This window comes from Quercus robur, chromosome 7 (assembly GCF_932294415.1).
Source record: "Quercus robur chromosome 7, dhQueRobu3.1, whole genome shotgun sequence".
Taxonomy (NCBI): domain Eukaryota; kingdom Viridiplantae; phylum Streptophyta; class Magnoliopsida; order Fagales; family Fagaceae; genus Quercus; species Quercus robur.
Window position 1 is genome coordinate 21,061,288 of NC_065540.1, and position 72,089 is coordinate 21,133,376.

Below are 72,089 nucleotides of genomic sequence, written 5' to 3' on the forward strand. Positions count from 1 at the left end.
GTTTTAATCTCTTATCATTTTCCTTAACTGATAAGGAGGCTACTCCTAATCTAAATAGGTTTTAATCTCTTATCATTTTTCTTAACTGATAAGGAGACTAAGAGTTTAATATGAATAATCCACAAAATAACTCTCATGTTACATCTTCTTTTATTTATTTTCTTTGTAGTGATCATAATATAAAATAATATCACCTTCAAAATAAATTAAATAATTCATCAATTTCACTCTAGAAGCAATTAAATTAAATGTAAGTAAGGAGGGTGTTACAGTCGGGTTGGGTTTAGTCATAATATTCATAAATCTACCTAACCTAACCAAACCTACCTATATTTAATATATATATATATATATATATATTTAAATTAAAAAAATATTATACAATTTTGTTATTTATTTTTTTGCCCATCTTCCTATATAAAACCTAAATGCTAAGTTCTCCTTGTATAGTTTGTATTGGTTTGGTGTTGTGCTCAAGATTATTTGATTATAAATTTGCTCTTATTTGTGGCAGGGTTGTTCTAATGCTCAATTTAATAATAATAATAATAATAATAATAATTGTCCAACCTCCAACTCGATCCACGTGGGTTGGCTTGGCTTGGATCCCTATAATGGGCTAGGTTAGGTTAGATTTTTTTAACCTACCGTGGTGGGTTGGGCTGAAAAAACCCTTCAACTTGACCCGTGTACACCCCTACTCACTTTGATATTCTGAAGCATGTGTTGTGTACCTCACTGAACAAGTAATTGACATGTAGTTGAAAAGCTAACAAACTATTACTTCATAATAAATGTGATGTTACTAAAATACCTAGACTGGCCACAATTCAAAATAAGGGTGTTGTAATCACTCCATAAATATAAATGCTTGTGAGGAGTTGAGGGCAAGAGTTGGGGTTCAAGTTTTTAGGAGGGAGATTCACACACATATGCATTTAGATTAGACTAGAGTAAAAATTCTATTTTGTATATATAAAAAAAGGGTGTTGTGAAAATGTTTTGAGATTTTGATGTACTCAATTTTATTGAGAAATTTTAGGGGCACAATAAAATTCACCACATTTTTATAACACCCTTATTTTAAGATATGCTGGGTGCTAATATAATATATTTTTTATTATATTTTATTTTGACTTATTGTGAGCTGGCAACTCAACTTATTATACGAAATATTTCATAACTTTTTATCATAATTTTGAGATGATAGACTATAAATGATTGCCTATCACTTGTACATAGATTCACCATTTTTTCCTTACCACTCACACTTTACCACATCATATATTCATAATTATGACAAAGAAGTGTGAAAGTTTGTTTTTCAAGATTTTTTCATTTTACCTACGCAGAAGAATTAAAAAAATAAACTAAGAAAGAAAATCAATTGAAGATCAAGTCAATGGGAGGCCAAGTTGGCCAACTAGGAATTAAAATAAAAGAATATCAATAAAAGAATATACTCTTTTGGATACGTTGACTTTTCATTTTCCTCTTTGATTTCTGTCGTGCACCACTGTCCCGCATATACTATTTACCTATTTGACAGAGTATTAAGGCATATTATTATTTATTATTGCGCACTTTTGGCACAATGATTACTCTGTAAATATAAGTATTTGTCAGGTATGTCATGTATGAGGTAAAGGTCGAGATTCAAGTTTTTAAGAGAGGATTTTACACACATATATACTTAGATTTAAGTTAGAATAGAATTTCTATCTTATATTAAAAAAAAAAAAAAGATTATTCAATGCATGGCTGTCATGGCTGTGATGCTCCCATATGGTTTAGCAATGGCCTATGAGTTTTGTATTAGGGGTGTCAAATCGAGTTAACGTGTTGGGTTCGTATCGTGTTGAGGTAAGGGTATTCGACCAAATGGCTCAACCCTAACCCGACCAATTTAATAATCGCGTCATGATCCTTCAATCCTAACCCGACCTGTTAATAAGATGGGTTAACCTGACCCAACCCATTTGACACACTTAATAAACAAGTCGTGTTGGGTTGACACAAATGTAACACAACCCATTTCAATCTACATAATATTAAATATAATATCCATCTAGAAATTTTTTTTTTTTATTAACATCCCAAAAGTATTGTATACACTTCAAGTCTTCAACTTATATTCAAAATAATATATTTCAACAAAAATATAACATTCATCTAGAAATAAGTTTTTTACACTCCAAAAGAAGTGCATACACTTCAATCCAAATTCAAAATAACATAGTTTAACAAAAATAAAATAACATAGTTCAATAAAAATATAATATCCTTGGAACTTGCCAAATACTAAGTATCAATATTGAAAGAATTGGAGCAAACAGTAGACTAAAGTTTATAGAATAAAAAATTATGTAGAAAAAATTACTGCAGAATTTTAAAACACCAAAAAAATGGTTTTATTTAATTCTAAAACTCACTAAACATGAGAGAGAGAGAGAGAGAGAGAGAGAGAGAGAGAGAGAGAGAGAAATAATTGGTTTGAGACATTGAGTTTGAGAATTGGACGTGAGACTATAAGATAGTAGAATGAGTAGTACGACTGAAATAAAAAAAGAAGAAGTAAAATTAGATATTTATAAGAATGTTTAGAGATTTAGGGTTTGTTGGATTTAGAGATCTAGGGTTTGTAAAGTTTCAATTTCCAATTATATCCATTGTTAGTTTTTGTAATTATTCACTTTTCTTTTTAAATTTAAAATATATGATGGATATAAAAGGTATTTGACAAATCTAAAATAAAATGAATATTTATTTTTTATACGAGTTAAACAGGTTGTGTTAAGTGGGTCATTTCGGGTTGATACAAATAAATTGATGTGTCAAACGTGTCTATTGCGAGTTACGCGGGTTGACCCGCTTATGACATGTTTCTTATTATGTCGCTTTTGAGTTGACTCGTTTATGACTCAAACCAATTAAGGCCCAACCCTAACTTGCAAAAACTCGTATCAGGTTCATGTTGTGTTCGCGGGTTGGATCAAACATTGACATCCCTATTTTGTATTATCCCAAAATACAAGAACTTGGGGGGGAAAAGTACAATTAAAACCCTCCACCTGTTTTGGGATAAAATAAATTTATACTTTTTATAGTAAAAATATAATTTATATCTGAAGGAATAATCCAGTATTCAAAGAATATGAATACTCTCATTTAAATAGTAATAAGAAAAAAAGGAAAGCCGGCAAAAATGAAACGTATATTATAAATTTTTGGTGAATTTTCATTTTAGTTTACCAAGTTTAAATTTTGTAAACGCTTTCATTTGAGTCATTTTGTTCATTACCGTTTGAAAATGTCGTTAACTCCATTAAAACAACTTCATTTCAACATTTATAAAATTAAAAATGATTTGAAAATTTTTTTTTGGAATAATTAAAATGACGATATTGTCAAAGCTAATAGTATTTCTATAATAAAAAAAAAAATGCCAGTTTAAATTTAGTGGATTAAATTGACAATTTACTATAAACTTTTAGGATGTAACATATATTTCTATCAAAAAAGATTTTGGAATCTTCCAACCCTCTATGACAGCAATTCTTTTATTAATTAAATTATCATAACAGTTTTTATTTTTAATTAGTACCAGGGAGTAAACGAATGATCAGAAATATATTTTAAGACAACCTTGGCAATCATCAAATGATTGAGACTGATTCTAAAATAAATCTCCGATGACTTCCAATTTTCTTGCTTCCAGTTGGCAACAACTTGACCATCGATAAATAAAGAAATTTATGTCTCATATCTTGTAAATTACAGGTTTACAACATTTAATATTTTCTCGAAAACTAATGCATGTTTAGACTTTAGACGTATATATGACGACTTGATTACGCTACTAGCTATCCAATGATCCATTATTTCCTTTTTTATTTTAATTTTATTTTAAAGAGAGGTGTTTTCCCGACCTAATGGATAAAATAATTCATCAATCTCTAGTTGCAAAAAAATCAGATTTAAGAAGCTAATTAATGCATATCATGACTGGAAAGTAATATATATTCCGTAATCACTGAAATTAACTATAGTTCATTGCTTCAAAAAAATGTGTTGTATTACTTGTATATAGTATAACTTGTTTCATAATCATTCCTTAAAAGTAATCCTCTCCTATTTGTGTTTATTTGTTTATTAAACCATATAAATGCATTACATATTTTTAATAAGTCCTCCTCCCTCCCCGGCGACTAAAAGGTTCCTGTAAGCCTCTTTTTTTTTTTTCCTCACAAAAAAAAAAAAAAAAAAAAAAAAAAAAAAAACCTTATGAGACCCAAAAAAAAAAAAAAAAAAGACTTACAGGAACCTTTTAGTCGGCAGGGGAGAGAGGAGGGCTTATTAAAACTATGTAATGCACTCAAAATAAATAAAGACTTACAAGAAATTTTTAGTTGCCGGGGGAGAGGAGGGCTTATTAAAAATATGTGATGCATTTATATAGTTTAACAAACAAATACACAAATGTGAGAGGATAACTTTTAAGGAATGATGATAAAACAAGTTATACCATACATAACATATTATTTAAAGCAATGTAGGACAATAATCTTTTTTTTTTTTAGAAACAAATAAATACATGTATGGTAGAGGGAAAAAAAAAAGTTTTTTAACACAAAGTCACATCACAAACTTTACTCTTAAATATGTTATTATTTGAATTTAATTATATATATATATATATATAAAAAGTTTGGGTCCGAAATTTTTTTTTTTTCTTTTTTTTGGGTGGCTCCGCCAGTATTCATGAAATCCAAAAAAATTGACGGCACTTATCTATATGAAGTATAACGTGACATTAGTTACTCATAACTATCCCAATGAAGATTCTCAGAAAAAAAAAAAAAATCCCAATGAAAAGGACAGTTTGCTTAACAAAAAAGATTTTATGTGTGCTTTCTTTAAAGTATGTTCTAAAATGGCTAGATAAAGCTGCTAGCTAGATAACTTAAGTTTCTGCAAACACAACACAGTACCAACTCAAATGCCCAATCAGAACTCAGAAATCCATTGGATGATCAGTTTTTGAAATGGTTGTGTGTATTTTAATAATAGACATACAGAAAGCATGGAGATTCCTTACAATTGCGCACGTTCCAAGAAATCCATGTTGTCTAATATAAATAGGAGCTTCCTATTCTTTCCCTCTTCATCTCTCTGCAGTCTTTTCTCAAATGATGATGGGTCGCTTTCAATTTTTGCTAGCATGCGCTTTAGCTCTTCTATCTTCTTCAATAACCTCTGCAGAAACAGTGGAACATTTTTTCCATGTAACTAGCTTATCCATTTGAATGTTTTTCTATTTCTTGCTGTGTTTTTCCTAGTAGTAAATGAGTGCAATGGGGTGGGGGAAAAATGGTCTTTAGCACTATTAGCATTACATAGGAACAAATTATTTTCCACAACTATTGATATGAATTGTTATAATTACTGCATGCTTAAAATGATATCAATATTGTATTCGAGTTGAAGTGATGTTGTAATCACAACAAATATTTTAGCAGTTGTGTAAAAACGTTCAGTCTAGCATTACTTTTTGTTCTGTTGACTTACTTAATAGTTAACTTGGAATAATCGTTAGTGTAAGCCTAGACTTTAGAAATGCTATTCCTTTTGCTCTTCAATTCCTTCCTCACCAATCAACTTAGCTATGTGAGGAGTCGACTATTACCTCATGTACCTATATTTGAGATGTACGTAATTAACAGTACAGAATTTGAAGTACATCAAAATTTTGTTATTATAACAATTCTTAATTATTATTATTGTTACAGGTGCGAAACCTGACAGTCCAACGGCTGTGCCACGAGCAAGTGATAACTACAGTAAATGGAACTCTGCCTGGTCCAGTAATAAGCGTTCGAGAGGGTGACGACCTTGTGATCCACGTAGTCAATCAGTCTCCCTATAATATTACTATCCACTGGTAAATCCTTATTATGCTATACAACTAAAAGTCTGCTTAGCCATTGTCATTCTTTTTTTTTGGGTATTTAATTATAAGGTAAAAAGAGGCTTCCATGCTTTCATTGGAAAACAATAAGAAATTAAAGTTATTTATGCATGTGTACAACTTGTTAATAAAAAGAATGATATTAATCCGTTGAGAATGCCCCAAAATTTAAGGCTAGGACATGTAGTTGTTGTTGTTGTTGATGCGGTATACTACTTTTTAAAAGAAAGAACCAACCGTTGACATATTAGTATATAATTAAATAAAGGATTATTTTGGAAAGAGAATAAGTTTACGAATACATGAAGATATATTTTGCGATACAATATAGGTAAATTATTATTGTGTCGCCATGGAAATTTTGATACAGGCATGAAGTGTTTCAACTATTGAGTGCATGGGCAGACGGACCTTCATATGTAACTCAATGTCCCATACATCCTAGCCAAACTTATACTTACAGATTTAAAATCACTGGACAAGAGGGGACTCTTTGGTGGCATGCTCATGTCTCGTGGCTCCGTGCAACTGTCTATGGAGCACTTATTATCAAACCAAGATTTGGAAACTTTTATCCATTTCCATCTCCTTACAAAGAATTTCCGATCTTATTGGGTATCAACTTCTAACACTCTTACTTGTTTGATCATATGGATAATGGAAGAATAGAAATTTCTAAGTAACAATGAAGTTTATCAGCAAAACTATTCTGTTGTTGGGCAATGCATAGAAACACATACAACATTGGCCTAATTCCTAATGTAAATAAATAGCTAATGGTCCTTTAAATGTGATTGCAGGGGAGTATTGGGATGCTAATGTTGTTGATGTCGAGAACCAAGGTCTCGCAACAGGTGCCGCACCTAACATTTCCGACGCTTTTACAATCAATGGACAACCTGGTGATCTCTACTCATGTTCTGAAACTGGTATGTAATAATCAGTCACTGTGAATCTTTCTCTCATGAATCTCTTTTCACTAACTTGGTATCTCTGACTTTAGTTGATTGTATCTCTTTTTATTATATATTTATATATTATTTGTATGAGTGTGTGTTTGATATGGATTGTATGTGTTATTTATTTATTTTTGTTATAATGTTATTGGGGTGAAAGTGTGCATGTATAGTATAAATATAATATAATTTAATAATTAGGAAATATAGATGGTTTGTTACATGTATGTATATTGTTATCATGTTATAATAACATTTTTCTTATAGACTTAGTGATTAAAAAAATAGTAAATTTAGTAATTCTTCAAACATTTGATTGGTTAAGTAGACACATACTGTATTATTTATATATGTATGGATGGGTGTGGCTCTTTGGATCAATAATTAATACAATGCATGTGGGTTGAGTTTTGTCATCTAGTTTAAAAAAAAAAAAAAAAAAAAAAACAATAACAAATAGATAATGACAATTGCATAAAAATACAAAATGTTATACAACTTTACAAAATAAAATGGTTACACCTATCTACATTGACAATAAATAATAAAATTTATAATGATGTCAAAATATGAAAACTAGTAAAAGGAAATAGTAAAATATCATACATTCGTGTCTTTTTTTTTTGGTCTATAACTCGATATATTTAAGTTATTTTTTTATTAAATTTTTTAAAATTTAAGTTTTTTAATGACACCTCGAAAAGAAATCCTGAGATCGCCACTACTCACACACACATTGAAGTTTAGCAAAAAAAAATAAAAATAAATAAATAAATAAAAAATAATCAATCACTCACAAATCCCCTCAATTTGAGTTTTATCTTTCCCTCACGACTTGTTGACTAAAATTTTTTAAAGAAAGAGCAGCTACACTTTTTGTCACAACTTGTTAAAGCAGTCGAGTATATAAGAGTGGTGAACAGACGAAATCATTTTCACGTAAACTGATCAGATTTTTTTCCTCCATTCCTAATCCACCATTTCGGTGTTGATAAAAGCCATGAAACAAAAATTGTGTTCACTTTCTCTTATTATTAAGGGGGTTCTTTTCCAATTTTTTCAGGCACATATAAGCTTGAGGTGATCCAAGGAAAGACCTATATGTTACGCATCATTAACGCTGCACTCAATAACCAACTGTTTTTCAAAATAGCCAATCATAAAATGAAAGTCGTAGCAATTGATGCTGCTTACACCGCACCTTATGTCACTGATGTTATTGTCCTTTCTCCCGGCCAAACCACTGATGTTCTTTTCACCGCTGATCAACCTTTGGGTTCTTACTACATGGCCGCAAGACCCTACATTACTGCCCAAGGCATACCGTTCGATAACACAACCACAAGTGGCATCATTGTCTATCAGGGTGCCAAGTCATCAGCAACTCCCATAATGCCAGCCCTACCAGCTTTCAATGACACACCCACAGCTTACAAGTTTTACTCCAATCTCACTGGCTCTCCACTTGGGCCCCATTGGGTTCCAGTGCCACGTCAGGTGGACGAGCACATGCTTATCACATTTGGGATAAATCTCGCACCGTGTGGAGAAGGGAGTGCCACTTGTGCAGGTCCATTTGGGCAGCGATTGTCTGCGAGCATGAACAATGAATCATTTCAGCTCCCTAGTAAATTGTCAATGTTACAAGCATTCTTTTACAATAATAAGAATGGGGTTTATACAACTGATTTTCCAGATAACCCTCCATCGGTGTTTGATTACACCAACTCGAGCAACGCTTTCAATCAGTCCATGTTATTTGCACCAAAGAGTACAAAAGTAAGGACACTGAAGTTCGGTTCAACAGTGGAGATTGTTCTTCAGAACACAGCCTTAATAGCAACAGAGTCTCATCCTATCCACTTTCATGGTTTCAACTTCCATGTGTTAGCACAGGGTTTTGGAAATTATGACTCCGAAAATGATCCCCGAAAGTTCAATTTCGTCAATCCACAAATACGTAATACTATAGCCGTGCCAACTGGGGGTTGGGCTGTTATCAGATTCACAGCAAAAAATCCAGGTTATATTTCTATCTTGCCTTTTTTTTTTTTTTTTGTTTTCTCTTATATTATTATTATTATGTTACACAAATTCAATGGATCTTAAATCTATAATTTCATCTATAATAATATTATTAGATATGGAGAAGAAACTGTAATTCAAATTAGATGTAACTGATATTTTTCTATTAACACTTCTTGCCGTGTAAGTTTGTAACTATCTGACTTTTCTATTTAGTACAAAAGTTCACATGAACTTAAGGAACATAAAGAATCTTAGATGAGAAGGAGTTTCATGATGCATATAAATATAGTATGCAATTTAACAAACTCATTAATTATTTTAATTAAGGTGAAATACAATTAACACTCATGATGTTTGGGTTACGTTATTGCCAACTAGTTTCAAAACTTTTTGAAATTGACAAACTTAGTCCATAATCACCATTAGAAAAAGAGGTTAAAATGAGTAATGGTTTAGAGTTAAAGTTGGGCTTACTGGTAAGTGATCAAGTTAGTTAATTTTGAAAAGTTTTAGTCTTAAACCTACCTGGTATTAGCTCAAACCTCAATTTAGCTGTATTTTACTTTATTATGACAGAAAAAGAAAATTAAAGAACCCTGAATATTGGCAAAACTACAACTATTGTTAACCGGGAAAAAAAAAAAAAAATCATTGTAAAAACAACATACACTTATATTAGAAAAGTCCATTCTTTGAAAACAGAAAAATAGTTATTCTATTTTTTTTTTCAAGCTCGGCAATATAATATCTAGTCATTTTGGTTGACAGTTTTGTTTCATTTTTTCACACGTTAATGATCGAGTTCTATAAGCGATTCTTTCAAATAAATACTCAAGAAAGTTGCAAATCTCATTTTCTGATAATAGATCTTTTATACAGTTTAGCATTATTACAATGTCATTTACTTATGATAATTTAGACTGGTGGATTATATTAACTAAATTGGTATGTCACTCATATTATTAAAAAAAAATCCAAGTTTAAGATTGAAGAAACATGTGGATCAAACTTAAAAAATTAGCTGCAACAAGAAAACCTTAAAAATTTATAAAAATAAGATTTTTTTTTTTTTTTTTTTTTTTTTTTGTAATTGCATAATTAAATTAAAACTTTTGGTGTATCCGTAAGTTAGTTTTCTTTGACCGAGATTTAAACCAATCTTCTTAATTAGTTTGTCACTTATGTTTGATGAAAAAATGAACCACGCAGGTGTTTGGATGGTACATTGCCATCTGGACGTGCACTTGCCATGGGGTTTGGGCATGGCTTTTGAAGTTGAGAATGGACCCTATTCTACGCTGCCTCCACCGCCAAATGATCTACCCAAATGTTAATATTTCTTTCACGGTGTCACCGTTGTTAATGTTTTCTTATATTCTTTCATTCTTTATTTGTAATTTGGTTTTTCAAATTTCTCATGATTGGTTTGCAACAAATTTGTCACAAATTTTCTTTTTGGTTGATACCTTAAATTAGGGGAAGGGGATCAAACCCGACCTCGCCGTTAAGGAGAATAAAAGGTGCCAACAATGTCATTGGCATTTGTGATGAAGTTAATCATTAATCATTTCTTGTTCTATCCATTATTTATTAATTGTATTAAATAATTATAGTCATTTTCGATTTCCTTGTCTTATTATTGTTATTATTTTTTTTAAATTCGCCTTTTTATTTGTCTTCTCTCACTCAAATCTTGTGTTATAAAAGTCAAAGATCAAAATTCCCTTAAATCATATATATGGTAGTGCTTTTTCTCAAAAATATATATATATATGGTGGTGCTATATATGTGCACTACAATTTCACAACAAAATTTAGGTGGCAAACCGCTATTAATTCTCATTTAGACATTACTTTTTTACTTACCATTAATAACTTGCCCCATAAGTTTTGTTATAAAAATATTATTCTCGTAGTTTTATTCAATATATATTATATTAAAGCAGAAGCCCAAGCAAAATTCAAATTGAATTCAAATTAATTCTTAATTGTTCTCTAATTTTGCGCCATGTATTTTATTTATTTTTCTTAATTTTGGTGCCAAGTAACACCATAATACACAATACGAAAGCTGAAATGAACACCTCACCCACCTTGGTAAAATCACCTTATCATCATTAATGTTGAATGTTTTCATGCTTAAAACGCAGCTTCCAATTTAGTATTACAAATCTTAATTGGGGTGGATCATGCAATTGTTAATTTATGGGGTGAGACTAGTTGTTAGTATTTTATAAATTGGCCACTTAAAAACTTCGTTTATTTGTTATGGGATCAATTCTAAATCTGTTGGAATTTGTTTCAATTCTTTTTAAGCTATTGGTTGGTATAGCTTTGTTTTTGCTAAAAAAAAGAAAAAAGAAAAGAAAGAAAACTGCCTACTTGAAATTCTTGAGGATCATATTGTGAATGGGGTAATACTGAGCAAATGGCTCTTAAATTTGATGTCTATAGTTTTGGTTTTGTCATTGCAGAACTATTGAATAATAGAATGGAGTTTTATTTGGGATGTGGCATTGCGGATGGTGTTTTGGCTTGTATGTTTTAAAAGTAGTTTTGTTTTTCCTATATGGCAAAACAATTTTCTCCCAACGTATTATTATATATAGTATTAGGTTAGATTAGTTTATTATTTGTTTTTGTTAGGTTCTAAATGTTTAGAACGATTGGCAAATCGTGAACACAAACTTGTTTAGATATAGATTTTAGAGTCTATAGGTATTATTAGACAATGCTCAAGGTGATTCAAGTCAAGATTCAAGAACATACAAGTTGCAGGAAGAAGATTTCATAATTTGCCTGGTTCGATCGATCGAAAGATAGGCTCGACCGATCAAAATTCGTATCTGCAGAATTTTAATTAAGCCCAAACAGCAGTTTAAGCCCATTAAGGATTAGGGTTTCTAATCTACTTCTTCCATTATATAAAGGAAACCCTAAGCACGTTTTATAAGGCTTTTTAGAGAGAGAAGAATGTGCCTCTTTTGTATTTAGGGTTTTGTACCTAAAAAGCTTTCTTATATTTTCTACCGGTGTTATTTCTTGAAGAATCTCAAGATCCGGTGTTGTAGAAGTTGTTGCCTTCTCTAACTATCAAAGGTGCTGATGATCTAAACCTTCAAGGGCGGTCTTGGAGTCACAAACAGGAGAGTTTGTGTTGCTAAACCTTTGAGTGTGATCTCAAAGTCACAAACATGGGTGTTTGTGTTTTGCAAAAGCCAATGAAAGAAGTAGTTCGTCGACTCGGAGCTATCATGGGGTCGTGGTAGTAAGTTTCCTACTCGAGGTAGTAATAGGATGTTAGTGGTCTAAGTCGCTATTATATAAATTTCAATTCTTTCTAGTGGATTTGTTTTTTACCTTGAGGATAGCTAGATTAAATCCTCCTTAGGTTTTTTACCAATTTGGTTTTCCTAGGTTATCATATCGTTATGTTCTTTATTTTCCACACTTTACAATGATATGATATATTTGTGTTAACCTAGATCTGATTAATTTGACTAAGTAGTCTCTTGGCTAATTAATTAGGTTAATCTGGTTGTGTTTTAAGGGGTCTAAAAACTTACAGTTTTTATTCTTTTTCTCTCATACCTTATTTGTAATTTGATTTTCAAACTTTAACATCACTGGTTTGCAACGCATTTGTGACAAGTTTTTTTATTTATTTTTTGGTTGCTATATTAAATTTGGGGGGAGGGGGGTGGAATCAATATAACTGACCTCCCCTTTTGAGACTAGAAGTTACCAACTAATTCATTATCATTTGGTGGGTTCTGGTTAGCTCAATTGGTAAAAATTTTAATGGTTGAATAAAAGATTTGGTGTTCAATCCCCACCTACACAAAAAACAGATTGGTGTCTTGGTTTGATGATAATGAGCACAATCCTTAGAATCAGTTGTCATAGGTTGAAACTCTATAATAATAATTAAAACACCATTGGCATTTGTGATGAATTTGATCATTAATCAACTCTTGTTTTGTCCATTTTATTAATTACATTTTTGGATAAAATAATTAAAAATTTTAAAATTTTCTTGTCTTTAGAAATATGTTTTCCTTAATTCACCTTATTTTTTCCCTCCTTTCTTTCAAAATCATATGCTATATTGTATCTTACTAAATTAAGTCCAAGATCAAAATTCTCTAGAATCATATAATATTATATTAAATACGTTTAAGTACAATCAAAATCCAAATTGAATCTAAATTAGCTCTTTATTTATTGATGTCTAATTTTGTGCCATGTGTCTAATTTAATTTAATTAAATTTGGTATCAAGTAACCTATTTATAATATTTGATGCAAAAGCCGAAATAGAAACCCTACTCACTTTGGTAATACCACTTGATCATCGCCATTGTTGAATGAGTTCCAAACTAGTATTACATTTAATTTTGAATCTAGGGGTGGATCATGCAATTGTTAATTTGTGGGGGTGAGACTAGTTATGATTATTTTCTATTTGAGAGGCCACTAAATAAAAAAGGCGTTTTGATTATTGGATCAATTCTAAATCGTTTGAGATTTGTTTTATTCTTCTTGAGCTATTGGCCGGTTTCTTTTTTTCCACTATATATAAAAGACGATTGCCCTACTTCAAATTATTTAGATCACAATCAATAAGGGTAATATTGAGCAACCATGGTTCTAGCTCCCATGTCTGTCTTGATCTTATTGGCTAAGATCAATTTCCAAATCCCAACACTTAATGACATTACCCAAAAAAGATAAAATACCCAAAAGCAAACCACACCATTTTTGGCCAAATCCTAGGTTAGATACTCTGAATTTTAGCTCCCACTGACATTACCCAACAGAGACAAACACTTAAAAAGGAGCTCATACCATTTTTGGCCAAATCTTTTGATGGATACTCTAAAAATTCTCTTGCTAATCAGACTCAATGTTTTTCATCCTTTGCTAATATCTCCCTAAGCTACACTATAAAAGGAAAGTATCATCTACTCATCAAAGGGAGACGAATTCCTCTAAAAATCTCCATTAATATTGCTATTTTCAGCCCTTAATTCAGAAATAGTTCCTTTTTAGTTCATAGATCAACTCTCTTGGTCCATTAACAAGGACGAAGTTATTCTTGGACCTCCCCCCACCACCCCCCCCCCACCCCAAAAAAAGCATAATCACTAGCCCTTAGTCCAAACAACAACAAAATATAGTCCAAATATCAAAAACAATTTTTTTTTTTTTTAAATATTAACCACTGATACAATTTCTATCCCTTCAAAATCTTGAAGGAAAAAAAAAAACCATATTATGAAATCATATTAATTTCAAAAACTAGACCTCTAATTTAATACTTATCACAGATATTGAATCATTGCACCCACACCTTCACTTCATGCCAAAGAGGCCCACAGAAGACTTGTTACTCCTCATCACTCTTGTTAGACCAATTTAGGACGAAATTGCCTTATGCCATTTTCACCCAATTATATAGCCTTATGCCCCCCTTCCCAAACTAATTAAGAAAATGCTCCTCTTTTGAAACTCGACTTTCTCAAAATCGAGTTAAGTCCTATAGTGACGTTTTTAAGGCCCTATAGTGGCGTTTTGTAACTCGAGCTCCATGAAATTGAGTTATAGGTAATAAAATTGCCTATAACTCGATTTCATGAAGTATAACTCGATTTCATGGAGCTCGAGTTACAAAACGCCATTATAGGGCCTTAAAAACGTCACTATAGGTCCTTAAAAAGGCCACTATAGGGCTCTAGAATTATTTTTTTTAACTCGATTTTGAGAAAATCAAGTTACAAAAGAGGGGCATTTCCCTAACTAGTTTTGGAAGAGGGGCATAAGACTATATAATTTGGGTGAAAATGGCATGAGGCCATTTTGTCCGATCAATCTACCATTGGCCATTGTGGAGGCCAAACACTCTACAAGGAAACCTGGGCCTTAGGAGAATTGGGTCCCCAAATGTATTTGTATTTATGGGCTGAACACAAACCTACAATGGGAGATTCCTGAAGTAGTTCTTGGATTGATGGATTACAAACTCACTATGTTACGCTTTTAAAATGACTTGCTATGAATACTCTCCATTCTACTAAGCTCTACTCATGTGATATGAGCATACCACTTTTTGTCCCCAGATGGTGTTCTCTTTTTTCTCTCATGTTTCTCTCCCTTTCTTTAGTTTCCAACCATTTTTTTTAGCCTTCTCTCCCTATTTATACCCTTCTTTGAGTGGGCTCATGATGAGGGAATCTCCTACATGTCAGTGGGTACCTCCATTTACGAGATGAGAGTGGCTCCTTCAGTCTGGGCCACTATTCCCTGTATCAAATCTCATGTCAGAGGAGTGACCCACCTTCTGCAGTTGAGGTGACCTTCTAGTAACTTGCGTCTAACGGTGGATTCTCCCAATGCACTATCTCCACTCCTCGACGTATGTGCACCTACAGATATGTAAGTCGAGGTGTTCTTTTCCCCGGGTCTCCCTTAACTCTTAGCTAACATGGGTCGTTATTGGGTGGAGATCATCATGGGTAGGGGCCTATATTACTCAGTAAATGGGCCCACAATTCTCAACCCCTACAACCACCTACTATTTGTTTCAATACACTTTTCTTTATAAGAAGTAAAGTTAAATAGTTGAATTGGTAATGGGACATGTGGTCAGCAATGTCAGTAGGATATTAGAAAAAAAAAAAGAATGAATTTTATGTATTCAAGCCTCAAAACCACTTACATTAGTCAAATTAAAAATTTGTAAAGTTGCTACAATAATTGTGTAAATTTACACTAATACTATTCACTTTGCATATAGTTTTTTATTCTTTCATTACATATTCCAATGATGAAGGAAGAGACAAGCCAAAAAATGTGTAAATTTGCAAAATTACTACAATAACTATGTAAATTTACACTAAACTATTTATTTTGCATTGCAATATATTAAGAAACAGCTCTTTTATGTATTTTCATTTGTTGATATTTTGTTAATACCAAATAAACAGTAGTTTGGATTTTCATTATAAACAAAAATTTTGGTTCATACTTTCACCCCCCTCAATGGAATTCCTAACTCTGTCCTTGTCCATAAATAGTTTCTTTTAGTCCATAAATGACCATATTCACTTACCAACAAGCATTCCTTCTATTTTTTAACAAATCCTAGCACCATAAATGTTTCCTAATTAGATATAAGCAGCCTCTCTTTCCCATGGCCAAAAAATAGTTAAGTTTCTTTACCATTTTATTCCCACATCACCATATATTTACTTACCCACTCATATAAGAGTAGTTTCCATCATTTACCATACATCCTTCCACATATTCCTCTTTTGTAATTGTCATATATCATGGGTATAAGAACCTTGGTTAAATATTTGTTGCATTAAGTTGGTCTCCTTTCTCTCCCTTCATTTCATCCTTAGATTTTCCTCTTTTACTTGAAATAATGGAGATTTTAATTTTTGTTTATTGCTATTAGAATGAAGACCATAATATCTTAGTTACTATGGAAGTTTTCCCTCATGTTGACTTAATAATAATGGAGAAATAATATGATTTTTATTATGTAAACACACTTATTAATTTGTTAGATGTTTACCGAGGAAAATTTGTCAAATTTATTGCTAGACCATTTTCCTCTTGTGTACTTAATGGACTCCCTTTTATATTAATAAACTATTGTGGAAATGCATTTTCAGTTTTGTTGTTGTTCTTGCTAAGATACAACCTATATCTCGAGCTAAGGATGAACCCATGCTGTCACATGATACCAAAAGCCTTTTGACCATATCTTAAAGCCCAACATTGGGTCTCAATTTTGGCCTCCCTAAGTATTTTATTAAGGGAATAATAATAATAGAGGAAATACATGATTTTTACTATGCAAATACATTTATTAATTTTCCAAACATCTATTGTTGAATGATTCTCTTGTTGACCACAATAAACTATTGTGGAAATGCATTTTCAATTTTGTTGTTATTCTTGCTAAGATGCAACCTATATCTTGAGCTAAGGATGAACCCATGCCGTAACATGGTACCAAAAGCCTTTTGACCATATCTTAAAGCCCAACATTGGGTCTCAGTTTTGGCCTCCCTAAGTATTTTATTATAATAGAGGAAATACATGATTTTTACTATGCAAATACATTTATTAATTTTCCAGACATCTATCGTTGAACGATTCTCTTATTTACCACTAGACTATTATTTAAGCACTTATTATGGTGGGCCTTCCTTTGTACTACCTTATCTTTGCTAGAGATATTTTTGGGGTCATTTTATAATCTTTGTTGGGTGCAATCCGGACCTTAAGCAAAAATGGATCTTTCTCACTACACCACACTACAAAAAATGCCGACTATAGCCGCGTTTTTTTAAGCTATGTTTACAAAAAATGCGGCTATAGCCAAGTTTGTAACAAATGCGGCTACAACCATATACCTATAGCCACATTTTAGAAAACATAGCTATAGCCCATTTCTGTAGCCGTGTTTATAAAGTTTGCAGCCGCGTTTTATTGGGTAGGGCCTACGGCCGCGTTTAAATAACGCGGCTATATATCCAATCAAATTTTTTTTTTTTTAAAAGATGTCCTATAGCTGCGTTTAAGAAATGGATCTTTGAGGGTATGAATATTGTGAGTTTATAATTTTATAGACATTTGATAGAGCTTCATGCATCACATTTCCTCTTCGAGGGGGAGTGCTTGATATTGCTGTTGCTTGGTTGTGGTCCATTGTGTATTCATTCTATGGTCTATCATTAAGATATACTCATTTTCAGGATAAAAGGGGTTTTTTTAGTTGGGTAGGTCTGTATTTTTATAATGCTTTGAAGCTTGGCCTCCAGCTCTAGAATTTCCAAAGCTTCAAGTTGTGCTGGTTTGTGTTTCATTTCTTTGTAATTCAGCTGATACTTCGTGTGTTTCATTGACATATTTTGCAGCATTGACTTGTAGTAATTGTAACAACTTTCATGGGTGATAGAAAGTTAAAAAGAGAGTGTGAAAAATTGGGTAATAGATCTGGACATTTTGAAGGATTTTATTTTGGTTTTCTACTTCTGTTTATTTTGGTTTGGTACTTGCTACTTGTGTTTCAGGAGAGCAAACTCTTGAAGGTTTTGAAGTCAGTTGGGGAAGTGCTGTTGCTACTTGTTGGTTGTGGCTGTATTTCTTTATGCAATTAGAATGTAAAAAATCCTTGTTCTATATTTTTTGTGATGTAAAAAACCTTTTGGCAATTTTTTGTTGGGAACTTGTTTGGTTTTGGCAATGAACTTTAGAAATTTAAGTATCTGTTTATGTAAATTATCTATTTTGTATTTAGTTTTGAGTGCTTGCAGTATGGTTCAATTTGGGTAGGAATCAGCAAGGAAAAAAAGTGGAAAAAAAAAAAAAAAAAAAAACCCTATAGTTGCGTTTTAAAAATGTGGCTATAGACAAAACCAATGTAGGAGGCTTTAGCCACATTTCTAAATGCAGCCCAAAGATGGCCTATAGCTGCGTTTTAAAAACGCAGCTACAAGTCTAAGCTTAAAGCCGCATTTTAAAAAATGCAGCTATAGATCTAGCCTATAATCACATTTTTAAATGCAGCCGAAAGCAGGTCTATAGCCGTGTTTTTTAAAACGTAGCTATAGGTCTCAGCCTATAGCCGCAGTTCCAAAAACGCGGCTCTAGGTCTCAACCTGTAGTCGCAGTTATAAAAATGTAGCTATAGAATTGCAGGAGCTATTGTCGCGCAGTATAAGCCGCATTTGTAAATGTGGCTATAGGAAACTCGACTATAGCTTATAGTTCCATTTTTGGGGTCTATAGCTGCGTTTTAGAAACGCGGCTATAGCCCTCGTTTCTTATAGTGCCAATAGCCTTCGGGCTGTATTTTAAGCCCAAAGTGGAGTCTCGGTCTTAGCTTCCCAAATATCATATTGGCAACAAAAAAGCCCCCCCCCCCCCCCCCCCCCCCCCCAACAAATGGTAATAACAATAGTAATTATATATACACATAGTTGTCAATATCTTACAATATGCGATACAGAGTGTGACTGACGAAGAATTCTAATAAACTTTTTGCGATATGCGATACATAGTTGTCAATATCTTAACAATAGTAATTTTAACTTTTTGCCACAATTCTAATAAACTTCTTTCTCATAATTGTGATGTGGCAGAGTGTGACTGACGAAGAATTCAAAAAATAAACAAAGAGATAAAACCAATTAAAAATCAAGTCAAATGGGAGGCCATGTTGGCCAACTAGGAATTATAATAAAATAATATCAGTAAAAGAATCTACTCTTTTTAGACATGCTGACTTTTCATTTTCGTCTTTGATTGTTGCCATACGCTACTATCATGGAATTTAACTATTATTAACACTTAGTATTGTTCAAAGCATGGCTGTCATGGCCGTGATGTTCCATGTTCCATTTTTTATATCACTTAGCTTGGCATATGGGTTTGCATTATACCAAAATAAAAGAACAGTGAAGGCGTCTGCTCTTGATAATAGCTTTTTATCATCAAACCAAGACACCAATCAGTTTTTAGTGTAGGCAAAAATTGAACCACAAATTTCTTATTCAACCGTTAAAGATTTTATCAATTGAGATAACTGGAATCCACTTCATTATAAATTTGATGAATTGTCATTTTAGTTTGCCAAGTTTGAATTTTGTAAGTGCTTTCATTTGAGTCCTTTTGTATATTACCATTTGAAAATTGACGTTAATTCTCTTAAAGCAACTTCATTTTAACATTTATAGAATTAAAAATGAATTGAATTGAATTTTTTAAAGGGTTTGGCTTACCTCTAGTAGTTTTTCAATTGGTCATGTTTTTTTATTTTTAATATACAATAGCAAGTGAAAGTGAATTTTATTCTCCACATTTTATTTAGTTAGTGGGTGATGTAACAGTTTCTTATTAAAATAAAAGGAGATTTTAGTTAAAAAAATATTGGAGGTAAGCCGAACCCCTTTTTTAAGTTAATAGTGTTTTTCAAATTGCAATGAATGGAATAATTAAAATGACAATATTTTCAAAGCTAACAATATTTCTATAAAAAAAATGCCAGTTTGAATTTAGGGGATTAAATCATGGGTGGTACCATATACTCTTTAGGGGTTCAAATGAACCCCCTAACTTCAATTCTTTTTAGGCGAAAACAATGTTTTGGTCCCTATATTTTGGGATCACAATCAATTTGGTCCTTACATTTTAAGAACAGTCAATTTGGTCTCTGTTATTTTCAACTTACAATCAATTTCGTCCCTGCTGTTAAATCACTAACGGAAAATGTCTACGTGGCAAACTGTTAACATAGTTGGTAGGTCTAATATTAAAAAATTAAATGAAATATTGACATGTCTTAATTTCAACAGCCAACTCAACGCTTAGTTGGCAAATAAAAGCCACATCGACACTTAAAAATACTTTTCTTTTATTGTACGAATTTCGTTCCATTCTTTATTTCAACCTTTAATATTCTTACAATTTTTTTAACCAATCTGAATTTTATTTTTATTTTCTCAATTTTATTTTTCCTTTTACAATTGCTAACAAAACAAAATTTCCTTTTAATTCCATTCTTGCAATTTCTTGGTAACCGAACACTAATCTAGTCCAAAAATCATAGACCCAGATTTACTACAACCAAATCGTCCAACACCACAAATCCACTACTAAGCTCAAATGCCCACTATGCCAGCTTGCAAGTGCATGTTAAAAATACCCATTTTGCAACTTAGATCACTCAACACAAACAAACCCAAAGTCAAGCCATTGTAGTGTAATGGAGACCCAAAGACTTAGACACAATGAGAAAGCTTTGAAAAGCAAACCCACATAGCCATTGAAGTGGAGGGGTCATCAAAGAAGAAGATAGCAACGCAAACTCTGAGCTCAAAAAACATACCCAATCCCTTTAGCTTTTCGAACCCAACCACAGAATGGTTCATCAACCAATCGCCTTCGAATGGCGTGGAGCTCAAAACCCATATTGAGACCACTGATCAAAGACGTCGGAGAAGTCGGGGTCGATCTGTGTAGAATCTGGATTTGGAGAAGCTGGGCCTAGTGGATCTGGATTTCGGGTTTTGTATGAATATGGGATTTGGCTTCTTTAGCCATGAATTAGAGAGAACAAAAGATTAATGAGAGAGAGATAAGCTTAGAGATGAGATGAAGGAAAATCAAGATAAAAGAAAAACGTAGGAAGGAAAAACAAGATAAGGTTAGATGGGATGTGGCATATTCTAATTTCTAAGGAAAGGAATTTGTACAATAAAAGAAAAAAAAAAATTTAAGCGTTGATGTGGCTTTTATTTGCCAACTAAGTACTAAGTTGGCCGTTGAAATTAAGACATGTCAGTATTTCATATAATTTTTTAATATTAGACCTGCCAACTATGTTAACAGTTTGCCACGTAGGCATTTTTCGTTGGTGATTTAATGGCAAAGACCAAATTGATTGTGACCCCAAAATGTAGGGATCAAAATAGTGTTTTTGCCTTCTTTTTAATAATAATAATAATAAGGAAATAGAGAGGGTTTTTACATGTGTGTGTATTCTTATCATTTCTTAATAACGTTTTATTGTAAAGCTAATGATTCAAGAAAAAAGAAGAAGTAAAGCCAATAATTATTCAAGCATTTGATTGATTTTTTCTTTTATAGGAGCATTTGATTGGTAAGTAGACACTTGGTGTATTATTTATGTATGATGAGTATGGTTAGGTAGGTTAATAATAAATACAGTGCCAGTGAGTTGAGTTATCTCATTTAGTTTAAAACATTTTTATAAAAACAATGACATATATATATATATATATATTTATTTATTTATTTATTTATTTATATATGTCATTGTTTTTATAAAAATATTAAGAAGAAGCTATAATCTTTATTAACCAACAATAGCCAAATAGGTGGATTACACCTAAAAGATGTGGTGGGACATCTTCCATCCACAATAGAAAACTTGTGACATAAATAGCATGTCTACAGAGTATATGGGCTACAGAGGTTATGGGCTACAAAGTTTCTCCCACGACAAACATGAGAAAATCTAATACAGTGGAAAGACTTTGTAAAAATTTTAGCATCCTGTATCAAGAGGCCAAAAGAGGCAAAAGAGGGAGTAACTTCTTTCAAAGAGTTAATAACCAACTCAGAATCCCCTTCAAGAACAGCTGAATCTATGCCCAGTTCATGAGCAAAATCCAAAGTTCTCACAACTGCCATCTCTTTGACTTCAACAATAGAGTAAGGAATAGCAATATTTTAAGAGAGCGAAGCAATAACCAAACCCCGATGGTCTCTAAAACCAAACCCCATGACAATGATTGTGTTTGGTTCGGTGTTGGGCTATCTAATACTCAGCTAAGGAGCAATGACAAATAGATAATGGCAACGGCATAAAAATAAAAATGCTATACAAACTTAAAAAAAAAAAAGAAAAAAAAAGTCACATCTACCCACATTGGCAATAAATAATCATAACTAAACTATCATGTAACGATTTCAAATTTTAAAACTTGTAAAAGAAATATGTAAAATTTTATGTATTTAAGATTTTTTTTTTCAATAACTTGATATATTCAATTTTTCATTTTATTAAATTTTGTTTAATTTAAGTTTCTTAATAACCCCTGAAAAAAAAAATTCCTATAGCCGCTATTGGATAAAATTGACAATTTACTAAACTTTGAGGATGTAAAATGCATTTCTATCAAAAAGATTTTGGAATTTTCCAACCCTCTATGACAACAATTTTTTTATTAATTAACATATCATAACATTTTTTATATTTTAATTGGTACCAAGGAGTAAACTATAAGGTTGAATTTATTCAATAATGAGTTGGCTTTATTCCGTGCCAAATTTGCTTGTAATTTAGCAATTAGATACCCTGTATTTAGGTGGGAATTATGTAAGGGTAGTGTATGTGAGAGTGTGAAGAAATCTCAATAAGTGTGCAATTCAAGGGAGTCTTGCGATTGGATCTCGCGACTGGCAAGTCGCCAGAATGGCACACGTGTGAAGCATGTAGGGGGAGCTGAAGGGTCATGCCACGTTGTAGCACTACAGGACAAAACTTCTAGTCTGTCCAGGTAGTTAGCTCGTCACTCGTTCTAGTCGCGAGATCGAGTCACCAGAATGCCCTGTTTGGTTGTAACTGACTCTTCACATTCCTTATACACCCTACTATAAATACCCTTATACCCACGAAATGTAGAGAGCTTCCAAAGAGAATTTTGAGAAGAGAAACCCTAGAGAAAAACAATATTGATTCATCCACAATCTTCATCTTTTAATTCTCCAAATTCCTCTACTCTCACCCTCTCCATTGACATATCCTTGAGAGGTACATTAGCCAAATCCTTATCTCACCATACCCATATCAGTGATGAGGTATTTTGGTGCTTGGGAAGTAGTTCAGAATGGACCAATTCATTTTGGTTGATGCAATGGGCTATTGCGGGATCCGCTAAGTTAGAAAAGACAAGGTTCAGTGTAACCCTGTTGGAGCAAGAAGCTTGGAGGGCTTAGGTGCACTGGGTAGATTGGGCTTGGAGGGTCTTCTCCTATTCATGTATCCCAACTTCATTCTCTAATGGATTATTGACCACTTAGAGGGCGATTGAGAGGGTTTTCGTTGAGTACTTCGGTTTCCTCTTCGATAACACATCGCCGTGTTATCTTTGTGTTTGCATCTTTCTTCCCTTTCTCTTTACCTTTTAATTACTGCTATGATTGTGATTAATTATGGTTTAGAGTGTGTTTCCTATTAATGCTTTTATGCTTATTTCATGGACTAACCTGGATTTAATTAAGTTTGTGTTTGTGTCTTGTGGCTTTGCAATTGGTTCTCTGCTGTGTGTCTGTTCTTGTGCAGATGTCTCACCGTTCCTCTCGTGGAAAAGAACCAGTGATTGATGGTCCATCATCCCCTGTTTCAAAACGAACCCGTCATTCGTCCCATGATTCAAACAGTGAGAGATTCAAGACTCCCCTCGATTCTCAGACTTTCTCCAACATTTTTGAAAAAGCTCCTACTGTGGTGGAACAGATTGTGAGATTTGATACCCTAGGAACGACCTTTATTCCTAGGATCTTTGAAGAAAAAGATTGGGTTGATCTATTTGGCAACTTCGAGGATCCAATTGATGAACTAGTTAAGGAGTTCTACTTTAATGCTAGATTCACTAGAGTTGAACTAAACTTCCTCCAGTGCAAGATATTCTTCAAATTCTTGGGCCAGATCATGACATTTCTTTTGAAGGCACGTCTATTGGAACTGCAAATTTTGCACCTGAATTGAAAACTCTTACTTTGATCATGTTCTTCAATCTTTATCCACTGTCCAACACTAGATTCATCAACCTTGGAAAAACCCAGTTCTTATGTGATCTCATCACTAGAGTTCCGATTGATATTTGTGCTCACATCTTCCAGACAATAGGGAAAACAGTAGCACAAACGGCAGCATGAACATGTCTTCCTTTTTGTTGTCTTCTCATGAAGATCATGGTACTTGAAGATGTTTGCCCACCAAAAGATGGAAAAATATTGGTTCGTCTTTGCCCAATATCCATGGTGTCTCTTCAAGCAAGCAAAAGTCACTCTTCCAAAGCACCTAAAAGTGAATCTTTCCCTCATTCCACTCCATCCGGTCATGACTTAGCCACTCACACTACGTCTAGGCATACCGAGACTACATCTCCTCTCACTCCTGAGCTACAGACGACTAGCACTTAACATGTACAATCTAGTTCTCAAGTTGACAGGTTGAGTACTTTGATTGAGGGTTTGCATCAACGTATTTCAAGATTTGAAACTGCTCTCTACTCCACCAACAATCAAGTTTAAATGCATCTCACGGCCATTGAGACACAGTTAGATGCTATTTAAAGCAAACTAGAGGAGAGCCTTTAGCTATTCATGACAAAAAAGGGGAGAGCAACTCAATGTATAGATTAGACGATAGCATATAGTAAGGGGGAGAGCAACACAAGAAGGAAAATGTGCATATTGAAAGGGGGAGTTGTGTGAGCTCAAAAGGAGGAAGCTGATTCATACACACACACACATACTTTTGGATAGTCTAACCATTGATTAGCTAGTCTAGTTTACAACTTATTTGTTAATAGTTCCTTTTATCTCTTGGATGGTTACATTGCTTCTGTTTAAAGCTTTTGGTACATTGGTTTAAATATTTTAGTTAATATTTAGTACTTTTTTTTGTACCTATGCTTTGTAGCTTAGTGCTTTCAGTTAATGGTATGAATTTTCTTTAGTACATCACTCTTGTGCCCTTGTTGGATTTTATATCCTTGATGCAATTACTTTGTGTTTTTGTATTGGTTGAGTGTTGGACATGCAAATGATACTTTGCATTGAGCTTATTAGCTTGCATGTTCGAATGTTCATTCCTTGTATGAATGATCATTGTGATCACTATTTATAGTGATTGTTCTTGTTTGGTCAAGCCATGCTTTATTGCTTTAATCTTTACCACTTGATCGCATTGTGCTTGCTCCATATGCATTTCAAGATTTCTGCTTACAATGATCGTCTTGTGTTGTTGTTTTCAAGAAATACTTGTTCGTATGGTTCAAGAGCTTCACAATTTCTAGAATAAGGATGTGAGAGAGTTTTGGCAACTGTTCCTAACTCACATGTTAAGTCTAGAATCTGTTTTAGGGTTTTGTCACGGAATAGCCAAAGGGGGAGATTGTAAGGTTGAATTAATTCAATCATGTGTTGGCTTTATTCTGTACCAAATTTGCTTGTAATTTAGCAATTAGATACCCTATATTTGGTGGAAATTATGTAAGGGTAATGTGTGAGAAAGTGTGAAGAAATCTCAAGAAGTGTGCAATTCAAGGGAGTCTCGTGATTGGATCTCGCGACTAGCTCGTGACTAGCAAGTCACCAGAATGGCACACGTGTGAGACATGCAGGGGGAGCTGAAGGGTCCAGGCCAGCTATAGCACTACAAGACAAAACTTCTAGTCTAGCCAGGCAGTTAACTCGCGACTCAAACTTGCGACTCGTTCCAGTCGCGAGGTCGAGTCACCAGAATGCCCTGTTTGATTGTAACTGACTCTTCACATTCCTCATACACCCTACTATAAATACCCTTATACCCATGAAATGTAAAGAGCTTCTAGAGAGAATTTTGAGAGAGAAATCCCGGAGAAAAACAAGATGGACTCATCCATAATCTTCATCTTTTGATTCTCCAAATTTCTCTACTCTCACCCTCTCCATTGACATATCCTTGAGAGGTACATTAGCCAAATCCTTATCTCACCATACGCATATCAGTGAGGGGGTATTTTGGTGCTTGGAAAGTAGTTTAGAAATGACCAATTCATTTTGGTTGATGCAACGGATTATTGTGGGATCCGGTAAGCTAAAGAAGACAAGATTCAACGTAACCCTGTTGAAGCAAGAAGTTTGGAGGGCTTAGGTGCATTGGGTAGATTAGGCTTAGAGGGTCTTCTGCTATTCATGTATCACAACTTCATTCTCTAATGGATTATTGACTGCTTGGAGGGCTGTGGAGAGGTTTTTCACCAAATACTTCGGTTTCCTCTTCGATAACATATCACCGTGTTATCTTTGTGTTTGCATCTTTCTTCTTTTTCTCTTTACCTTTTAATTACTATTGTGATTGTGATTAATTATGGTTTAGAGTGTGTTACCTATTTGGTTATAGCTTATATTTTATATTCCACACATATATTGTTTGATTATAAGCTTGTGTTGATAGTTTTGTATTTGGGGGTCTAAACATTCATAGGTGTTTTACACACTATTTGAACTTTCATAAATGAATGATCACAAATATATTTTAGGGCAACCTTGGCAATCATCGAAAGATTGAGTTTGATTCTAAAAGAAATCTCCAATGACTTCCAATTTTCTTGCTTCCAATTGGCAACAACTTGACAATTGACAAAGAAAGAAATTTATGTCTGCATATCTTGTAAATTACAGGTTCACAACATTTAATATTTTCTAGAAGAGCAAAAGTTAGGTACAATACTTAGGTGTTATTTCTTAGATTATTCTCTTAAAAATTTTGCTATGTGGCTTTTTTTTCATAGGATGAAAGTGTATTTTTAGTTAAATACAACTACATGGTTGAATCTTAAGAGAGAAACTTAAAAAACAATACTTAAGTATTGTACAGTTGTACTTAAGTTTTGTCCTTTCTCGAAAATGCATGTTTGGAAGTATAAATGACGACTTGCATTATGCTATTAGCTATCCAATGATCCATTATTTATTTATTAGTGTATTGTTTGTGTATATGTATGGTACAATTAAAAACAATCACAATTACACACATATATGAATTCAAACTATACTTGGTATATGCAGTAGCGACTGCAGGAATTTTTTCTAGGTAGTCAATAAGAAAATACATCTTGGGTAAGAAATGAATCTTACGGTCTATATGGTTTCATGGTTTCCTTCGTACAATGTAAACTATGAATTTTTAATTAGTCTATTTCAAATTTGTTAAGATCTGAATGACCTTTTTTAGATTTATGATGAAAATATCTTACTTTTGTTGTTGAACTTACAATTTCCCTAGATTTTTTATAAAATTGGCTTGTTGTTGGGGTTTTTTTTGTGTGTGATTAAAAAGACCAAAATATTGTTAAGAAAATCATATTTAAGCTTATTTCAAGTGGGTTAAAAAAAATTTAGGGTCAAGGTGTTCAAATTTTTATTTTAGGAGAGTCAAATAAAAAAATAAAAACAGTAGATATATTAAAACAAAATTGCCACCTCAGGGGGTTGAGTTTCTCTCTCTCTCTCTCTCTATTTATTTTATTTTATATATATATATATATATATACACACACACATGAGTTTACTCTTCTTCCTTCTTTTTTTTTTTTTTTTTTTTGGTTTATTGGGTTTTTTTTTTATAGTTTATTTATATTAGACTTTTCGTTTTTTACACAGTATTAACTTACCTAGATCAAAAATTAAAAAAACTTAGATAGGATGTGGCTCAAAATAAGATAACAATTGGAATTTAATTTAAAATTTAATTGAATTTTCTCTCAGTTTTGGGTTTAACTATATATATATATATATATATAATTTTTTATTTTTTTAAACGGGAGGTGTTTTCCAGACCTAATGGATAAAATAATTCATCAATCTCTATTTGTGGAAAAGTCAGATTTAAGAAGCCAAATGCATATCATGGCTCGAAACTAATTTGTATTCTTTAAACACTGAAATCAACTATAAGTTATTCACTTACAGGAATCTTTTACTCGCTGGGAGAGGGGGGAGTGCTTACTAAAAGTATGTAATGCATTTATATAGTTTAACAAACAAACATACACAGATGGAATAAAATAACTTTTAAGGGATGATAAAACAAGTTGTACTACACAATCCATTATCTTAAGCAATGTAGGACGATTACCATTTTTTTATATTGAGAAACAAACAAACACACAAAGAGGAAAAATGGTTTTCTTACGCCAAGGCACACCACAAAATCTACTCTAAAATCATGGTATTCCTTTTTTTCTTTTTCTTTTTTGTTTATTGGGCTTTTTTTATAGTTTATTTATATTAGACTTTTCGTCTTTTACACAGTATTAACTTACCTAGATCAAAAATTAAAAAAACTTAGATAGGACGTGGCTCAAAATAAGATAACAATTGGAATTTAATTTAAAATTTAATTGGATTTTCTCTCAGTTTTGGCTTTAACTATAACTGTATATATATATATATATATATATATAAAATTTTTTATTTTTTTAAACGGGAGGTGTTTTCCAGACCTAATGGATAAAATAATTCATCAATCTCTATTTGTGGAAAAGTCAGATTTAAGAAGCCAAATGCATATCATGGCTCGAAACTAATTTGTATTCTTTAAACACTGAAATCAACTATAAGTTATTCACTTACAGGAATCTTTTACTCGCTGGGAGAGGGGGGAGTGCTTACTAAAAGTATGTAATGCATTTATATAGTTTAAAAAACAAACATACACAGATGGAATAAAATAACTTTTAAGGGATGATGAAACAAGTTGTACTACACAATCCATTATCTTAAGCAATGTAGGATGATTACCATTTTTTTATATTGAGAAAACAAACAAACACACAAAGAGGAAAAATGGTTTTCTTACACCAAGGCACACCACAAACTCTACTCTAAAATCATAGTAACTTTTAAAGAAAAGTGGGTAAATTATTTTTTGGATTTAATTTTTATATATATACATTTGGCTTGGCCCGAAATTTTTTTTTTCTTTTGTGGCTCCGCCTATCTTCATGAAATGCTAAATATTTAAATGCACTTATCTATATGAATTATAACGAGACATTAGTTACTAATAACTACCCCAATGAAAAGGACAGTTTGCTTAACAACAAAGATTTTTATGTGCTGTCTTTAAATTATGTTCTAATGGCTAGATAAATGTAATAGCTAGATAATATAAGTTTCTGCAAACACAACACATTGCCAACTCAGATGCCTAGAAAAAAATCCATTGGATGATCGTGTATTTTAATAATAGACACACAGAACGCATGGAGATTGCTCACTCTCAAGAAATCCATGTTGTCTAATATAAATAGGAACTTCATATTCTTTCCCTCTTCATCCCTCTGTAGTCTTTTCTCTAATGATGATGGGTCGCTTTCAATTTTTGCTAGCATGCGCTTTAGCTCTACTAGCTTCTTCAATAACCTCCGCAGAAACAGTGGAGCATTTTTTCCATGTAACTAGCTTATCCATTTGAATGTTTTTCCATTTCTTGCTGTATTTTTCCTAGTAGTAAATGAGTGCAATGGGGTGGGGGAAAATGGTCTTTAGCTCCATCAGCATTACAATAAATTTAGGAACATATTATTTTCCACATCTAATTGTTGTAATTACTGCATGCTTAAAATGATGTCAGTTTTGTATTGAAGTTGAAGTGATGTTTCTATAATCACAACAAATATTTTAGCAGTTGTGAAAGAAAAAACTCTCTAGAATTACTTTTTGGTCTGTTGACTGACTTAATAGCTGCCCAGTTAACTTGGAATAGTCGTTAGTGTAAGCCTAGCCTTTAGAAATGCTATTCCTTTTGCTCTTTCTTTCTCACCAATCAACCTAGTTATGAGGGAAGTTGACTATTATCTCATGTGCCTATATTTGAGATGTAATTAACAGTACAGAATTTGAAGTACATCAAATTTTTGTTATTATAACAATTCTTAATTATTATTTTTGTTACAGGTGCAAAACCTAACTGTCCAACGGTTGTGCAATGAGCAAGTGGTAACTACAGTAAATGGAACCCTGCCTGGTCCTGTAATAAGCGTTCGAGAGGGTGATAACCTTGTGATCCACGTAGTCAATCAGTCTCCCTATAACATTACTATCCACTGGTAAATCCTTATTATGCTATACAACTAAAAGTCTGCTTAGCCATTGTCATTCTTTTTTTCTTTTTCTTTTTTGTATTTAATTATAAGGTAAAAAGAGGCTTCCATGCTTTCATTGGAAAACAATAAGAAATTAAAGTTATTTATTCTTATAAAAATAATAATAAAAAGTTATTTATGCATGTGTACAACTTGTTAATAAAAAGAATGAAATTAATCTGTTGAGAATGCCCCAAAATTTAAGGCTAAGACATGTAGTTGTTGTTGTTGATACGTGTATACTACTTTTTAAAAGAAAGAACCAGCCGTTGACATATTAGTATATAATTAAATAAAGGGTTATTTAGGAAATAGCATAAGTTTATGAATGCATGAAGCTATATTTTGTGAAACAATATAGGTAAATTATTATTGTGTCGCCATGGAAATTTTGATGCAGGCATGGAGTGTTTCAACTATTGAGTGGATGGGCAGACGGACCTTCATATGTAACTCAATGTCCCATACGTCCTTGCCAAACTTATGCTTACAGATTCAACATCACTGGACAAGAGGGGACTCTTTGGTGGCATGCTCATGTCTCGTGGCTCCGTGCAACTGTGTATGGAGCACTTATTATCAAACCAAGATTAGGAAAATCTTATCCATTTCTATCTCCTTACAAAGAATTTCCGATCTTATTGGGTATCAACTCCTAACACTCTTAGTTGTTTGATCATATAAATAATGGAAGAATAGAAATTTCTAACAAAGTAACAATGAAATATATCACCAAGACTATGGTGATGTTGAGGCAATGCATAGAAACACATACAACACTAGCCTAATTCCTAATGTAAATAAATAGCTAACGGTCCTTTAAATGTGATTGCAGGGGAGTATTGGGATGCTAATGTCGTTGATGTCGAGAACCAGGGTCTAGCAACAGGTGCCGCACCTAACATTTCTGATGCTTTCACAATCAATGGACAACCTGGTGATCTCTACCCTTGTTCTCAAACTGGTATGTAATAATCAATGACTGTGAATCTCTCTCTCACGAATCTCTTTTCACTGTCCAACTATTGGAATCTCCGACTTTAAGAGTAAATAATGAGTGTTTGTGAATTGTAAGTGTATCTCATTTTTTATTTTATAAATTTATATATTATTTGTGTGTGTGAGATACGGATTGTGTGCATTATTTATTTATTTATTGTTGTAATATTATTTGTGTGAATATGTGCATGTATAGTATAAATATAATATAACTTTATATAATTTAATAATTAGGAAATATAAAGGGTTTATTACATGTGTGTATATTATTATCATGTTATAATAACATTTTGTTATAAAGTTAGTGATTAAAAAAAAAATAATAAAGTCAGCAATTTTTCAAACATTTGATTGGTTAAGTAGACACATAATATATTATTTATATTTGTATGGATGGATGTGGCTATTTGATTCTATAATTAGTAGAATGCACATGGATTGAGTTTTGTCATTCAGTTTAAAATATTTTTATAAAAATAATAAAAAATAGATAATGAAAATTGCATAAAAATACAAAATGTTATACAACTTTACAAAATAAAAAGGTTACACCTACCCACATTGACAATAAATAATGAAAACTCATAATGATGTCAAAATATGAAAAATTGTAGAAGGAAATAATAAAATGTCATGTATTTGTGTGATTTTTTTTTTTTTTTTTTGGTTGGTAACTTGATACATTCAAGTTCTTTTTTATTAAATTTTGTTTAATTTAAGTTTCTTAATGACCTACCTGAAAAGAAATCCTGGATCCGCCTCTCACACACATTGAAGTTTAGCAAAAAAAAAAAAATCACACAGATCATCTTAATTTAAGTTTTATCCTTCCCCCATGACTTGTTGGTTAAATTTTCTTTAAGAAAGAGCAACTACACTTTTTGTCACAACTTGTTAAAATAGTTGAGTATATAAGAGTGGTGAATGGGAGCAATCATTTTCACATAAACATATCAATTTTTTTCCTCCATTCATAGTCAATCACTTCAGTATTGATAATAGTTTATGGAACAAAAATTGTGTTCACTTTCTCTTATTTTTAAGATGGTTCTTTTACAATTTTTTCAGGCACATATAAGCTTGAGGTGATCCAAGGAAAAACCTATATGTTACGCATCATTAACGCTGCACTCAATAACCAACTGTTTTTCAAAATAGCCAATCATAAAATGAAAGTTGTAGCAATTGATGCTGCTTACACCGCACCTTATGTCACTGATGTTATTGTCCTTTCTCCCGGCCAAACCACTGATGTTCTTTTCACCGCTGATCAACCTTTGGGTTCTTACTACATGGCCGCAAGACCCTACATTTCTGCCTCTGCCCCTTCCCCTTCCCAACGCATACCGTTCGATGACACAACCACAAGTGGCATCATTGTCTATCAGGATGCCAAGTCATCAGCAACTCCCATAATGCCAGCTCTACCAGCTTTCAATGACACACCCACAGCTTACAAGTTTTACTCCAATCTCACTGGCTCTCCACTTGGGCCCCATTGGGTCCCAGTGCCACGTCAGGTGGACGAGCACATGTTTATCACATTTGGGATAAATTTCGCAGCGTGTGGAGAAGGGGGTGCCACTTGTGCAGGTCCACCTCGATTGTCTGCGAGCATGAACAATGAATCATTTCAGCTCCCTAGTAAATTGTCAATGTTACAAGCATTCTATAGCAATAACAAGAAGGGGGTTTATACCACTGATTTTCCTGATAACCCTCCATTGGTGTTTGATTACACCAACCCGAGCAACGCTCTCAATCTGTCCATAATATTTGCACCAAAGTCTACCAAAGTAAAGACACTGAAGTACGGTTCAACGGTGGAGATTGTTCTTCAGAACACAGCCTTAATAGGAACAGAGTCTCATCCTATCCACTTTCATGGTTTCAACTTCCATGTTTTAGCACAGGGTTTTGGAAATTATGACTCCGAAAATGATCCCCGAAAGTTCAATTTCGTCAATCCACAAATGCGTAATACTATAGCCGTGCCAACTGGGGGTTGGACTGTTATCAGATTCACAGCAAATAATCCAGGTTATATTTCTATCTTGCCTCTTATTTTTTTCTCTTATATTATTATTATTATTATTATGTTTCACAAATTCAATGAATCTTAAATCTATAATTTCATCTTTAATAATATTATTAGATATGGAGAAGAAACTGTTATTCAAATTAGAAGTAACTGATATTTTTCTATTAACACTTCTTGCCGTGTAAGTTTGTAACTATCTGACTCAGGGGCGGCTTGATGTATTTGGGACTTAAGGCAAAAATTGATTATCTTGTTTTAGATGCAAAATTATTACTAATTAACATGAATTATGTAGAATTTTTTCTTTTTTTAGAAATTTTATAGACAAAAAATTTGACAAAATTTTTCATACTTGTTGATGTAGTAGATTGATAATGATAAGTAAAAGAGTGGTGTTAGTGGTAGACTTAAATGAGAACTAGTAAAAGTTTGCTAACTAAACTCTTATTATTATTCTCTTTTTATTTTTAGAAGTGCAACATTCACAATATTTTTTTACAACAAATCCTAGGTTTTAAGTTGCTTTTTGTTTTCTACTTGAAAATATTACTATAATTATTTTTTTGTCATCGGTAACAGACTGTAACAACTTGCTACTCAACATTAGTTATAAAAGTGTTCTGAAAAATATTGTGGACGTTGCAATTTTTCTCTATTTTTTATTAATTTTTCACTTGGTAAAAAATATTATTTTATTTATTGATTATAAATAACCCTATTGGTTAAAATATGGGGGCCTTTTTTTTACTTGGGGCCTTAGGCAACCGCATCTCTTGCTTCATCATTCAGCTCGCCCTGATTCTGACTTTTCTATGTAGTACAAAAGTTCACATGAACTTAAGGTACATAAAGAATCTTAGATGAGAAGGAGTTTCATGATGCATATAAATATAGTATGCAATTTAACAACCTCATTAATTATTTTTATTAAGGTGAAATAGAGTTAACACTCATGATGTTTGGGTTAATGCCAACTAGTTTCAAAACTTTTTTAAAATTGACAAACTTAGTCCATAATCACCATGAAAAAAAGAGGAGGAAAATGAGTAATGGTTTAGAGTTAAAGTTGGGCTTACTTTTTTTTTTTTTTTTTTTTTTTTTTTTTTTTTTTTTTTATGAGAGATAAAGTTGGGCTTACCGGTAAGTGATCAAGTTAGTTAGTTTTGAAAAGTTTTAGTTTTGAACCTACCTGGCATTAACTCAAACCTCAATTTAGCTGTATTTTACTCTATTTATTATGGCAGAAAAAGAAAAATTAAAGAACCCTGAAAATTGGAAAAACTACAACTATTGTTAACCGGAAAAAATAAAATAAAATCATTGTAAAAACAACATACACTTGGATTAGAAAATTAAGTCCATTCTTTGAAAACAAAAAAATAGTTATTCTAAATTTTTTTTTTCAAGCTCGGCAATATAATATCTAGTCATTTTGGTTAACAGTTTTGTTTCATTTTTTCACACGTTAATGATCGAGTTCTATAAGCGATTCTTTCAAATAAATACTCAAGAAAGTTGCAAATCTCATTTCTGATAATAGATCTTTTATACAGTTTAGTATTATTACAATGTCATTTACTTATGATAATTTAGACTGGTGGATTATATTATCTAAATTGGTATGTCACTCATATTATTAAAAACAAATCCAAGTTTAAGATTGAAGAAACATGTGGATCAAACTTAAAAAATTAGCTGCAACAAGAAAAACTTAAAAATTTATAAAAATAAGATTTTTTTTTGGTAACTGCATAATTAAATTAAAACTGTGTATCCGTAAGTTAGTTTTCTTTGACCGAGATTTAAACCAATCTTCTTAATTAGTTTGTCACTTATGTTTGATGAAAAAATGAAACACGCAGGTGTTTGGATGGTACATTGCCATCTGGACGTGCACTTGTCATTGGGTTTGGGCATGGCTTTTGAAGTTGAGAATGGACCCTATTCTACGCTGCCTCCACCGCCAAATGATCTACCCAAATGTTAATATTTCTTTCACGGTGTCACCGTTGTTAATGTTTTCTTATATTCTTTCATTCTCTATTTGTAATTTGGTTTTTCAAATTTCTCATGATTGGTTTGCAACAAACTTGTCACAAATTTTCTTTTTGGTTGATACCTTAAATTAGGGGAAGGGGATCAAACCCGCCCTCGCCGTTAAGGAGAATAAAAGGTGCCAACAATGACATTGGCATTTGTGATGAAGTTAATCATTAATCATTTCTTGTTCTATCCAGTTATTTATTTATTAATTGTATTAAATAATTATAGTCATTTTCGATTTCCTTGTCTTAATTTTTTTTTTTTTTTAAATTCGCCTTTTTATTTGTCTCCTCTCACTCAAATCTTGTGTTATAAAAGTCAAAGATCAAAATTCCCTTAAATCATATAAATGGTAGTGCTTTTTCTCAAAAATATATATATATGGTGGTGCTATGTGCACTACAATTTCACAACAAAATTTAGGTGGCAAACTGCTATTAATTCTTATCTAGACATTACTTTTTTACTTACCATTAATAACTTGTCACATAGGTTTTGTTGTAAAAATATTATTCTCGTAGTTTTATTCAATATATATTATATTAAAGTAGAAGCCCAAGCAAAATTCAAATTAAATTCAAATTAATTCTTAATTGTTCTCTAATTTTGCGCCATGTGTTTTATTTATTTTTCTTAATTTTGGTGCCAAGTAACACCATAATACACGATACGAAAGCCAAAATGAACACCTCACCCACCTTGGTAAAATCACCTTATCATCACTAATGTTGAATGTTTTCATGCTTAAAACGCAGCTTCCAACCTAGTATTACATTTAACTTTGAATCTTAATTGGGGTGGATCATGCAATTGTTAATTTATGGGGTGAGACTAGTTGTTAGTATTTTATAAATTGTCCACTAAATAACTTGGTATATTTGTTATGGGATCAATTCTAAATCTGTTGGAATTTGTTTCAATTCTTTTTAAGCTATTGGTTGGTATAGCTTCGTTTTTGCTAAAAAAAAGATTTTTAAAGAAAAAAAAAAAAAAAAAAAAGAAGAAGAAGAAAGAAAACTGCCTACTTCAAATTCTTGAGGATCATATTGTGAATGGGGTAATATTGAGCAAATGGTTCTTAAATTTGATGTCAATAGTTTTGGTTTTGTTATTGCAGAACTATTGAATAATAGAATGGAGTTTTATTTGGGATGTGGCATTTCAGATAGTGTTTTTGCTTGTATGTTTTAAAAGCAGTTTTGTTTTTCCTATAGGGCAAAACAATTTTCTCCCAACGTATTATTATATATAGTATTAGGTTAGATTAATTTATTATTTGTTTTTATTCTTTTTCTCTCATACCTTATTTGTAATTTGATTTTCAAACTTTAACATCACTGGTTTGCAACACGTTTGTGAGAAGTTTTTTATTTTTTGGTTGCTACATTAAATTTGGGGGGAGGGGGGGTGGAATCAATATAACCGACCTCCACTTTTGAGACTAGAAGTTACCAACTAATTTATATCATTCGGTGAGTTTTGGTTAGCTCAATTGGTGAAGTTTTTAATGGTTGAATAAGAGATTTGGTGTTCAATCCTCATTTACACCAAAAACCAATTGGTGTCTTGATTTGATGATAATGAGCACAATCCTCAGAATCAGATGTCATAGGTTGAAACTCTATAATAATAATTAAAACACCATTGGCATTTGTGATGAAGTTGATTATTAATCAACTCTTGTTTTGTCCATTTTCTTAATTACATTCTTTGGATAAAATAATTAAAAATTTTAAAATTTTCTTGTCTTCAAAAAATATGTTTTCCTTAATTCACCTTATTTTTTTCCATCCTTTCTTTTAAAATCATGTGCTATTTTGTATCTTACTAAATTAAGTCCAAGATCAAAATTCTCTAGAACCATATAATATTATATTAAAGAGGTTTAAGTACAATCAGAATCCAAATTGAATTTAGATTAGCTCTTTATTTATTGATGTCTAATTTTGTACCACGTGTCTAATTTAATTTAATTAAATTTGGTATCAAGTGACCTATTTATAATATTTGAAGCAAAAGCCGAAATAGAAACCCTACTCACTTTGATAATACCACTTGATCATCACCATTGTTGAGTGAGTTCCAAACTAGTATTACATTTAATTTTGAATCCATCGGTGGATCATGCAATTGTTAATTTGTGGGGGTGAGACTAGTTGTGATTATTTTTCTACTTGAGAGGCCACTAAATAGAAAAAGGCATTTTGATTATTGGATCAATTCTAAATCCTTTGAGATTTGTTTCATTCTTCTTGAGCTATTGGCCCCCTTTTTTTTTTTTTTTTGTTATATATAAAAGACGATTTCCCTACTTCAAATTATTTAGATCACAATCAATAAGGGTAATATTGAGCAACCATGGTTCTAGCCAAGGTTTTCAGACCCGAATCGTTCATTAAACCATAAAAGTGAGAGGTTCAAGGTTTTTGAGATCGAACCGGGGTCGAACCATGATGACATCATAATTAATTTAATAATTAACTAAAGCCTAAATATAGATATTAAATTTATAAAACTAGAAAAATTGACAATATATCTATATATGTGAGGGAAATTTAATGATTTTCAAGCATATATTTAATAATTAAATAAGAAAGTTAATAAAATAAAATAATAACCATGAAAATATTAAAATTTATGAAGTAAAGTTGAATATCTTTGAAGGATTTTAATTATAATTTTTTTTATTCCTTGTAAGAGATGGATAATTTAATTAAGTAAAATAAAATTGTGTTAAGTTGTTTTTATAAAAAAAAAAAAAAAAAATGCTAAGGGGTTCACGGTTCTTGCCACCGGTTTGTGCGGTCCAACCACGGTTTTCGGGGTTTACGGAATTAACAAAAAATCCGGTTCTTTATGCTTAAAAAACTGATTTTCACGATCTGACCTCTCGGTCCAGTCCGAGTCTGAAAGACTTGGTTCTAGCCCCCATATTTGTCTTGATCTTATTGCCTAAGATCAATTTCAAAATCCCAACACTTAATGACATTACCCAAAAAAGATAAAATACCCAAAATCAAACCACACCTTTTTTGGCCAAATCCTAGGTTAGATACTCTAAATTTCAACTCCCACTAACATTACCCAAAAGAGACAAACACTTAAAAAGGAGCTCATACCATTTTCGGCCAAATCTTTTGATGGATACTCTAAAAATTCTCTTGCTAATCAGACTCAATGTTTTTCATCCTTTGCTAATTGCTCCCTAAGCTACACTATAAAAGGAAAGCATCATCTACTCATCAAAGGGAGATGAATTCCTCTAAAAATCTCCATTAATATTGTTATTTTCAGCCCTTAATTTAGAAATAGTTCCTTTTTGACAGTTTTTAGACCCCTTAAACAATTGGATTAACCCTAGGTAATTAACCAAGTTATTACTTAGTCAAATTAACAAGTCTAGGTTATCACAAATATATCATATCATGCATAGCAGCAGAAAATAAATAAGACAATGATATGATCACCTAGGAAACCAAATCGGTAAAAACCTGGGGAGGATTTGACCTAGCTATCCTCAAGGTAAACTTGAATCCACTATCAGAAAGAATCGAAGTTCATACAAAAGGACTTACAAGCACCCCCGCTCGACTTCCTAATGCTACCAACCAGTAGAACTTACTGACACGACCACGTGCAAGCTCCGAATCCACGGACTCCTTCTTTCTTTGGATTCCCACCAGCTACAAGCACCCCCGCTTGTGTATTCTTTAAGTTTTAATGGCAGCAACTGTTTTGATCATCAAGGTGTAGAGAATATCTCCTCCTTGAAAACCCTAAGTTTGTGTAAAGGAAAGCCCCTCTAGATCTCACAAGAGATTTACACAAACCGCAATATGAGCAACACTAAAACGTGGTTAGGGTTTGCCTTTTATACTTAGGACAAATAAGAAACCCTAAAAACGTTTTAAAACAACTAGGGCTGAGTTGGAAAAATCTGCAGAAAAGCAATCTGCCTGACGTTCGATCGGTCGAGCCTAAGTTTCGATCGATCGAGCCAGGCCGAAAGCCACACTGCTTTCTGCTTTACACTCGATTCCAACTTTACATTGACATACAACTTTGAGCTAACTTTAAACACTTCTAAACACATTGTTTTGATCATGGTTTGCCAACAATACAAATTAGAGTTTTAAATACATAAAGTCCTACACTTTAGAACCTAACACTTTTTAGTTCATAGATCAACTCACTTGGTCCATAAACAAGGACAAAGCTATTCTTGGACTAGAGGGAGACTCCCCACACCCCCCCCCCCCCAGATTTTTGAAAAATGTAAAATTTATATGTATTTTCATAAAATTTCAGAGTTTGGGCCTAAGAAAATTATTGCCCCCCCCCCCCCCCAAAAAAACATAATCCCTAGCCCTTAACATAGTCCAAACAACAACAAAATTTAGTCCAAATAAAAAAAAAAAAAAAAAATTTTAAAATTAAAATTAACCACCAATACAATTTCCATCCCTTCAATGGGAGATCCCTAGAGTGGTTCTTGGATCGGTGGATTACAAACTCACTCTGTTACCCATCATAACACTTTTAAAACAGCTTGCTGTGAATACTCTCCATTCTGCTGAGCTCTACTCGTGTGATCTAAGCATACCATTTTTTGTCCCTAGATGGTGTTCTCTTTTTTCTCTCGTGTTTCTCTCCCTTTCTTTAGTTTCCAACCCTTTTTTCGTTAGCCTTCTCTCCTTATTTATACCCTTCTTTAAGTGGCCTCATGATGAGGGAATCTCCTACATGTCAATGGGTACCTCTACTTACGAGATGCGAGTGGCACCTTCAGTCTGGGCCATTGTTCCCCGTATCAAATTTCATGTCAAAGGAGTGACCCACCTTCTGTAGTTAAGGTGACCTTCTAGTAACTTGCGTCTGACGACGGATTCTCCCAGTGCACTATCTCGACTCCTCAACGTATATGCAGCTACGGATACGTAAGCCGAGGTGTTCTTTTCCCCAGGTCTTCCTTAACTCTCGGCTAACATGGGCCGTTATTGGGTGGAGATCATCATGGGTAGGGGCCTATATTACTTGGTAAATGGGACCACAATTCTCGACCCCTACAACCTCCTACTATTTGTTTCAATGTTTCAATACGCTTTTCTTTATAAGAAGTAAAGTTAAATAGTTGAATTGGTAATGGGACATGTGGTCAACAATGTCAGTGGGATATTAGAAGAAAAAAAAATGAATGAATTTTATGTATTCAAGCCTCAAAACCACTTACATCAGTCAAATTAAAAATTTGTAAAGTTGCTACAATAATTGTGTAAATTTACACTAATACTATTCACTTTGCATATAGTTTTTTATTCTTTCATTACATCTTCCAATGATGAAGGAAGAGACAAGCCAAAAATGTGTAAATTTGCAAAATTACTACAATAACTATGTAAATTTACACTAAAATATTTACTTTGCATTGCAATATATTAAGAAACAACTCTTTTATGTATTTTCAGTTTTGTTGTTGTTCTTGCTAAGATGCAACCTATATCTCGAGCTAAGGATGAACCCATGCCGTCACATGATACCAAAAGCCTTTTGACCATATCTTAAAGCCCAACATTGGGTCTCAGTTTTGGCCTTCCTAAGTATTTTATTAAGGGAATAATAATAATAGAGGAAATACATGATTTTTACTATGCAATACATTTATTAATTTTCCAGACATCTATCGTTGAACAATTCTCTTGTTAACCACTAGACTATTATTTAAGCACTTATTATGGTGGGCCTTCCTTTGTACTACCTTATTTTTGCAAGAGATATTTTTGGGGTCATTTTATAATCTTTGTTGGATGCAATCCGGACCTTAAGCAAAAATGGATCTTTCTCACTACACCACACTACAAAAAACGCCATCTATAGCCACATTTTTTTTAACTGCGTTTACAAAAAACACGGCTATAGCTGCATTATAGCCTCATTCATAACAAATGCGGCTACACCCATATACGTATAGTTCTGTTTCAGAAAATGCAGCTATAGCCCATTTCTGTAGCTGCGTTGATAAAGTTTGCAGCCGTGTTTTATTGGGTAGGGCCTATGGCCGCGTTTAAACAACGCACTATATGTCCAGTCCTTTTTTTTTTTTTTTTTTTTTTTTTTTTTTTTTAAAAAAGATGTCCTATAGTTGCGTTTAAGAAATGAATCTTTGAGGGTATGAGTATTGTGAGTTTATAATTTTATAGACATTTGATTGAGCTTCATGCATCACATATCCTCTTCGAGGGGGAGAGCTTGATATTGCTACTACTTGGTTATGGTCAATTATGTATTCATTTTATGGTCTATCATTAAGATATACTCATTTTTAGGTACAATAAAAGGGGGTTGTTTCAGTTGGGTAGTTGGCCTCTAGCTCCAAAATTTCCAAAGCTTCAAGTTGTGCTGGTCTGTGTTTCATTTCTTTGTAATTCAACTGATACTTCATGTGTTTTCGGCAAACACGTTCAAAATTTAAATACCTTCTCATTATAAAAATAAATAAATATAAATAAATACATATATATATATATATATATATATATCCTCTTTCTCATATATTTTTTGATTAGCTTTCATGGTGGTTCCCTTTAATTATTTGTGGTATTTCCTTTAATTATTTTGTGCTCGCTCTCAACTAGTGCTTTTCTTTGTTGGCTATCATATTTTGTGGGTGTATTTGGTTGCCCAAGGAGTCATAGGACCAAGATGAGAAGGTACTATTTCAGCATTAACATATTCTGCAACATTGACTTGTAGTAATTGTAACAACTTTCATGGGTGATAGAAACTTAAAAAGAGAGTATGAAAAATTGGGTAATAGATCTGGACATTTTGAAGGATTTTATTTTGGTTTGCTACCTATGTTTATTTTGGCTTGCTACTTGCTACTTGTGTTTCAGGAGAGCAAACTCTTGAAGTTTTTGAAGTCAGTTGGGAAATGCTATTGATGCTTGCTAGTTGTGGCTGTATTTCTTCATGCAATTAGAATGTAAAAAATCCTTGTTCTATATTTTTTGTGATGTAAAAAATCTTTTGGCAATTTTTTGTTGGGAACTTGTTTGGTTTTGGCAATGAACTTCAAAAATTTAAGTAATTGTTTATGTAAATTATTTGTTTTGTATTTGATTTTGAGTGCTTACAGTATTGTTCAATTTGGGTAGAAATTTGTGATTTAGTAAGGGAAAAAAAAAAAACCCTATAGCCGCGTTTTTAAAACACAGCTATAGACAAAGCCAATGTAGGAGGCTTTAGCCACGTTTCTAAATGCAGCCCAAAGATGGTCTATAGCCGCGTTTTGAAAAACGCAGCTACAAGTTTGAGCCTATAGCCATGTTTTAAAAAATGCAACCATAGGTCTAGCCTATAATTGCAATTTTAAACACAGCCCAAAGCAGGTCTATAGCCATATTTTTTAAAAACTCAGTTATAGCTCTCAGCCTATAGCCGCGGTTGCAAAAACGCAGCTATAGGTCTTAACCTATAGCCACAGTTAAAAAAACGTGGCTATAGGTCTCAACCTGTAGTCGCGGTTATAAAAATGCAGCTATAGACCCGCAGGAGCTATTGTCGCTTAGTATAAGCCACGTTTGTAAATGTAGCTATAGGAAACTTGGCTATAGCCTATAGCTGCGTTTTTGGGGTCTGTAGCCGCGTTTTAGAAACATGGCTATAGCCCTCATTTCTTGTAGTGCCAATAGCCTTTGGGCTGTATTTTAAGCCCAAAGTAGAGTCTCGGTCTTAGCTTCCCAAATATCATATTGGCAACAAAAAAGCCCCCCAACAAATGGTAATAATAATAGTAATTATATATATATATATATATATAGACACACACACATAGTTGTCAATATTGTACAATACGCGATACATATCATACGATATGTATCCTACCGTGTACAAAAAGTTTCAAATCATAAGAGTGTATCGTAAATGCTCATTGAAAGTTCAAAGAGTGTAAAACACCAATGAATGTTTAGACCCCCAATTTACAAATTACCAACACAAGCTTATAAACAAACAATATACGTGCGGAATATGAATATAAGCTAAAACAGAATTGGTAAAACAATCAAAACCGAAATTAAACACAACCACATCAGTAATTAAAAGGCAAAGATTAAGGGAAGAGAGATGCAAACACAAAGACAACACAGCGATGTGTTATCAAAGAGGAAACCGAAGTTCTAAGCAAAAAACCTCTCCGCCACCCTCAAAGCGGTCAATAATCCCCTAGAGAATAAAGTTGGGATACATGAATAGCAAAAGACTTTCCAAGCCTAATCTACCCAGTGCACCTAAGCCCTCCAAGTTTCTTACTCCAACAGGGTTACGCCGAACCTTGTCTTCTCTAGCTTACCAAATCCCACAATAACCCATTGCATCAACCAAAATGAATTGGTCCCTTCTGAACCGCTTCCCAAGCACCAAATAACCTCCTCACAGATATGGGTATGGTGAGATAAGGATTTGGCTAATGTACCTCTCAAGGGTATATCAATGGAGATGGTGAGAGTAAAGAAATTTAAAGAATCAAAGGATAAAGACTTTGGATGAGTCAATCTTGTTTTTCTTTAGGGTTTTTCTCTCAAAATTCTCTCTGGAAGCACTCTACATTTTGTGGGTATAAGGGTATTTATAGTAGGGTGAGTGAGGAATGTGAACAGTCAATTTTCATCAAACAGGGCATTTTGGCGACTCGAGCTCGTGACTGGAATGAGTCGCGAGTTTGAGTCGCGAGCTAACTGCCTAACCAGTCTAGAAGTTGTCCTGTAGTGCTCCAGTTGGCGTGACCCTTCAACTCCCCCGCATGCTTCACATGTGTGCCACCTTTGGCAATTCGCTAGTCGCGAGCTAGTCGTGAGATCCAGTCACAAGGCTCTTCTTGAGTGCACACTCTTGAGCTTTTCTTCACACTCTCTCACACACTACCCTTACATGATCCCCACCTAAATACAGGGTTTCTAAATGCTAAATTACAAGCAAACTTGACACGGAATAAAGCCAACAAAATGATTGAATAAATTCAACCTTACACTCATGAATTATTTGATACATAGGTGCATATCACATGAATCATATCGTATTGGTGAATCGTACAATACGTACGATACATAGACATGGGGGTCTAAAATGGGTTTTTTTTGTCAAAATTTGTGGTTTTATTTTTTTTAAAACAAGTTTTTAGACTTTTTTAACAAAAAATTATTGGGAAACTTAATTAAGTCTAATAAAATGGCAACTCCATGAGTTTTTTTCTCCTCCCTTCTCTTTCTCCTACAAAAAGTTAGACTATACTCATAACACTCACTTTCATATGTGCAAATTTATTTTCTATGCTATTAATAATGTATTATATGGAAATATAATTATTTTTTATTTTGTTATTATTATATGAGTCTAAAAGGCTAGAATGACAAGAAAAAATATATAGAAAAATTATTAGAATTTAAAAAAAAAAAAAAAAAAAAGAGAGAGAGTAAATGTTGATAATAATGAAGAAAATGTCTAAGAAAAAATAATTTTGCAAAATGCTGAACATGATGATAACATTGTCTTAGATGGAGTTTTTTAGCCAAGATGATGAAAATATATTATTATTTTTGTTCATTTATCATGTATAATCACTTCTGAGTTTAATAAATTTGAACGTGAATGTTAAACATAAGTTAATTTGATTTATTTAGTTAGCTTTGTTAAATTTTATTACATAATTAAGTAATGATTAAATTGGTCATTAGTTGAATATATTTTGAATTTATAATGAATATACCTTTTATATATGTATATCTATAATTATTTTATAAGGTGTTTGTGTATTTTATGATACATGATTCGATGCGATACAAGATACATAAAAATCAAAAATCTATTCACAATACGATTCACGATTTGACAACTATGTATATATACACACACACACTAAAATATTCTGTTCCAATAGTCAATTGAAAACGAAATTCAAAATTAGTATCTAACTCACCATAAGTCGAAATGAAATAAAATAAGATTATGCCTAGATTGGTCACAATTCAAAATAAGGGTGTTGTGAAATTTTTTTAAGATTTTGATGTGCTCAATTTTATTGAGAAATTTTAGGGGCACAACCAAATATATATTATTTTTACAACACCCTTATTTTGAGATGTGCTAAGTGTTAATATAATATTTTTTTCTTAAATTTTATTTTGACTTATGATGGCTGACAACCCAACTTATTATAAAAATGTTGTAAATTTTATTATTGAGTGATTTTAGGACTACAAACTATTTTATAACGTTTCGCCACAATTCTAATAAACTTCTTTCTCATAATTGTGATGTGGCAGAATGTGACTGATAAAAAATTCAAAAAATAAACTAAGAAAGAAAACCAATTAAAAATCTAGTCAAATGGGAGGCCAAGTTGGCCAACTAGGAATTATAATAAAATAATATCAGTAAAAGAATCTACTCTTTTTAGACACGTTGACTTTTCATTTTCATCTTTGATTGTTGCCCTACGCTACCATCACAGAATTTAACTATTATTAACACCTATTATCGTTCAAAGCATGGCTGTCACGGCCGTGATGTTCCATTTTTTATATTGCTTAGCCATGGCATATGGGTTTGCATTATCCCAAAATACAAGAACAGTAAAGGGGTCCGCTCTTGATGATAGTTCTTTATCATCAGATCAAGACATCAATCAATTTTTAGTGTAAGCGAAAATTAAACCACAAATTTTTTATTCAACCATAATAAATTTTACCAGTTGAAATAACTGGAATTTACTTCATTATAAATTTGATAAATTGTCATTTTAGTTTGCCAAGTTTGAATTTTGTAAGTGCTTTCATTTGAGTCCTTTCGTATATTACCATTTGAAAATTGATGATAATTCTCTTAAAGCAACTTCATTTTAACATTTATAGAATTAAAAATGAATTGAATTGAATTTTTTACAGGGTTTGGCTTATCTCTAGTACTTTTTCAACTAGACAAGTTCTTTTATTTTAAATATACAATAGCAAGTGAAAGTGAGTTTTATTCTCCATCTTTTATTTAGTTAATGAGTGATGTAACCGTTTCTCATTAAAATAAAAGGAGATTCCAGTTAAAAAAGTACTAGAGATAAGCCGAACCCTTTTTTAAGTTAATAGTGTTTTTCAAATTGCAATGAATGGAATAATTAAAATGACAATATTTTCAAAGCTAACAATATTTCTATAAAAAAAAAATGCCTGTTTAAATTTAGGGGATTAAATCATGGGTGGTGCCACTTACTCTTTAGGGGTTCAAATGTTTTTACATGTGTGTGTATTCTTATCATTTCTTAATAACTTTTTATTGTAAAGCTAATGATCCACGGAAAAAAAATAGAAGTAAAGCTAGTAATTATTCAAGCATTTGATTGGTTTTTTTTTTATTTTTTTATTTTATAGGAGCATTTGATTGGTTATAAGTAGACACTTGGTGTATTATTTATGTATGATGAGTATGGTTAGGTAGGTTAATAATAAATACAGTGCCAATGAGTTGAGTTTTCTCATTTAGTTTAAAATATTTTTATAAAAACAATTATATATACATACATATATATATATATATATATATATATATATGTATATATATATATATTGAGAAGAAGCTATAATCATTATTACCAACAGCAGCAAAATAGGTAGATTACACCTAAAAGATGTGGTGGGACATCTTCCATCCACAATAGAAAACTTGTTACATGAATAGCATGTTTAGTAAGGTTATGGGCTACAAAGTTTCTCTCACGACAAACATGAGAAAATCTAATACAGTGGAAAGACTCTGTAAAAATTTTAGCATCTTGTATCAAAAGAGGCAAAAGAGGGAGCAACCACTTTCAAAGAGTTAATAACCAACTCGAAATCCCCTTCAAGAACAGCTGAATCTATGCCTAGTTCACGAGCAAAATCCAAAGCTCTCACAGCTGCCATGTCTTCGACTTCAGCAACAAAGTGAGGAAGAGCAATATTTTGAGAGAGTGAAGCAACAACCAAACCCCGATGGTCTCTAAAACCAAACCCCATGACAATGATTGTGTTTGGTTCAGTGTTGGGCTATCTAAAACTCAGCTAAGGAGCAATGACAAATAGATAATGGCAACGGCATAAAATAAAAATGCTATACAAACTTTTAAAACAAAAAAAGTCACATCTACTCACATTGATAATAAATAATCATAACTAAACTATCATGTAACGATTTCAAATTTTGAAAACTTGTAAAAGAAATATGTAAAATTTCATGTATTTGAGATTTTTTTTGTCAATAACCTGATATATTCAATTTTTCATTTTATTAAATTTTGTTTAATTTAAGTTTCTTAATAACCCCTGAAAAAAAAAAAATCCTATAGCAGCTATTGGATTAAATTGATAGTTTACTAAACTTTGAGGATGTAAAATGTATTTCTATCAAAAAGATTTTGGAATTTTCCAACCCTCTATGACAATAATTCATTTTTTAATTAACATATCATAACATTTTTTTTATATTTTTAATTGGTACCAGGGAGTAAACGAATGATCACAAATATATTTTAGGGCAACCAAGGCAATCATCTTTGATTCTAAAATAAATTTCCAAGGACTTCCAATTTTCTCGCTTCCAGTTGGCAACAACTTGACAATTGATAAAGAAAGAAATTTATGTCTCCATATCTTGTAAATTACATGTTCACAACATTTAATATTTTCTGGAAGAGAAAAAGTTAGTACAATACTTAGAGTATCCATAGCAGTAGAGTTAAAAATTTAGCTTTTTAACTCCACCAAAAGTTATTTTATCTATTTTACCTACACACATGTTGCAGCAGTGGATCTATTTTAGCTTTCAACACAATAAAATAATATAAATATCACAATAAAACAATATATTCCCTACAATAAAATAATATATTTCACTACCCAAAAAACATCCACAGCACCAACCACAACCACCTCTACCATCATGGGTTTGATCGACAGAAGAGAAGTGGGTTTGAGGCGGATGGGTCTGATCGGAGGAAAACCAAAGCAATGGTCTGATCAGCGTTGGGTGAGCATTGAGATGGAGGGCTGGGCGGAGGCGTGGGTCGAAGACATGGATTGGTGGCTTGGGGCTTAGATCAGCTTAGGCCGATGATGTTGAGGCCAGCGAAGGCGTGGGTCGGAGACTTTGAGACAGAGAGGTGAGAGTGACGAGAGAGAGAGAGAGAGAGGCATGGAGTGACTGAGAGAGAGAGAACCAATTTTTATTATTTTAATCCACCCGGGAGTAAAATACAGTGGCGGCTCCAGGAATTTTGTTATGGGGGGGTCACTACAAAATTTTAATAAAAAGAGAAATTGAATATATTGAGTTATCGAAAAAATAATAATAAGAATACATAAAGTTTTACAATTTTATTCTGCAAGTTTTCAAATTTTAAATGTTACATGATAGTTCATTATGAATATCTATTGCTAAAGTGGGTAGCTATGAGTCTATGATCATTTTATTTTGTTTAGTTTGTCTAACATTTTTTTTATTATACAGTTGTTATTAGCTGTTTGACTTTGTTTTCATAAAAATATTTTAGACTAAATGACTAATTTCAACTCATTAACTCTGTATTAATTATTAATGCACACAATCACACTCATTCATACATAAATTATACACTACGTGTCTACTTAACCAATTAAATACTTGAACAATCATTTTTTTTATACAAGATAGAAATTCTACTCTAGTCTAATCTAAGTGTATATGTGTGTAAAGTTCTCTCCTAGAGACTTAAACCCCGGCCCTTACCCCCACACTCTATAACCACTTATACTTGTGGAGTGACCATCGCACCAAGTGCGTGTGGTGGTAATGCTTGAAAAATCATTAACTTTACAATTGTTTTCTTGAATTTTGCTAACTTTATTACAAAAAGTTATTATTGTTAGGTTCTAAAGACTTAGGTATATATGTATTTAGAACTCTAATGTGTATTGTTGGCAAACCATGATCAAAACAATGTGTTTAAAAGTATTTTAGTCTTGCTCAAAGTTGTGTATTTTATATAAAGTTGGAATCGAGCTAATGCAGAAAGCATTATGCATTTCAGCCTGGCTCGATCGATCGAAGCTTAGGTTCGATCAATCGAATCTCAGGCAGAATGTTTTTCTTTTTCTGCAGATTTCCAACTCAGCCCTAGTTGTTTAAAACATTTTAGGGTTTTCTAATTTGTCCTAAGTATAAAAGGCAAACCCTAACCACGTTGTAGTGTTGCTCATATTGCGGTTTGTGTAAATCTCTTGTGAGATCTAGAGGAGTTTTCATTTACACAAACTTAGGGTTTTCAAGGAGAAGATTTTATCTACACTTTGATGATCAACTCGGTTGCTACCATTGAAACTTAAAGAAAACACAAGCGGGTGTGCTTGTATCTGGTGGTGAATCCAAAAAAGAAGGAGTCCGTGGATTCGGAGCTTGCACGTGGTCGTGTCAGTAAGTTCTACTGGCTGGTAGCAATAAGAAGTCGAGCGTGGAGACTTGTAAGTCTTATTGTATGAACTTCGATTATTTCAAGATAGTGGATTCAAGTTTACCTTGAGGATAGTTAGGTCAAATCCTCCTCAGGTTTTTACCGGTTTGGTTTCTTGGGTGATCATATCTTGTATTATTTATCTTTCCGCTGCTTTGCATGATATGATCTTTGTGATTGTAATAACCTAGATTTGTTAAATTGGACTAAGTAACAACTTGGCTAATTACCTAGATTAAATCATTTGTGTTTTAAGGGGTCTAAAAACCATCAAGTGGTATCAGAGCGGGTTGCTCTCTTGTTGTTGATCTTTTGATCACAGAGTTGATCCTTGACCCCTATTGTCATGGAACACGGACACTCTCTAGTTATTCCTCCACACTTTGATAGGAACAATTATGCTTATTGGAAAGTAAGGATGAAAGTATTCCTGAAATCGATTGATGAAAGAGTTTGGAACTCTGTTGAATACAGATGGGAGAAGCCCACTACTCCTGTTAGTGAGTAGGAAACTTCTCAAAAAGAAGCAACTGCGTTCAATAGTAAGGCTATGAATGCTATCTTTAACGCTGTTTCTATGGAGGAATTTAAGAGAATCTCTAATGTTGAGGTTGCTCATACTGCTTGGAATATCCTCCAGACTGTGCATGAAGGCACAAAGGCTGTCAAAATCAATAAATTGCAGCAATTGACTTCTAAATTTGAAAGCATTAGGATGTCTGATGATGAATCTTTTGATGAATTCTATGCTAAATTGAATGATATTGTTAATTCTGTTTTTAACTTTGGTGAAATCTATGATTAACCTAAAATTTTTAGGAAGATTCTTAAATCGTTAACTGAAGACTTTAGACCCAAGGTGACTGTCATTACTGAAAGCAAGGATGTGGACTCCATCCCTGTTGATGAACTTGTAAGATCTCTTCAATCTTATGAGTTGGATCTACCCAAAACAACCAAATCCAAATCAATGGCTCTTAAGTCAGTTGATGATGTTGAAGGTGGTGGATTTGATGATAAGCTCTCTGCTACAAAGATTGCTTACCTTGCTAAGAACTTTAGAAACTTTCTCAGGAATAGTAACAGAAAGGCAAGAGGCACGAACACTACTGAACCTAGAAACTTTAGGAAGCATGATCCCACTAAGGTTAACAATAATGAAAAACTTAGAGAAAAAGTAGGTCAATCTTCTAATAATTCTTTGGGTTCTCAGTGTTTTGGATGTCAAGGGTATAGTCACATGAAATCTGAATGTCCTACCTATTTGAAGTTTAAGGGTAAGGCTATGGTTGTAACCCTTAGTGATGGTGAAGTTTCTGATAATGAGTCTGATTGTGATGAGGATGGAAACTTCATTGCTTTCACTGCTACTGCTGTAGTTAATGAGAGCATATCTGTTAAAGAGAACTCTTCTGATGGGGAACTCTCTGAGGATGCAGATCTTCAAGAGGCCTATAATAAACTTTGCAAAGTTGCTACAAAGGATGCTATGAATGTTGAACTTGGCTTGAAGAAAATTGAATCTCTTAACCTTGATAAGAAGAATTTGCTTGTAAAACTGTTTGATGCTAATGAACTTTTGAACAATGTGAAAACTGAGAATATGCTTTTACTTGATAAAGTTAAATCTTTGGAACTTTATTTATCTGTTGCTAGATCTGCTAGTTCTAAACTTGATCAAATGTTGAGTGTTCAAAAGTCTCCTTCTGACAAATCTGGTTTAGGTTTGTCCTTTCATCTTCTTTTGAACCTTCTGTGAGTGAGATTTTGAGTGAAACTGTCAAACTCCCTGTGAGTGAGATTGTCAAAACCATAGAAGTTTCATCATCTAAGAAGATTAGGGTTGATCTGAAAGAGTCTAAATCTAAGTCTAAGAAGCCTACCCTATCTAAGGACAAGACACATGATAAGTCTGCTTGGGTTTGTCACTTTTGTGGAAAGTCTGGACACATACGTCCAAACTGTTACAAGCTGCAAGCTACAAAGAGAGCAAACAAACCAAAAGTACCTGTGCCTCAAGCACAAGATCCTATGGTACTTATTGGTGAATTGGTAAAGGCTTTAAACCTTTATTCCAATCCTGCAGTTGGTAATCATTCTCATGTGAATAAGAACTCCAATGCTCATGGTGCATCTAAAAGGTTTTGGATGCAAAAGACTCGAACTAACTAAGTCTTTCTGACATGGTCTTTGTGCTTCATTGCTCTACCCTTTGTAACCATGGTTTTTTGGTTTTGTTTTGTTGTTTTGTTTTGTTTTTTTTTTTTTTTTTTTTTTTTTTTTTTTTTCTAGGTTTTGCATTGCATAACATTCATGCATTTCATTCTAGTTTTTTTTATATAAAAAAAATTAAAAAAAAAAAAAAAGGAAAAAGGGAAGAAAAAGGAAGCAAAGTGTGTTTTGTACTATTCTTCTTGGTTTTTGAGAACAAGGTTGGTCAATTTATTTTCACATAACATGTCATCTGTACCTTGTTTAGCTTTGATGAGCTTACTTTTTGCACTTTACTAGTTGAAACCTTGTAGTGCATGTTGTGTGGGAAAGATGTTTATGGTTTTTGATTACTCTGTCTTAATCTTGAAGTCACATGTTTTAACTGTCAGACTTGAACTTTTAGAAAAAGGCATAAATAACCACCTCACCACTGTTCACTAGCCAATCATGAACACCTCAGTGCATATCATAAGGTTTTGTGCTCGAGAAAATGTAGCACATGCACAAAAAGAATATAAGGTGAAACCTCGGTTTAAATTGCTTAATACTTAAAATTGGTGTGTACTATTAAGTTTGATGCCAAAACCACATGACTTAAAATTGGTGTGTATATTATGAGGCATAAATTCAAGAAACTTAAATGATTGCAAGCTTATGATCTAGGAGATGTGGGAGTTATATGATGTAACTCTTTAGGTGATATTCTCTTTTAAATTCTTTGTGATGAATTTTGTAGACTTTGTGATTGATTGCTATTCACATATCATCTCACATGTATCTCAAGTTTTTGCTAGTTGCACACGCTATACAAGTTACTCTTTGCTAAACATTGTACATGTTATTGTGTGTGTTTATGGTCTGACCAACCAAGTTTTGCAAATACCTTGAATTTTGTGCAAAATTAACTTGATGCTTGAAAATTTATGGAGAATGCAAGAAAATTTAATTTTGGGAATTTTAGGCTTAAATTCTTGTTTTTGAAAATCACATCATCACATACTCATGCATTTTGTTCTTCCATTTCAATGTTTTGAGTTGTTTCTGAATTTTTTTCAAAAACTGTGTTTTTCCTCAAATTTAGTGAGCCTCTACCCATTTCAATCGATCCATTCTATTTTTCGATCAATCGAAATTTTTTAAAATATGTTTTAGAGAGCCTCTGACTATTTCGATCAATCGAAATTGATTTTCGATCAATCGAAATTTTTTAAAATTGTTTTGTTAAATCTCTGTCTGTTTCGATTGATCGAAGCTGTTTTTCGATCAATCGAAACTCGTGAATCAAGTTTTTTTTTTTTAAAACTCAGATTGGACTGTTTCAAACTTACTTTTTCAAAATTTTTCAAACTTTCCTCTCTCTCTCCGACTTGGCAAGGCTCCACTGAGGATTTTTTGTCGTTTTCAACCAAATTTTTTGCAAGGTTTTTGTCTCCCAAGGCCGGTAAGACCCATATACCCTTCCTTTTGCATTTATTTTCATGTTTTCATGCATAAACTCATGCATTTTAAGGGGATTTTTGGAACTTTTCACTTTTGGGTTTTTTGTTGAATCAATCCTCTTTTTTCTGAAATTGATCATTGGGTTTTGCTCCTATATTGGTATATTCATGATATATGATGGTTAATTTGATCAATTTGGGGCTTTGTGAAAAATTGAAAATTCTAGGGCTTGTAATTAACCCGAATTGGGGATTTTGTTCAAATTTGGTTAAATTGATGAAATTGGCTTGTTGATTTGATGTAATTGGTCATTATTTTCTGAAATCTATCTTGTATGATGATCAATTAGTCAAATTCTTTCAAATTGATCAAGTGGTTTTTCAAAATTTTGGGGTTTTTGTGTTAAAAACTCTATGCTCAAGCTAATTTTGTGAATTTGAACTTATTTGAACTTAATTGCACTGCATTAGGACATGCATCTTGCCATTTAAATTGTTCATGCATCATATAGTTTTTGTTCTATATTTTTTTTGTCATGTGCTAACTTGCAGTCTGCCCTTGGTATTTTTTTGTGTTTTTGTTCCTTTGCTTTGTGTTTTGGTCCTTATCCTAGCACCATGCCTAGGAAAACTAGAGCCCATAGGACCCCTTCCACTTCCTCTGAGTCTCCCTCTAGGAGTGAGGTGTTTAGGAATGATAGAAACAGAGAGGCCTTTAAGACTTTGAACAGTAAGCGTAAGATTTGGGCTGAGCGTGCTGTGATTTTAGATGAGATTGATCCAGCCATTAGGGCTAACTTTGAGTCTAGAGGTTGGTTGCCTCTCTTAGAGATAGATCATCCACCCCCAACTGCCCTGATTAGAGAGTTCTTCTCGAACCTCTCTTGTCACGTCTATGATTCCAACACCCTTGTTAGGAGTTGGATACGAGGTGTTGAGTTCACCATTACCCCTCGGGTACTGGCTGAGGCTCTTGCGGTTCCGGTTGTTTGGGAGCCTGACTATCCCTATAATGAGTCTCCTTCCTTAGATGTTGTCATGTCATACATCACTGGGTCATCTATCCAGTGGGGTTCTGATCCTCGGATCACGTCCGCTGAGCTTACCGAGACTGCCTATCTTTTCTTTAGGATAGCGTGCCATTCGTTGTGGCCTATTTCTCATTTCCACACCATCCCTCTAGAGTGATGTGTGTTTTTGTATGCGTTCGTTTCAGGTGCATCTATCAGTTTCCCTCATCTGTTCTTTTGTTCTTTGAATGAGGTTCATAGGAGTTCTGTTATAGGGCATGCGCTTATTCATCCTATTTTCATTCATAGGATTTTGCTGTTTTTTGGTCTAGATGGTTTCCCTTCTGGTGAGCTTGTTCATGTCGTTGTTTCCATAGGTGCCACCTTTCTTAGACAGAGGGCTGCTCACTTGAGAGTTGCTCCTTTGCGTCCTAGAGATGCGTCATCTAGTGTTGTTCCCCCTCCTCCCTCTTCTACAGGTGCTGATGCTGCTGAGACGTCAAGTGCTGTTGATGCTGATGTTCCTCCACCGACTACTTCGAATGATTCCGACATTCGACGTATGCTGGATCATGTCTTGACCGTTCAGGCGGCTCATGGACAGATTTTGGTGGACATGCTCGATGAGATTCGTGCCTTGCGTGCGGAGTTGGCACAATTTAGACGCTCTTCCACAACACCTCCCTTTTGATGATGGATTTTGTTTGCCCTTTAGCATTCCGTCACAAAAAGGGGGAGTACATTGTAGAGTTTTTGTTTTCAGGGGGAGAGTATTTTGTTGGTTGGAGCTTGTGGAGATTAGATTGTATCTAGGTGCTTCACATTGTATTTTACCATTTTAGCTCTTGCCATGTTTTTTATGGGATATTCGTGTTAGGGGGAGTGTTATTTTTTTTGGTACCTTATATGTTTCTTGTTTTAAACTGTTTATTGATTTATATTTATGAGTTATTCACTGATATATGTCTCTATTGTGTGTTGTTTGAAATCAAGAATTTAATTTGTTTACTTGTATTATTTCCACACATGCGGTTTTGCATTTTGTTTGATATTTCAGGAAATATACAGGTTGATTCAATTGAGCTGCTGTCTACACTTGCAACTGATGGAGAGTAGTTAGGATTGAATTTGTTTTATAAGCATTATTTGTGTAAAGGGCTTTTATTTTGTAAACTTTGAGATTCTAGTTGTGTTTTGTCACGGATTGCCAAAGGTGGAGTTTGTTAGGTTCTAAAGACTAAGGTATTTATATATTTAGAACTCTAATATGTATTGTTGGCAAACCATGATCAAAACAATGTGTTTAGAAGTGTTTTAGTCTTACTCAAAGTTGTGTATTTTATGTAAAGTTGGAATCGAGCTAATGCAGAAAGCATTATGCATTTCGACCTGGCTCGATCGATCGAATCTCGGGCAGAATGTTTTTTTTTCTGCAGATTTCCAACTCAGCCCTAGTTGTTTAAAACGTTTTAGGGTTTTCTAATTTGTCCTAAGTATAAAAGGCAAACCCTAGCCACGTTTTAGTGTTGCTCATATTGCAGTTTGTGTAAATCTCTTGTGAGATCTAGAGGAGCTTTTTTTTACATAAACTTAGGGTTTTCAAGAAGAAGATTTTATCTACACCTTGATGATCAACTCGGTTGTTGCCATTGAAGTTTAAAGAAAACACAAGCGGGTGTGCTTGTATCTAGTGGTGAATCCAAGAAAGAAGGAGTCTGTGGATTCGGAGCTTGCACGTGGTCGTGTCAGTAAGTTTTACTGGTTGGTAGCAATAAGAAGTCGAGCGTGAGGGCTTGTAAGTCTTATTGTATGAACTTCGATTCTTTCAAGATAATGGATTCAAGTTTACCTTGAGGATAGCTAGGTCAAATCCTCCCCAGGTTTTTACCGGTTTGGTTTCCTGGGTGATCATATCTTGTGTTATTTATCTTTCTGCTGCTTTGCATGATATGATCTTTGTGATTGTGATAACCTAGATTTGTTAAATTGGACTAAGTAACAACTTGGCTAATTATCTAGATTAAATCAATTGTGTTTTAAGGGGTCTAAAAACCATCAATTATAATATGATAAAAATACCACACATGTATAAAAAAATAATAATAAAACAAAAAAACACTCTCTATTTCTTAATTATTAAATTATATAAAGTTATATTATATTTATATTTTACATACAAACATCCACACACATCATAATTTACACAAATACATAACATTATAACAAAAAGTAACGTACACAATCAATATTAAACACACTCACATACATATAATATAAATTTATAAAAAAGAATTACACTTACAATTCACAAACATTTAATTTTTATTCGGTTTCTCAAAAAAAAAAAAAAAAAAAAAAAAAAAAAAAAAAAAAAAAAAAAAACTTACTCTTTATTCTTAAAGTCGAAAATACTTATAATAAAGATGTGCAAAATTTAAGTCAGAGTGTACAAAAAAAATATTTTTACAAATAAATTAAAGTATTAAGTTAACAAAAAAATATATATTTTATATATATAGTTTTTTCTTTTGAAGTCCTTGAATATGCTTTAGCGCTGCCCCTGGTAGAATATATATATATATATATATATATTTTTTTTTTTTTTAGATCTCAGCTACAGTGCACATCTATCTATAGATGTGCACTGTAGCAATGGAGCTAAAAAAAATAAGTTTAGCTCCACTGCTGGAGCATGCTTTTTGGGTGTTTGAAGAGCTAAAAATACCAATATGGTTTTTTAGCACCACTGCTGTGAGTGCTCTTAGGTGCTATTTCTTAGATTATTCTCTTAAAAATTCTGCTATGTGGCTTTTTTTTCATAGGATGAAAGTGTATTTTTAGTTAAATACAACTACATGGTTGAACCTTAAGAAGGAAACTTAAAAAATAACACGTAAGTATAGTACAGCTGTACTTAAGTTTTGTACTTTCTCGAAAATGCATGTTTAGAAGTATAAATGACGACTTGCATTATGCTATTAGCTATCCAATGATCCATTATTTATTTACTAGTGTATTATTTGTGTATATACATGGTACAATTAAAAACAATCACAATTATACACATATATGAATTCAAATTATACCTAGTATAAGCAGTAGTGGCTGCAGGAATTTTTTCTAGGTGGTCAATAAGAAAATACATCTTGGATAAGAAATGAATCTTAAAGTCTATATGGTTTCATGGTTTCCTTCGTACAATGTAAACTATGAATTTTTAATTAGTCTATTTCAAAATTGTTAAGATTTGAATGACCTTTTTTTAGATTTAAGATGAAAATATTTTCCTTTTGTTGTTGAACTTACAATTTCCCTAGATTTTTTATAAAATTTGCTTGTTGTTGGGTTTCTTTTTTTTTTTTTTTTTTTTTTTTTTTTTTTTTTTGTGCTTAAAAAGACCAAAATATTGTTAAGAAAATCATATTTAAGCTTATTTCAAGTGGGTTAAAAAAATTTTAGGGTCAAGGTGTTCAAATTTTTATTTTAGGAGAGTCAATAAAAAAAAAAATAGTATATATATATATAAAAACAAAATTGCCAGCTCAGGGGTTGAGTTTTACTCTCTCTCTCTCTCTCTCTCTCTCTCTCTATTTTTTTTTTTTAGTTTTTTTTTTTTATATACACATGAGTTTACTCTTTTTCTTTTTCTTTTTTTCTTTTTTATTGGGTTTTTTTTTATATAGTTTATTTATATTAGACTTTTCGCCTTTTACACAGTATTAACTTACCTAGATCAAAAATTAAAAAAACTTACATAGGACATGTGGCTCAAAATAAGATAATAATTGGAATTCAATATAGAATTTAATTGGATTTTCTCTTAGTTTTGATTTTAACTCTCTCTCTCTCTCTCTCTCTCTCTCTCTCTCTATATATATATATATATATATATATATATATTTTAAAGGGAGGTGTTTTCCAGACCTAATGGATAAAATAATTCGTCAATCTCTATTTGTGAAAAAGTCAGATTTAAGAAGCAGCCAAATGCATATCATGGCTCGAAACTAATTTGTATTCTTTAAACACTGAAATCAACTATAAGTTATTCACTTACAGGAATCTTTTACTCGCTGGGAGAGGGGGAGAGCTAACGAAAAGTAGGTAATGCATTTATATAGTTTAAGAAACAAACATATACAGATGGAATAAAATAACTTTTAAGGGATGAAGAAACAAGTTGTACTACACAATCCATTATCTTAAGCAATGTAGGACGATTACCATTTTTTATATTGAGAAACAAACAAACCCACATAGAGGAAAAATAGTTTTCTTGCACAAAAGCACACCACAAACTCCACTCTAAAATCATGGTAACTTTTAAGGAAAAGTAGGCAAATTATTTTTTGGATTTAATTTTTTTATATATACATTTGGCTTGGCCTGGAATTTTTTTTTTTCTTTTGTGGCTCCGCCTATATTCATGAAATGCTAAATATTTAAATGCACTTATCTATATGAATTATAACGAGACATTAGTTACTAATAACTATCCCAATGAAAAGGACAGTTTGCTTAACAACAAAGATTTTTATGTGCTGTCTTTAAATTATGTTCTAATGGCTAGATATATGTACTAGCTAAGCTAGATAATATAAGTTTCTGCAAACACAACACATTGCCAACTCAAATGCCTAGAAAAAAATCCATTGGGTGATCGTGTATTTTAATAATAGACACACAGAACGCATGGAGATTGCTCACGCTCAAGAAATCCATGTTGTCTAATATAAATAGGAACTTCATATTCTTTCCCTCTTCATCCCTCTGTAGTCTTTTCTCTAATGATGATGGGTCGCTTTCAATTTTTGCTAGCATGCGCTTTAGCTCTTCTAGCTTCTTCAATAACCTCTGCAGAAACAGTGGAACATTTTTTCCATGTAACTAGCTTATCCATTTGAATGTTTTTCCATTTCTTGCTGTATATTTCCTAGTAGTAAATGAGTGCAATGGGGTGGGGGAAAAAGGTCTTTAGCTCCATTAGCAATCAGTCTCCCAATAACATTACTATCCACTGGTAAATCCTTATTATGCTATACAACTAAAAGTCTGCTTGGCCATTGTCATTCTTTTTTTCTTTTTTTTGGTATTTAATTATAAGGTAAAAAGAGGCTTCCATGCTTTCATTGGAAAACAATAAGAAATCAAAGTTATTTATTCTTATAAAAATAATAATAATAAGTTATTTATGCATGTGTACAACTTGTTAATAAAAAGAATGAAATTAATCTGTTGAGAATGCCCCAAAATTTAAGGCTAAGACATGTAGTTGTTGTTGATACGTGTATGCTACTTTTTAAAAGAAAGAACCAACCGTTGACATATTAGTATATAATTAAATAAAGGGTTATTTTGGAAATAGCATAAGTTTATGAATGCATGAAGATATATTTTGTGAAACAATGTAGGTAAATTATTATTGTGTCGCCATGGAAATTTTGATGCAGGCACGAAGTGTTTCAACTATTGAGTGGATAGGCAGACGGACCTTGATATGTAACTCAATGTCCCATATGTCCTGGCCAGACTTATGCTTACAAATTCAACATCACTGGACAAGAGGAAACTCTTTTTTGGCATGCTTATGTCTTATGGCTCCGTGCAACTGTGTATGGAGCACTTATTATCAAACCAAGATTTGGAAACTGTTATCCATTTCCAGGACGAAGCTTGGACTTTGAGTTAAGGGGGGCAACTCTAACCGCTAGTTCGGCGACTTCTTAGCAGCGGAGGTTTTTTTTTTTTTTTTTTTGAATTTTTGATGTGTGCATTTGCTGGGCAAAGACAAAATTATTCTGTTTAAAACTTTTTAAAGGGTCAGTTATTTGTTTGAGTAAAATTGGTTAATTGGACTTAATTTTTTTTAGCTTTGCTATTGGTGATTTTTGTTGTTGCACAAATGTTTTTGGGCTAGTATATGTTGTTTTAAATTTTAGATCTATAAATTTTTTTAATGACCTTTAAAATAAGGAAAGTGTTAGAAGTATATTACTGATATAATGAGTGATTATTGATAAGTAAAAAAGTGATGTAAATAATAGGCCCAGATGCGAACCAATAAGAATTTGTACCTCAACAGTTTATAAAAATATTGTAAATAAGTTTGTAATTATAATGTTACTGTAAAAAGAATCAATGAAATTGTTAAGGGGTAAAATATAATTTTATAGAACAAAATTACTAAAATAAATGCATATATATATATATATATATATACTAATATATTTAAAAAAAAAAAAAAAATTAGATGGGGGCCATTGCACCCCCCTACCCCCCGGGGCGCGGTCAATTAATGCCTCTGTCCCTGTCCATTTCCATCTCCTTACGAAGAATTTCCGATCTTGTTAGGTATCAACTCCTAACATTCTTAAGTGTTAGATCATATGAATATTGGAAGAAAAGAAATTTCTAACACAGAAACAATGAAGTTTATCTCCAAGACTATGCTGTTGTTGGGGCAATGCATAAAAAACACATGCAACACTGGCCTAATTCCTAATGTAAATAAATAGCTAATGGTCCTTTAGATGTGATTGCAGGGGAGTATTGGGATGCTAATGTCGTTGATATCGAGAACCAGGGTCTAGCAACAGGTGCCGCTCCTAAAATTTCCGACGTTTTCACAATCAACGGACAGCCCGGTGATCTCTATGACTTGTTGACTAAATTTTCCTTAAGAAAGAGCAGCTGCACTTTTGTCGCAATCTGTTAAGGCGGTCGAGTATATATGAGTGGTGAATTTGAGCAATCATTTTCACATCAACTTATCAGATCATAGTTAACCACTTCAGAGCTGATAATAGTTATGGATCAAAAATTGTGTACTCACTTTCTCTTATTATAAAGATGGTTCTTTTACAATTTTTTTCAGACACATTTAGGGTCCGTTTGGATGGAGGAATGGAAAAGTGGGAGGATGAAAAATTGTGGGAGGATGGAAAATATTTAGTTTTCCCTCTTATGTGTTTGGTTGGAGGGGTGGAAAAGTGAGAAGGTGGAAAGCTCTTTTGTTTGGTTGGAGAGAAAAATGGAAGGATGGAAAATGTAATTTATATAAATTGACTATTATACCCTTGTTACATAATATGTAAGAAATAGATTTATTTGTACTCATTAAATAATATAAAATTTACCACATCATATATATAAATTTATATTATTATTTTTATTATTATAATGTAAAATGAGGAGTATAAAAAAAGAAGAAGAGAGAGAGGAGAACCTGGACCACTGGACGGTGTGCTGAAGGTAAGATGAGAAGATGAGAAAAAGTGATTTGTGGGCAAAAGTCTTCAGGTGAGGTAGGTGAAGGGCATGAATGAGGGTCGGTGGGAGGGCATTATGGTAAAATATCAATGAGGCAGTTTTCTCTCATTGATTTTCCTCCTGATTTGGGAGGAAAAAATTTGTGGGCCCGGAAGAGAAAATTTTCTCCCGGGTTTTCCACTCTTCTTATTTTCTTCCCATTTCCAAACAGAGGAAAACTTAGTTTTCCACCCTATTTTCCTTCTTATATTTTCCATCCTTCCTAAATTCTACCCAACCAAACACAGTGTTAAGCTTGAGGTGATCCAAGGAAAGACCTATATGTTACGCATCATTAACGCTGCAGCACTCAATAACCAACTTTTCTTCAAAATTGCCAATCATAAAATGAAAGTCGTAGCAATTGATGCTGCTTACACCGAAACTTATGTCACTAATGTTATTATCCTTTCTCCCGGCCAAACCACTGATGTTCTTTTCACTGCTGATCAACCTTTGGGTTCTTACTACATGGCCGCAAGACCCTACTTTAGTGCCCAAGGCTTACTGTTCGATAACACAACCACAAGTGGCATCATTGTCTATCAGGGTGCCAAATCAGCAACACCCATAATGCCAGCCCTACCTGCTTTCAATAACACACCCACAGCTTACAAGTTCTACAACAATCTCACTGGGTTTCCAGGTGGGCCCCATTGGGTCCCAGTGCCACTTCAGGTGGACGAGCACATGTTTATCACATTTGGGAATAGTCTCGCACCATGTGGAGGAGGGAGTGCCAAGTGTGGAGGTATATTTGGGCAGCGATTTTCTGCGAGCATGAACAATGAATCATTTCAGCTCCCTAGTAAATTGTCAATGTTACAAGCATTCTATAGCAATAACAAGAAGGGGGTTTATACCACTGATTTTCCTGATAACCCTCCATTGGTGTTTGATTACACCAACCCGAGCAACGCTCTCAATCAGTCCATAATATTTGCACCAAAGTCTACCAAAGTAAAGACTGAAGTACGGTTCAACAGTGGGGATGGTTCTTCAGAACACAGCCTTAATAGCAACAGAGTCTCATCCTATCCACTTTCATGGTTTCAGCTTCCATGTGTTAGCACAGGGTTTTGGAAATTATGACACCGAAAATGATCCCCGAAAGTTCAATTTGGTCAATCCACAAATACGTAATACTATAGCCGTGCCAACTGGGGGTTGGGCTGTTATCAGATTCACAGCAAATAATCCAGGTTATATTTCCACCTTGCCTCTTATTTATTTTTTTCTCTTATATTATTTTGTAATATTATTAGAGTTGAGTTTAAATTACACTTGACAAATAACTTTTAAACTATGTTACATCACTAAATATTTTTTTTTCTTTGATTCAAATTTTGAAAACTCCACCATTAGTGGATTTTCTTCTTATAATCTACATGCTTACAAAATTTCAAAATGATCTGAGATCAATAAATATGTCATTGATTAAATAATTATATTTCAAGTTATTAATTTAAAATTGGGCATAAAAGACGGGTTTCTACCTCAAATATAAATAGCACCTGAATAGCAAGAAGCTTGGTTTGCGTATTAAGAATGTATAGAACATATAATTCAATGATGAAATTTTTAAAATATTAATCTAAGAAATAATTATTAGATGGCGTAACATAGTTTAGAGTTACACATATCAATCAAAGAACCCTCATTTCCTCCACGGCACCGGCGGAGAAAAAAAATTAAAGAACCCTGAATATTCGCAAAACTCTGTACAACTATTTTTTAACCAAGAAAAAAAAATAATTTACAGTAAAAACAAGATACACTTGGATTAGAAAAATCTGTGGTCCAAAAAAACGATTGGTTATTTAATTTCATAGTAATTGCATAATTAATTTAAAACTTTTTGTGTATCAGAAAGTTTGATTCCTTGACAGTGATTTAAACCAATTTTTGTTAGTTTGTCATCATTAAATTTTACTTATGCTCGATGAAAACATAAACCTTATAATACAGGTATTTGGTATGTACATTGCCATATAGAATTGCACTTGTCATGGGGTTTGGCCATGGCTTTTGAAGTTGAGAATGGACGTACACCCTCTTCTACGCTGCCTCCACCGCCAATTGATCTACCCAAATGTTAAATATTTGTTCCCCGCTGTTTTCTGATATGCTTTCATTATTTATATTTATAATTTGATTTTCAAATTTCACATTACTGGTTTGCAAGGTGCCAACTGTGTCATTGGCATTTGTAATGAAGGTTTTTTTCTTTTTTTTTAATACAAAATAAAAATTATATTTTAGTTTATTCTAAGTATATATGTGTGTGAAACTTCTTCCTAAAGACTTGAACTCCAGTCTGGCCTTACCCCCACACCTCATAAATACTTATACCTATACAGTGACTATCACGTCAAGGATACGCAATAATAGCATTTGTAATGAAGTTAATCTTAATCAGTTCTTATTCTATTCATTTTAGTATTTGCATTCTTTGAATGAAATAATTATATTCCTTTTCTATCCTGTCCGAAAAAATGATCTTTTTCTTTATTGACCTTTTTTCTTATCTCCTTTCATTCAAAATCATGTGCTACATTTTGTAGTGATCAAACGCCGTACATTAGGGGCTTGGAAGTCCAAAGCTTTAGGAACTATAAACTTGTGCTAACAAGATTAATTTGTCAATCAACCACTTGCACTTTTTGACTTACTCAACTTACTTCACTTTAACTAACACCTTTAGGAAAGAAGTGCTTTTAGTTCCTAATTGTTGTTTTAATTTTGTACCATGTGTCTAATTTAATTTTCATAATTTTGGTGTCAATATCCATTCATAATACTCAATGCTAAAATTGAGATGATCTTCTCACTCAACTTGGTAAGCAGGAGTGGAGCTAAAGTGGTGTGAAGGGTGGGGGAATTGCTCCCCTTACTCCTAAAAAGTCTTAAGTAATTGAAGGCCTTTGGCACCCTTCTAACACAAGGAGAAAAAAAAGAGGAGAAAATACACTTTTGGTCCTTACATTTTGAGGTCATTTCTATTCTGGTCATTACATTTTTATTTTACCACTTTTAGTCTCCAAAATGAAAAACGTATTCCATTTTGGTCCTTATCATCACTCACTTAATGGAAATATTCTACGTGGCAAATGGAGTGCACTATTAGCACAGTAAATGTTGACGTGTCCATTAAAATAATATTTTAAATGCTACATTAACGTACCACGTCAACCTCTAATTTTTTAAAAAAAAAAATTATCAATTTTAAATATTAAAAAATTTTATTAAAAAAAGAAAAAAAACATAATTAAAAACAAAAAAATAGTGGAATTTAGATTTATGTGTGTTTTTGTTTGCACTTGTTTCTTTTTCTTCTTTCTTTTTCTTTTTCTTCCCCAGATCTCTCTCTCAGTTTCTCCGCCTCCATCAGTCTCTGGTTCAAGATCTGGATCTTTGAGACAACCTGGGGATTGCATGTTAAGAACTTGATGTTGATGGCATGTGGTACTCTAACACCTACAACTCTTTTGGTTGTTAAGGTAATACTGTTTCGTTAATGAGCACCGCTAGAAAAACCTTAATGCTAAAATAATAACACTAGTTTCACCTTCTTTTTCTTCTTTCTTGTTTCTTTTTCTTCTTTCTCCCTCTATCTTGGTGCTTAGCCAATCGGTGGGTTTGTGTTGGTATGGTTAAGGGATCGGTGGGTTTGTGTTGGGTCCGATTGGTGGGTTTGTGTAGGTATGGTTGAGGGATTGAGCTGAGTTTGTTCAATTTTGTGGCTATTTTGTTAATGATTGTATTGATTTAATTTTCGGTTTTAAATCTATATTTTCTTTTGGATAATTTGGTTTGTGTATATATATGGATTGATTTTGTTTTGTACAATATTCTTTTATGATTTTTCTGTGTTTGATTTCTAGGTTTGAATGATTTTTTTGGGTTTGTGCTCTTGTGTGTTCTTGATGGGGTTGTATGATTTTCTGGGTTTGTTTGATTTTTTGGATCTAATGTGGCATTTATTTTGAGAGTAAATAGTTTATGTTTGTTATTGTGTTCTTTGTATTTGTGATCTTGTGTTAATGTTTAAATTTGAGTTTGTGTTTGGTTCTGGGTTTGTGCTCTTATGTTCTTGTGTTAGTGTTCAAATCCGTGATTGTGTTCTTGTTCAAAATGAATTAGATCTCAATTTATGTATTTTATTGTTTTTAATTCTGTTTTTTCCTTTTTTATTTTATTAAAATTGATTAATAAATTTTTTTTTATATTTAAAAGCGTTGACATGGAATTTTTTAAATGCTCATTAAAATTTTTTTATTATTTTTTTAATGACCATGTCAACGGTTAATGTGTCAGCAGTGCACTCAGTTTGCCACGTAAGCAATTTCCATTAATGGGCTAACGATAAGAACCAAAATGAAACGCGTTTTTCATTTTAGGGACTAAAAGTCGTAAAATAGAAATACAGGGACCTCAATAGAGCTCTCCTCCTCAAGCTTGAACTGGTTGAAGAGCTTGCTTTCATCTGATCAGGGACTTTGAAATGGTTGAAGATCTTGAGAGATGGTTGATGATGATGGTGGCTTCAAGTGGCAGAGATGGTTTGAGAGAGAGGTTGATAGTTCGAGAGAGACAGAGAGGCTGATCTAGGGATTCAAATCTAATTTGTGCATTTTCAATGCCAGATTGGTTAGTGAGTGCCTCACGTGACATACATGTGATTGGGTTTGGGGCAAGAAAGCCACGTGTCGAAGTGGGTCATGCCACGTGTAACATAATATCATTATTTTATTTCTCTGTTAGCCATATATGCCTTCTCCATTTGTTGGCTAACGGCAATGACTTAAATGTCACGCATTAATTGATTTAGGGATTAAAAGTGGTAAAATTAAAATGTAGAGACCAAAATAGAAAAAAAAAATTAAAAAATAAAAAAATGTAGAGACTAAAAATGCATTTATGCACAAAAAAAAAAATGCCACCAGAGCAAAGCAAACCCACACCAATCATGCAAACCCACACCAATCAACCAACCAAGCAAACCCACACTGAAAAGAATCCCACAAACGGAACAAACCCACACCAATCAAAGCGAAACAACATTTCAAACACACTGTTTGGTTGATCATCTCAAACACACTTTTGAGCATTTTAAACAACATTTCATACATTTCTACGCACTTTTTCAACCACACGTATATCAAAAACATCCGAACAACATTACTCAAACACCTCTACCAAACACCCCCCAAAACTCACAAACGCAACAAACCCACGCAGAAAAAACAAAACCCACAAACCGGAATCACCGAGACCCACAAACCGGAACCACCACAACCCATAGCACAACTGAGAGAATGAAAGAAGAGTGAGAGAATAGAGAAAATATGAGAGTGAGAGTAGAGAGAAAATCTGAGAGTGAGAGATGGATTAGGTGCATCTCTAGCAGCTAACTGTAACTGAGTGTCAATTTTTTTTTTGCATTTAAGAGCTTTGATGTAGGGGGTTATTTTGGGGTTTTGGTGCTAAAATAACAATATAGCACTTTTCACATTTTTGGTGTGAATGCTCTTAGAATGTAAAATGCAATTAAAATTAAATTTTGATTCTTATTTGAACTTTCTCTCAACTTGTAATTTAATATGTTTCTCAAAAAAAAGCTTGTACTTTAATATAATATGTATGATATGATTAGAGAATAGAGAATATCTTTCTCTTTTTATTTTGCTTTTCTAATTTTTTCCCCCTTTCTTTAACTTTTCTTCTATTTTTAAGACTACATTTATTTCAGCGTAAACTTTTTCTTTTTGAAAATACTTTTAACTAAAATATATTGAAACTAATTATTTTCAATGTTTAGTTTAGCCCACAAACCATTTGTAATATAAGCCCAACAACAAATAGTTTTTACAATTAGTTCCTTTGGGTCCCAGCCCACTTAATAAATCTCTTTCCATATGATGTCGGGCTTATATCCGAGATGGGTGTATTATATGAGCCTGGTTGCAAACTCATATTTGGATCAATATTTTGTGGAAGTTTGACTTCTTCTCATGTGATTTCGTGATGCATTTGAGTCAGATGTTTAGATTAATTTTCCTAGATTATTCATTTTGTAAATTCGTAATCTCTCTCTCTGTTCTGAAGTAAGGTACAAGAGGAAGAGAGGTAACCTTGGATATAGTATCTTTGTTGTATAATTGTATCCTATTCAATTCTAGCCTTTAATTACGAGACATTTCATTCACTTATAATGAAGACAGTGACGAAATCAATTTTGGGGAGGCTAACTTCCTTCTATGAAAATTAACCATCGTGATTGCAGAATACCAAAAATCAACACAAATTTTGCCTTGTTGTAGGGTTTCTTTTTATTTTCTGCACTTTTACAATGCTTGAGCAATTTGTTTTAAATCGAATTTTCCTTACCATTTATGAAGATTTTGTACTCATTGCTTTCTTGATCTTCTATCCAATTTTTTTGATGTTTTGGCGCACTGAATTAGAGTTATTTGTTTACCCTATTTGCAATAACATACCATTGGGTTGAATACCATTAAGTCTCACAACCTGGGTGTTGTCTAGAGCCAATTTATCTTACTCCCTAAAAAAGAAAAAAAAAATACTCCAATATAAATTTTTTCTCACGATATATTTGTATCTTTGATAAATAAATAAAAATCAATAAATGCTATAAAAGTTATGTAAAACAAACCACACAAATTTTCCCTAAATAGAGAGATGGCCAGAAGTCAACATGCATGAAATTCAAGAAGTAAAAATGTAGTAGTGGAAATAATTTGTGACAGTGATTGAATTGCGTGAAATTTGGTGACATGAAGGGAAATGGTGCTGTGAGTAGAACTTGTGCCTTTTGGCCACAATTGAAGCCACTTTTCGGGTGAATTCCATCATTTAGCCCCTAAAATCTAGGGTTTTTTTTTTTTTTTTTTTTTTTAGTATTATTGGTTTCCTTATAACCTTTAGTTTAAAAGTCAGAATAAGGTTCCATCTATTTTGAAACATTAGAGACAACAGTTTTAATTTCCGCAATTATCTCAATTTTGCTATTTTTAGTAAAATTTACCTTTTTGCCTCCTAATTTTGTGATTAGTGCAAATTAGGGTTTTCTAGATGTTTTCCTAGCCATACTAGGTTTTTTTTTACTATTAAATGCATTAGAACATTCATGGCAATTCAATTCTTAGATTAATAAAAATTCAGACTTTTGTCTATTGTTTTTCTCTAATGAATTCCAAGAACCTGCTATCACCCTGTAGATTTAAAGAAATCCTCATGGATTCAAGATTTTCATTCAAAAAATAAAGTGCTAAGTTTATTTTCATTCAAAAGGCAACATATTTGTTTTCTGATCTTGTAGCTTCGACAATATCAAAAAAATTTCCTCATTCTGAATCTCCTTACCCTGATCATATAGTTTGGATTAAAGACAACAAATGCACATTCTAAATGCAATCTACATATGGATTGAGACAGTCTCATGGGTTAAATCTGAGTAACAAAATATTGTGGAGCAAATAGACGTTAAAGATCCATGACAGATTTAAGATGCTACTTTGCAAAGTAGAGATAGAAATTTTTTACAACAACGTCTAGGATAATGGAATTTTGGGAGCTTGAAGAAACGAATCTTCATCTCTTCAAAGACCGTATATTAGCAGGGTTGCCTGGTTTGAATGCCACGAATAGAGGTAGTTAATGCTAATAACATTTTTGAGCTCATTGAATTTGCAGTGTATCCGCCATCGAAACTTGATGAATTTTGGTGTACTTGAAAGGAGCGCTTGATAGCTATGCAATTAGATGCCAGGGTAGTTAAAAGGGTAGGATATATAGGCCACCAGTTTGTGTGTTTTCAAGTTGACTTGTGATGCTTCTTTAAGGACCAAAGGCATATACTGTAATAATTCTTTGTGACTGGGATTGGAATTTGATGAAAGGTTCAACAAAGAAAATCATAGTGTTACCAAATGGCTGCTAAAACTAAGCCATTCTTTGGGTTGTCCAATTGGCAAAAGGTGTTGAACCTATTGATGTTAGTCACTATGAGTGACTCGGTGTTACATTGAAGTTATGTAAAAGACCATAAACAGAATGTCAAAATTTATCTTTTTTCATTAAAAAAAAAAAAAATCTTACCCATTTAATACATTTTTTTTTTTAGAGAGATAATTACAACATGTTGCTAATCCCGCAGCTCGAACATTTTCCCTCCTAGACCCCCAAGCACTTTATGTATAGGGAGGTGCCAATTCAACTACAAGGCCTTTGGCACCCATTTAATACATTATTTGCAAAGAAAGACAAACTGAGAAGGAAACTATGATTTCTTGCAACAAGGTAACCTCAAACCTCAAAAATTAAAATCCATAACGCTGAAAGCTTTTGCCTTAATGAATACACTTAGATTTCAAATCTCCAATCATTTATACTTTCTAGAGTGGGAAGAGAAATATTGATAAAATCCATGGTTCAAGCTATTTTAACTCAAACGATGTCATGCTCAACCTACCAGAGACATGGTGTGATGAACTCTGTAGGGACTCAATTTGTACCGATCCCAAACTGATATTGGGTTCGTACGTTAAAGGCCCAAACAATAAATTTGTAGAGAGTGGGTTGAAAGGCAGGCCTTGGTCACCGGACAGTGGTTGGTCGTGGTGTTCATGATGGATGCACAGAGGTGAACTAAGTTTGCCCAAGAAGTCTTTCTCCTCGGCACGGCCTAAGAGGCTCTGGTTCTTGGCCTTTTTTTCCCAGTCCCTTTTCTGGATTGCTTACTTCTCTTTTTATACTAGCCTTTACCTTCCCTCCAACGTCCACGTATAGGTTCAGCTTTCTAGGGCTGATACTTGTCCTATCAGTCCATACCCAAAGTGGTTGGGGGTGGTTGTAAAAGCTGAAAAGCATTGCTCTATCAGGCGCAGAGTATTTAATTGCAGTAATGGCAACCTTTCCCTTGTCCTTTGTCGCCATACTGTTCAGGGGTCCTTTCTCCATCAATGCGGAGGTGTTCGGCTTTTCCTCAAATTGTTCCTATACCGCACTTGCCCTTTCTTTCAGGAGTGCTTTGGGATGCCAAGGATAGAATCGTCCTCGGCTATATCTTTAGGCCATTTAGACTTTCATTGTATGTCCTCGACAATGTCCCTCCTCGGCTTGGGCTTTGGGCCTTAACGTAAAGTGGGCCGAGATCACAAGTTCTCTAGCCCCACAATAGCCCCTCAAAATCCTGCTGTCCGGCCCCTCGGATGGGGAGAAGGGTTTTGGTGACGTCGGGCCTATGTCACGGCTTGCTGAGCCTCGTCCTTCATTAATGTCGGTGCCTCTTCATTTGCTTGGGACGTGCTCCTGGTTATGAGACATTCCCTTCGCTTTACTCATGTCGCGTTCTTGCCGTTTCGGTGCACGAGGCGCATCTTTAATAAGTTCCCATTACGAGGCGACACAAATTCAACGGTTGAAGACGGCGTTGGGAGTTGGGTGGGATTTATCTCGTTTGTAGCTTTTCTTAGAGATTTGTACAGATTAAATGCCACCGGGCTTGCCCCCCATATAAGAAGTGCGGTGGGAGGTCATTTTCTTTATTCGTAGACCCTTTAAGCCTTCCAAATCCCTAACTTTCCAATTGTGCCCATAGTCTCTGTTACCAGTGTGACTGAGCCCTAGGGAGTGATATGGTCAAGTCTGGGATGAGGGCAAAGAGACCACACCCTCTCCAGAAGCATTGGGTTTCCCCTAGACTCAAGATGGCCCGGTCAGGGTAAGGGAGACAAAGACTCAAGACACTTCTTCCTCTTGACAAGGCAAGAAAGGAGCCTCTTCTTCCTTCAGCCAAAATCCGAAGCAGGTGGAGGTCGCATCAGATTTTTGGTGTGACAGCACTGAGGTTTCTCACCGTCGATACCATCCGCTCTCTCTCGAGCGCTGCTAATATGATACCTGCTTGACTGCAGTCAGAGCTGGTATGGGGGTTAGGCTCAACTACTTCTTCCTCTCTTCTTTCCCTAGTGCCACCTTTTGCCTCTGCTTCTTCTTCTCTTCCATCACTGGGGCCATCCTGACATGCTTAGTCGCTGCAAGAGCCGAATTTAAAGGATTTAACACTCCCCTGTATCTTTTTCTTTTT

General features: G+C 33.2%; 2 protein-coding genes and 1 pseudogene across 3 annotated transcripts; all 3 read left to right on the forward strand.

The window, feature by feature from the left end:
- Positions 1 to 5,183: 5,183 nt before the first annotated feature.
- Positions 5,184 to 35,660, forward strand: LOC126692716 (laccase-7-like). Of its 2 annotated transcripts, XR_007645066.1 has the most exons (7): positions 5,184 to 5,285; positions 5,790 to 5,941; positions 6,339 to 6,583; positions 6,769 to 6,897; positions 7,988 to 8,947; positions 10,162 to 10,472; positions 35,629 to 35,660. XR_007645066.1 is itself a non-coding variant. In XM_050388416.1 (6 exons), exons 1-6 carry the CDS (start codon positions 5,190 to 5,192, stop codon positions 10,284 to 10,286), a joined length of 1,707 nt encoding a protein of 568 aa, XP_050244373.1. In that variant the 5' UTR covers positions 5,184 to 5,189; the 3' UTR covers positions 10,287 to 10,504. The 2 variants fall into 2 exon arrangements, 1 of the variants encoding a protein (XP_050244373.1); XM_050388416.1 differs by lacking the exon at positions 35,629 to 35,660 and having other exon boundaries at positions 10,162 to 10,504.
- Positions 29,487 to 35,660, forward strand: LOC126692715 (laccase-7-like). The gene is made up of 6 exons (XM_050388415.1): positions 29,487 to 29,724; positions 30,228 to 30,379; positions 30,816 to 31,060; positions 31,251 to 31,379; positions 32,483 to 33,454; positions 35,318 to 35,660. The coding sequence occupies exons 1-6, from the start codon at positions 29,629 to 29,631 to the stop codon at positions 35,440 to 35,442; spliced, it is 1,719 nt and encodes a 572-aa protein (XP_050244372.1). The 5' UTR covers positions 29,487 to 29,628; the 3' UTR covers positions 35,443 to 35,660.
- Positions 35,661 to 48,461: 12,801 nt separating this feature from the next.
- LOC126691150 (laccase-7-like) lies at positions 48,462 to 64,162 on the forward strand (annotated as a pseudogene).
- Positions 64,163 to 72,089: the final 7,927 nt, after the last annotated feature.

What these genes read in the sequence shown, in the direction of transcription:
- LOC126692716 (XM_050388416.1), top strand. Translation starts at nt 5,190, where the DNA reads ATGATGATGGGTCGCTTTCAATTTTTGCTAGCATGCGCTTTAGCTCTT. An exon ending in TATAATATTACTATCCACTG is followed by an intron (nt 5,942 to 6,338) that starts GTAAATCCTTAT and finishes ATTTTGATACAG; the next exon opens with GCATGAAGTGTTTCAACTAT. An exon ending in CTACTCATGTTCTGAAACTG is followed by an intron (nt 6,898 to 7,987) that starts GTATGTAATAAT and finishes CAATTTTTTCAG; the next exon opens with GCACATATAAGCTTGAGGTG.
- LOC126692715 (XM_050388415.1), top strand. Translation starts at nt 29,629, where the DNA reads ATGATGATGGGTCGCTTTCAATTTTTGCTAGCATGCGCTTTAGCTCTA. An exon ending in TATAACATTACTATCCACTG is followed by an intron (nt 30,380 to 30,815) that starts GTAAATCCTTAT and finishes ATTTTGATGCAG; the next exon opens with GCATGGAGTGTTTCAACTAT. An exon ending in CTACCCTTGTTCTCAAACTG is followed by an intron (nt 31,380 to 32,482) that starts GTATGTAATAAT and finishes CAATTTTTTCAG; the next exon opens with GCACATATAAGCTTGAGGTG.